The 72,089-nt window shown below is 41.1% G+C and overlaps 1 protein-coding gene and 1 long non-coding RNA gene across 2 annotated transcripts; both read right to left on the reverse strand.

Annotated features, from left to right (window-relative positions):
• Positions 1–34,142: 34,142 nt before the first annotated feature.
• On the reverse strand, positions 34,143–38,971 carry LOC122195533 (uncharacterized). The gene is made up of 2 exons (XR_006185817.2): positions 35,660–38,971; positions 34,143–34,404 (listed from the first exon to the last, which is right to left on the reverse strand). It is a non-coding gene; the product is annotated as an uncharacterized LOC122195533 (long non-coding RNA).
• A 13-nt stretch (positions 38,972–38,984) lies between these two features.
• LOC111917553 (uncharacterized) lies at positions 38,985–39,388 on the reverse strand. Its single transcript, XM_023913225.3, has 2 exons — positions 39,172–39,388; positions 38,985–39,085 (listed from the first exon to the last, which is right to left on the reverse strand). Exons 1-2 carry the CDS (start codon positions 39,386–39,388, stop codon positions 38,985–38,987), a joined length of 318 nt encoding a protein of 105 aa, XP_023768993.1.
• Positions 39,389–72,089: the final 32,701 nt, after the last annotated feature.

A 72,089-nucleotide genomic window follows, 5' to 3' on the forward strand; every position in this document is an offset into this window, starting at 1 on the left:
TTATTACAAAAGTGGTTACAATACTTGACTTTTAAGGTCATTACATAGAGTTGAAATATCGGGTTGTCACATCATCCCCCCGTTAGAGGGAATTTCGTCCCGGAATTTAAAGTAGTAAAGATACTAGTGAATACGAAAAAGATGAGGGTAATTTTGTTTCATCTGATCTTCGCGTTCCCATGTGAATTCAGGTCCCCGCTTGGCGTTCCAGCGAACCTTCACGATGGGTATGCGACTTTGTTTCGTTTGTTTGACCTCTCGGTCCATAATTTCTACCGGTTCTTCCACAAAGTTGAGGCTCTCGTTGATCTCGATCTCGTCGAGAGGAATAACAAGAGTCTCATCGGACTGACACTTCTTCAAGTTCGAGACATGGAAGGTTGGATGTATGTTACTAAGTTCACGCGGTAGATTAAGCTTGTAAGGCACAGGGCCGATTCTAGCAAGAATCTCGAAAGGCCCTACGTATCTTGGATTTAGTTTCCCACGCTTTCCAAAGCGTATTAAGCCCTTCCACAGTGAGACCTTCAATAAAACGTGGTCTCCTACCTGGAATTCCAAAGGTTTCCTCCTTTGGTCAGCGTAACTTTTCTGTCGGTCTCTAGAGGCTTTCAATCATTCACGAATTTGAACGATCTTCTCTGTCGTTTCTCATATGATTTCCGGACCGGTGAGAGTACTTTCAGGAACTCGTCCTCTAGCTAACTGGGTGTCGCCAACTTCAGTCCAGCACAGAGGGGATCTGCACTTTCGACCATAGAGGGCTTCAAACGGAGTAGCCTTTATGCTTGTATGATAACTATTGTTGTATGAAAATTCGACAAGGGGTAAATGGACATCCGATGCTTTTCCAAAGTCAATCACACAGGCTCTCATCATATCTTCCAAAGTTTGTATTGTTCTCTCACTTTGCCCGTCTGTTTGTGGGTGGTAGGCTGTACTCATGTCTAGCCTAGTCCCCAGGGAACTTTGTAGTGACTGCCAGAATCTTGAATTGAATCTACTATCTCTATCGGAGATAATGGATATCGGAACACCATGCAGTCACACTATTTCCCTTAAGTAAGTTCTTGTAAGCTTTTCCATCTTGTCAGTCTCCTTGATTGGTAGGAAATGCGCGGATTTGGTCAATCTGTCGACAATGACCCATATGGTATCGAGTCCACCCGTCGTCTTGGTCAACTTGGTTACGAAGTCCATAGTAATCCGTTCCCATTTCCATTCCGGTATCTCCGGCTGTTGCAGTAATCATGACGGTTTCTGATACTCGACCTTAACCTTAGCGCAAGTAAGGCATTTACTTACGAAGGTAGCAATTTCTGCTTTCATATTAGGCCACCAGTACAGTTTCTTAAGATCCAGATACATTTTATCTGAACCTGGGTGAATGGAATATCTCGTGCTGTGTGCTTCGGTCATGACTACGTCCCTGAAACCACCATGTTTCGGTGTCCAGATTCGATCCATGAGATAATACGCTCCGCCACCCTTGATTTCTAGATTCTTTTCCATTCCTATCAGGGATTCACCCGCCACATTTTCAGGTTGTAACGCTTCCAGTTGAGCCTCCTTAATTTGTGTGGATAAGTGGGAATGGATAGTCATAGACAGAGATTTGACTCTCCGCCCAGTGTATTCTTTTCGGCTGAGGGCGTCAGCTACCACGTTGGCCTTGCCAGGATGATAACGAATTCCACATTCGTAGACATTGAGTAACTTGACCCATCGTCTTTGTCGCATGTTGAGCTCCTTCTGGTCAAAAATGTGTTGAAGGCTCTTGTGATCGGTGAAAATAGTACTCTTTGTTCCGTACAAGTAGTGTCTCCAGATCTTCAGAGCAAATACCACTGCTCCTAACTCAAGATCGTGTGTCGTATAGTTCACTTCGTGTGTCTTAAGCTGTCGGGAGGCATAAGCAATAACCTTCCCTCTTTGCATAAGAACACAACCAAGTCCTTGGTTTGATGCATCGCAATACACTAAAAAATCTTCTATCCCTTCGGGAAGGGATAGTATCGGTGCGGTGCACAAGGCCTGTTTCAGTGTTTGGAACGCCTTCTCTTGTTTCGCCTCCCAGTCAAAGGCCACGCCTTTTTGGGTTAATGTAGTAAGAGGTTTCGCAATGCTAGAGAAGTTCTTTATGAATCTGCGATAGTAGCCAGCGAGACCTTGAAATTGATGAATCTCTGTAGGTGTCTTTGGTGCCGACCAGTTCTCAATGGCCTTAATTTTGGAGGGGTCCACGTGTATCCCCTTCTCGCTAACAACGTGGCCCAAAAATTCGACTCTTCAAATCCAAAATTCGCATTTAGAGAACTTCGCATGGAGCTTCTCCGATCGCAATGTTTCTAAGACTTTTCGTAGGTGCTGACTATGCTCTTCCTTACTTCGAGAGTGAATAAGTATATCATCGATGAAGACGATGACGAACTGATCTAAGTAAGGACGGCACACCCTATTCATTAGGTCCATAAATACTGCTGGTGCGTTGGTTAATCCGAACGGCATCACTACAAATTCATAGTGTCCATAACGAGTTCGGATGGCTGTCTTGGGAATATCCCCCTCTAGTACTCGTAATTGGTGATATCCGGATCGTAGATCTATCTTTGAGAAGTAGTTTTCTCCTTGAAGTTGATCAAATAGGTCGTCAATGTGGGGTAGAGGATAACGATTTTTGACAGTAAGCTTGTTCAGTTCTCTGTAGTCGATGCACATGCGGAACGATCCGTCTTTCTTCTTTACAAACAGGACCGGTGCTCCCCAAGGTGAGAAACTTGGTCTAATGAATCCTTTTTGAAGGAGTTCGTTAAGCTGACTGGAAAGTTCTTGCATCTCTGCTGCTGCTAGGCGATAAGGCGATTTCCCTACTGGGGTAGCCCCTGGAACTAAGTCGATTCTAAACTCGACTTGGCGTTGTGGTGGTAATCCCGGTAGTTCTTCTGGAAAGATATCGGGAAAGTCGCGTACTTCAGGAATGCTCTTGATGTCTCTTAATTCCTGACTCGTATCAACGATGTGCGCAAGAAATGCATGATAATTCTTTCGCAAACACTTCCGAGCTTGGATGCACGAAATGATGCGAAGGTTTGTACTTGATTTTTCGCCGTAAATCACTAATGTTTCGTCGTTAGTAAGACTAAGACGAACTGCTTTTTCAAAGCACAGGATGTTGGCGCGAAAAAGACATAACCAATCCATGCCGACTATGACGTCGAAACTTTTAATTTGGACCGGCATGAGGTTGATTGGGAAAGAATGACCATCTAAAGTTAACGTACAGTCCATGTATATGCAGTTAGTGTTTTCCGTTTTTCCATTTGCCATCTCTACAGTGAATGATTTTTCTAACTTGCTAGGTTTATGTTTAAGTAAGTGAATAAAGTTTTGACTCACGAAGCTTCTCTCCGCTCCACTATCGAATAATATGCATGCATATGAATTATCGAGAAGGAACGTACCAACAACTATAGTCGGATCAGCTACCGCTTCATCGTGGCCTATAGCCAAAACTTGTCCCACCTCGCCGGTATTTGCTGCCTTTGGGCAGTTTCTCTTGTAGTGGCCCACCTCGCCACAACCGTAGCAAGTTTGGCCTACACCCGCGCTGGGAACTTGAGTGATCGGCTTTGCGGGATCCTTGAAGAAACGGACAGTGTGCTCCCTTTCTGTTGCAGTTGGAACACTGCATTTCCCGACAAGGTCCATGATGGTGATAAGTGCATTTGGTGCACTTTGGAAGGTTACCCCTATAAGGCTTTGTTGGTTAGGGATTTGTAGGAATGGTAGTAGGTACAGTAGCAGCATTCACTGAAACCAGTTGTTGTTTCTTCGCGGATTCTTGGGAAGAACCACCATTCCCTTTATTCCATACTCTCTTCCTGTTCTTGTTGTTGTTGTTTCCCTTTTGTGGTTCTGGTGTAGCAACCGTTGAGTTCTGATGACCTCCGAAATCAACAAGAGATTGTGCCAGTACCTTGGCACTTTCAAAAGTGTCAGGTTTTGAAGCTAACACGCTTGATCGAATTTGGGGCGACAGTCCCCAAATGTCTCTCTCTATTTTCTTGCTCTCAGGAGTAATCATATCTGGGCAAAGGATTGCCAGATCGTAGAATCTGTTGGTATAAGTTGCTATGTTGGTACCAATCATTCTAAGAGTCCAGAGTTCATGCTCGAGTTTTTGAATCTCTCCTCGTGGACAGTATTCTCTCATCAACATGATTTTTAAGCTCTCCCAGCTTATGGAGTTTGCCACTATCAGGGTAAGTACCTTAACGTGGCCATTCCACCAAGTTAAAGCTCTATCAATAAGGGTGAAAGTTGCAAACTTGACTTTGCTGTGCTCGGGACAGGAGCAGATTTCAAAGACTGATTCTGTCCTCTAGATCCACTGCCTCAGAGCCATCACACCACCAATTCCATAAAACATCTGGGGTTTGGCATTAGTAAAGTCCTTCTAGGTGCATTCTCAGGATTGCCCATGACTCTCGCCATGGTTGGATGGGTGTGTGCCAGTTCCCGAGTCAGTAGTACTCGAGTTATTGATCTGTGACATGGCAGCTGCTACAGCGGCGGTGATTGCCGCTTGGAACATGACAACATCAAATTGAGGAGGTGGAGGTGGTGGTGGTATAGGTGCTTCCCCACCGTTGTTTCGCCTTGGGTTCCTACGCGGAGGCATCCTTCAACTATAGGTTGAAAAGATAAAGATAAGAATTCCTTAGTATAGAAACTGTATGTGTCTCATGAACTAAATTGCTATAGCCCAACAACAGATGATAGTACGAGTCCCAAAATAGAAGAATGAAAGTTATTTGTAAGACTGAAAATATGAAACAAGCATTTGGTTTTTTTTTTCCATAACTTTTTAAGGATTGAATGAAATACTCCACGTAGTAATAATAGTGCCACTTATATTAATATGATAGTTGATACAATGATCACGAAAATTTGACCCCTATAAGGGTCTCCGGTTACAAAGTTTAAGAAATTTAAAAACTTTTAGCCGAGGTCCTAACTTATAACAAAATTTGAGATTTTGGCAAACACTACTTGCGACGTAGGTTGCGCTTGGAGCTTGACTCCGCATCTGATTGCTTCGATTCCATTAGATGCCTATCAAAAGCGGCTTGTTGTTCCCTCAATTCGGCTAGGGCTGCAATCATTTGTGCTTGGAATGCATCGGTTTGGAGTTGGGCATTGTCCTGAATTCTGTTCAGCCTACGGATGTCAGAAGTGTGAACCTGTACTTCTACGTTGACATCCCGAATCCGGCTAGCTTGAACTCCGGATTGGTAGGACTGATTGGCTAGCTTGCCCACCATTACTGGTAGTGCCCGATCAGCTGAACCTCCGCCGCGGACATCATAGAAGTCTCGGCACATGACGTAGGGATGGCGTATGTTTTGCTGTTGGCTCCAATGGTGGAGGTGACTTCCCTAGACGGGAGTCGGTCCTTGAAAGTTTCTTACGAAGACGGGAGGTTGTGCAGGTGGTGGATTGATCACTTTCGGCTCTGAGTCGGTACCGGAGTCATCATCCAATTCTATGGGTTCTTCGTCCTCTTTAGGATCCTCTTTGATCCATCCACCGTTGCCTTGGTTGGGATAGTAGGGGTCGTCGGGGTGGTGAAATCCAGCCATTTGACTGTACGAGAATAGGATTATAAGAATCGAATAATGTTTGGAATATGTAAGTCTAAACAGGTATGTTAAGCTATCCTAAGTAATAAATACTCCTATAGTATTTAAATTCGTGTGGTTGATTCCCGTGATGTTTTGGTAAGTTTTGACTTGTTGCCTACTACGAGTAATCCTCAATAGATATTGTTCCGATCTCGGACAAATATAGTTGATCATGCTATATTTGTCCATAATCTAATTACATATATCGAGTCTTAATCGTAGTGTCCAACTTGTCTAAATACTTCTTGTATAGTTATAATCATGAAAACATGTTTGTTGTATGCATGTATTTGTACTTGAATGGATTAACATTAAAAGTTAAACGAAGCGCGACTTAGGCGTAAAACAAAAATGATTTATCAGAGAGTATTAGTCCCTTAAGCATTTATAGTTTGTATATCTTATGTGGTTCGATATACTTAGTTCACTATAAACATTGCTCTGATACCAATCTGTCACACCCCCAAACCGGAACGGCGGAAACGTTCGGGGGCAGATGACTTCATGTGGTAGCATAACAAATGAATACATAGTAAAGAAAGCAATACAACCATCATATATATAATTGAAAGTTTACATTGTTAAAAAGTACATGTTCAAAACCAATTACAATATGATGCCAAAATATGAATTTAAACTGACGACGCAGCGTCCCTTCTTCAAAAGCTGTTTTGATACCTGTAATTACTAAATCCCTGGGACATACAAGTAGTTTTGAAAGAGTAGATCAGCATTTAAGCTGGTGAGTTTCATAAGTATTAAATGACAATGTTTGTATGAAATGAAATGTTTTGTTTTTGTTTGTTTATTTCTAGAAAACCCCATATTTTCTAATAGCATAAATGTGGCCTTCTATCAAGACAAATGTTTGTTTCTAGAAAATGTATGTACGTGTAAAATATCAAATATGTTTGAAAAACCTCGTAAATCAATGTATTTTTAATACCCCATGTGAGTTTTATAACCATACTATTGACTCGGATTGCCTATACACAACGTTCTTCAGGCGTTGGAATGTTATGACGTTTGTCACCCCAAATGGTAGACTGTAGCTAACAGTGAGGGCGCGGGTTGTCAAGCCCGTATAGATCTATACATAAACACGATGCTCCCCCTCCAAGGGATTCTGGTATATAATACAGGACTTGAAATGTGTACTCGAACGTACGTGAAGTTAATGTCTCACAAATCTTAGTATAAAAACAGATTTACGTGTTAAAATGTTCGTTTCTTCTTGTATATGAAAGTGACTTCTTGAAAATTGTGTTTCTAGTATGTAAAAGTTAGCAATATTCTCATAAAACTATACCTATTATAGCTTTCTAAAAGTGTGGCTCGTTTGTTTAGAAATACCTAGAAAATGAATCACTTATTATGAAAGTATAGATTTTTATAGTGTCTAAGATAGACACGTATACATGTAATTTAAGCAAAATGTTTAATTTATACATATATGACAACATTTTACATTTCAAAAGATATAATTTATATAATGTTATCGTAATATATTTTATATACGAAAGTTCCCTATAAAGTTTATAAATCACATATGATTCGGTTGAATAAAAGTGTATAATAAATCTTTATATAACACATGATAATAATCGTGTGTTTTACTTGTATTCCCCCCCTTGAAAACATATAAAAGCATTTAGAATATTTAAAAAGGGTTAATTAAGGGGTATGAACTCACTTGAAAGATCGAAGAAAGCCGAGATGAAAACCGGGCAGAATTTCTTCTCGGGAAAACGGATTTTCTCGGGATTCTCGGGAATCTCGAGAGCACAAACGACCTTCGGGACTTGAGCAAAGTGACCGGGGCTTCGGGTTAGCACGGGCACGGAAAACGAGTCAACAACGCAAGAGAAATGTGAGAGAATGGCCCTTTTCTTCGGAACCCTCGCATCCCTTTTATAGGGGGTGGGAACCGCCTCGGTACGCTGGGCGTACGCGTGCGTCACGCATGACCGGATCCTCGACTGCCTCGGAGTTCGGATGGGACGGGTTGCTAGCTTCGCATAGGGCGAGACATGGACGTTCCGAAGCCTAGCCCTTGAGTACGCTGGGCTTAACTCGGATAGACTTGCTGACTCTTCCTTCGGATAATACCAAGGTTTAATAATAAAATTTTTATTTTATTTATTTAATAAACTTCTAAAATTCATATCTTCTTCATACGAACTCCGTTTTCGATGTTCTTTATATCCACGCGTAGGTGAGACTATGCTCTAGAACTTTCGTTTAGATTCCGCCGGCAAATTTTGAAATGATTTTTATTATTTATTTTTAAAAGGTCGCGTTAAGGAAATTTCGTTAGAAATTCATAACTTCTTTATTTGACGTCTGTTTTTGCCAGAATTTTTACCGCTGAAATACCATTGTCGAGACCATCGATTCTCGTTTAGGTCATTCTGTGCAAAAGTCGTTCGATCTCCGATTCGAGTTTTTAGCTGTCTGTCGCTAAGCCGAACTTGGAAAAACCATAACTTCAATTTACGAAGTCGGATTTGGGCGTTCTTTTTTACGTACGAACACGGTTTAATGACATCTAACATAGTAGGAAATTAAATAGAAACTTTTTGAACATTTTATTTTCGAAGTTAATTTCATTATTACAAAAGTGGTTACAATACTTGACTTTTAAGGTCATTACATAGAGATGAAATATCGGGTTGTCACAACGATACTTCATGACGTCCTCCGCCCCGGAACGTTTCCGCCTTCGGTTTTGGGGTGTGACACTACGGTGCCTGGGAACAACTCTGGGTAGTGCTCCCTCATCTCTTCCTCTGCCTCCCATGTACATTCAGATCCCTTCTGGTGCTGCCACTGCACCTTTACCAACTGAACCACCTTGTTCCTCAAGGTCTTCGTCTTTCGATCCAAGATCGCAACTAGTCTCTCAATATAATTCAAGCTGCCATCAACCTGAATGTCCTCTAAGTGTTGGGTCAATATTTTGGTTTATACTTTGCTTTTCTAGGAAATTAATTTGTTATGTAATATTGTATATGTGTTTACGATCAGGAAGTGAGTTTACGACCGTAAACAGCGTTTACGGCCGTAAACTCAGTTTGCGGCCCAGTCTAGTATATATATAGGGGTGAAGGGTGTGAGGAAAAGAGTGATGAACACAAAAGGAGCTTAAGTGTGTGCATTTGAAGGTGTTCTAGAGAGAGAAAAGAGAGAAGTTTTGTGTGTGTGAATCTTTGTATCCGGATCTTCATTCTAATCAAATCATACATAGATTCATCATCATCTTCTTCTTCTCCTTCTCTTCTATTTGATCTGACATCATCCGTTTGATTGGGATTCCGCACCATCAAATGGATCTGATTGATACACAAGCAGATTAGGGACTTACAATTGGTATCAGAGCTTGGTTGTATCAATCATCTTTTTCAGATCTGGAGCTTATTTGATCTTATTTTGAAGAGATTTTTGCGTTTTTGGATAGATTTCGCAAAAATAAGGGGGGTTTGTTCTTCGCGTTTTTCCTAAAAACGAGTTTTTGATCGAGTTTTGTAGCAAAAAGTGTGAAAAAAACGCTGTTTTTCGTCAAGAACAACGATTTCTGAAGAGTTTACGGTATTTGAAGGGTTTACGATCCGGAGTTTACGTCCGGAAACGTGTTCACGGTTCAGAGTTTGCGGCCTCATCCTTGCATCAACAACTCTTCATTATAAAAAGAAAGGGGATTTAGAGGTGCCGAGGTTCGAACTCAAGACCTCCAACACTTCAAACCACGCGCCTTAACCAGTTGAGCTACAAGGGATCTTGTTAAATGGTTTGATCGTTTAAACTTTATACACTTCTCAGCAGTAGCAAGCCTCGCATTGCATCAGCAGCTTTGCACGCCTTCTCGATTAGCAGCCTCGCACGTTCTCGCATCTCGCATCGCAGCAGCCTCGCCTTCGGACTTCAGAAAGTAGGAAAAGCTTTCGGGGGTGCCGGGGATCGATCCTACGACCTCGGGTTGAGGAAGCAAGCACTTTACCAACTCAGCTACTGACGCCATTGTTCCTTCCCTCCAAAGTTTAATTCAAAATCACTCCCTGCAGCTTCAAAATTTTGCAATTTGTCATTTTTAACCCAAATATTCAAAAAATTTATTTTTAAAGTCCTTTTTCAACCCAAAAAAATTTAATTTTTAAAATTTGACTTTTATTTTTGACTTTTTACTTAAATTTTTGACTTCGACTTTTAAAAATTTGACCTTTGACCTTAAGCTTTGACTTTCTCATTTAACTTTTAAATTTTCAAATTTAGCTTTTCGGTTTGACTTTTCAAGTTTAACTTTTGAGTTTGACTTTTTAAATTTTGACTTTTAAGGTTTATAGTCAAAGGGCATTTTTAAATTTAAGTTTGACTTTTAAGTTTTAGTTGTGCTTTTAATAGTTTTTGAAGTCTACGAGGGAGTTGAAAACATGAAAGAGAGTCGTCAGGACATGTTAAGACAAAATTTCAACATTTTTTATTATATCCCTGGAGAAACCCTCAAAACTCAGTTGCAACGATTTACTACACTCACTACCGAGATGAATATAGCTAGGATCTTCTTGTCCAAATCTGATATAAACAAAAAGCTATTCAATTCACTTCCGAAATCGTGGGATATGGACATGGCTGACATCAAGAAAACAAAAGATACCAATCGTCTTAGTCTTGCTAATATAATTGAAGAACTTGACGCTTTGAATTGTCGAAAAACAATGAGTTCCGCAAACCTTCCAGTCAATGAAGTGTCATGTTCTCATTCATGTGAAGTTTCATGTTCTCAATCATGTGAAGCTACGATTAAACTTCTTCGTGGACATAATGATTTATTAAAAAGAGAAGTTGAGGACCTGAGATATGAAGGATATCAACTCAGGAAAGGACAGAAACCCCTGAAGGCCCAGTTAAAAACAAAAATAAAGGATTTTAAGAGAATTCAGACAGAATACAGTGAAAAATGTGAACTTTATGACTATATTAAGAGACAACTTGATGCTGTAATCGAAGAACTTGACGCTTTGAAAATTAAGTGTGGAAAAACAGATGTTAGTTTGAAAAATTATACTGCGTCAAGTAAGACAATCGAGTCCTTATTTGAAACCCAATTAAAATTCAAAGATAATCAAAACAAGGGTCTAGGGTATGATAGTGTTCCTCCACCTTTCAATCATAACTACACATCCATCCCAATGACACAGAAAGAAATTGACAGGGAGGCACATCTTCGATATGGCAAACCAGCTGGATTTGTGTCAGGAGGTATTTAGGTTGAAAATACTAATGTTTCTGCTTCATGTGCAGGTAAAGTAGCAGAAGATGAGAACAAAGAGAAAACCATTGAACAAACCAGCATCTCTTTGAACTATGAATCTGTTGCTTCGAACTTAGTTGTTTCTGATCAACCCGCTGTTAAGAAATACAGGCCACCAATTCCAGCGAAACAGAGTGCCTCCTGCAATTGTGCATGTGGGAATAACAAGAGACAAGGCAAGGATATGCCACCAGGGGCAGGAAGAAACAACTTCACAGTGAAGAAAAAGACATGTTTTCACTGTGGAACACCTGGACACATTGCCAGGAATTATCCACATCGCGCATATGTTCCCTACTATGCACAAGGCTGGCAGAACGCGCCAAGAGGGAGATACTTTAAAAGAAACCCCTTGAGATCACGATCAGACATTGACGACTGGAATGCCAAGAAGGCCGAGAATTCAACTCCCAAGGCCAAGAATCAAACCTCAAAGGACAAGAATCAAAATCCCAAGGGCAAGAAGGGAATGTCGGCCAAGAAGCCAAATCCAAGAGATGCTCCCGTGAAGCCAAAATCAAAGTCATCTCAACGGCCGACATCAAGATCAAAAGCAAGTACTGAGCCACCTATAGGATCGAAAAAGAAATGGGTTAAACCCAACTACAAATGGGTCCCAAAGGCTCACTCTCCCAAATCAACTAATGACTCTAATATTTCTTCATCTTCTGTTTGTGATAAACAGGATATGTCATGGGAGAGAGTACCGTGCAAGGATGACAAAGGTCGACCCAATTTCAAAATGGACTGGGTCCCAAAGACCAACTGATCCCGCTCTGTGTCGGAGCAGCTATGGAGGCATATCATCAGACTTCGGTTTGTTGGTAGTGGCTGTTCCTGGCACTTGATAGGAGACATCTCTCAATTGTACAACACTCAGAACATTGTTTGGGAGAATGTGTCCTTTGCGGGAAGAGAAGAAAGGAAGGGATCACTCACGGGATTAGTGCTTAATGACATGAAGAATTTTCGGATCTGTTCTGAGTTTACGCGTGCTGCTCTCAGACCTTCTAGATGCAAATTCAATCGGTGACTTACGGTTTGAGTTTTCTTCTCTATACTCCTGAGTTTTTCTTATGTTGATTCGCTTTAAAGACTAATTTTTTTTAGGATAGTTTAAATTTGCGCATTTACTTTAGTTTCTCTCCTATACACAAATTTAGGGGGAGAAATAAAAACAAAACAAAAATTAGAAAAGTTTCAAAAATCCAAAAACATTAAAAAATCAGAAAATAAAAAAAATATGTTGGTTATGGAATGGGAGATGTTTTGGGAAGTGATATTATCAAGTGATAACAGGCAACTTGAGTCTGCGTAACGTACCTGAAGTTGAAGGGTCTATGCTCTGGTTTGATGTGTCGGTAGGCACGAAAAATTTTAAATGGACATGACTAGGAAGAGTTCAACTTAGGAAATTTATAGACTTAACAAATCCTGACCTAGTTAGATCCGTTCAGCCTGACAATACGACGCTCGGATAGGTTGAGTAGGGAGATATACATGGGAATCTACCGGTCACATTAAATAACCCGTATCTAGAACTGTGGATTCACTTTTCCTCGATGTGCGGATTTTGTCCTTAATTCCAGTTGGATGGGGCGACTGGTAAATTCCGATAAATTAGGTCTGTAGAATATCATTTTCTTTCTTTCCGTCTGTTAGTCATATGTTGTCTCCTTTGCATGACTTCCAATCCGACCTGGCACACAACATATGCAACTCTATTTCTCTGCATGTTATATATATGAAATTCCTCTTATCTATTAGCCATATGTTGTCTCCTTTGCGTGACTTCTAATCCGACCTGGTACACAGCATATGCAACCTTCTACTTCTCAACCCCTCTGAAGTAATAAGTAATAGAATTCTGAATCTATCCTCTCTCTGAATGGTTGTCTGGTCACCCGGTGTAAGGAGTACTCTGGAAGCTCTTGATGGCTGGGGCATATCAGGAAGCAGGAAACATGTTCTAGTACACTTAAAATTGAACACATGAAAATCGTCTGTAGATCTCGCTGCTCAATTTAGGTGGACAACAATATCCCTGGTTGTTGTCAGCGGAATGGTCCTTAAGATATAGTATCGTGGAACTTAGGATCAGATATAATATCTAGGAACTTAAGTTCACCTTGTCTTGTATCAAATAGTATGTCCTAAATAAGTCACAATTTTTCGTGTTTAAGTGGACCACAATACCGGCGATCGACCAGATAAAGACGTAAAGATAGAAGGTACCGATAAGTGGATAAAGGCTGTCTAAAAACTTTGATCCGAAATCACTCTTAAAGTTAGATATCATTTTTATTTTTGTTTTTTGTTAAATTTGTCATAGTTTCTTCTAATTTAAATATTAGGGGAGAATTAAAAATTAAAAATAATGAAAATAAAAAAAAATCAGAAAAATTCAAAAATCAAAGAAAAATCAGAAAAATCAAAAATCCAAAAATATTTTTGTTTCTGTTTTAATTTGTGTGCTAAGTTTTCTTTTAGTTTTGTTTTGTCTTGAAAAGTGATTTCAGGTATAGATAAGACTCATGGAGTTTGTGTTGAAGATTTCTGAGCCAAAGCCTCGTACGTGAGCATCGAAGAATTCGCATTCGAAGGAGCAAGAAATGAAGATTATTCTTTCAACATTCAATCCTTAAACCCCAGAAGCAAGGTGAAGCTGCAATTGAAGATTATGTGACAGATTGCATTGAAGCCTCCTCAATCAGTATGTTGCTATCTTTGTACCTGCTGAAGTGATGCAGAAGACTGGTTCTCTCTGATGTTCTCTCTGAAGATTCTCAAGCTGAAAGCACTATCTTTCAAGAATCAGTACGTCAAGCCTCCTCACCGAACGTGCGTTCAATGCCAAATTCTGAAGAAAAGCCCAACCGCTCAAGATGAAGTCATTCATTGAAGATTCATCAAGTTCATCTTGAAGTCGTGAAGAATTTGAAGATTAATGCTGAAGCCAAGTTCCTAATGAAGATTATCAAGAAAGCCAACTACTTTTTTAGGGGGAGCTTGTTGGGTCATTTAAGAAAAGAAAAGAAAGCTATAAACCAAGGGGGAGATTGTTGGGTCAATATTTTGGTTTATACTTTGCTTTTCTAGGAAATTAATTTGTTATGTAATATTGTATATGTGTTTACAGTCAGGAAGTGAGTTTACGGTCGTAAACTCAGTTTGCGGCCCAGTCCAGTATATATAGGGGTGAGGAGTGTGAGGAAAAGAGTGATGAACACAAAAGGAGCTTAAGTGTGTGCATTTGAAGGTGTTCTAGAGAGAGAAAAGAGAAGTTTTGTGTGTGTGAATCTTTGTATCCGAATCTTCATTCTAATCATATCATACATAGATTCATCATCGTCTTCTTCTTCTCCTTCTCTTCTATTTGATCTGACATCATCCGTTTGATTGGGATTCCGCACCATCAAATGGATCTGATTGATGCACAAACAGATTAGGGACTTACACTAAGGGTACGACTGCTGACTCAGCCACTAAACACTTCCGCAACTGGGAAACATGGAAAGTGTTGTGGATCTGGCTAAGCTCTGCCGGAAGATCCAACTGGTAAGCGACCCGACCCACCCGGGCCAAAACCCTAAAAGGACCAATGAACCTGGGGCCCAGCTTGCCCCTCTTCCGAAACCAGATAACACCCTTCCAGGGTGATACCTTTAGGAGGACCATGTCACCCACCTGAAACTCCAAGTCTGAACGCCTCCTATCGGCGTAACTCTTCTGCCGACTCTGCGCAGTCTGCAGTCTACTACGAACCTGCTGGATCAACTCTGTCGTCTTGAGCACCACCTCGGTGCTCCCAATGATGCACTGACTGACCTCGCCCCAACAAATCGGGGTCCTGCACTTCCTCCCATAAAGCATCTCGAAAGGAGGGCGGTCAATACTCGTATGATAACTGTTGTTATACGAAAATTCTGCTAATTGAAGATTCGTATCCCAACTGCCACCGAAATCTAGGACACATGCCCGGAGCATGTCCTCAAGAGTCTGAATCGTCCTCTCGCTCTGCCCATCCGTCTGAGGGTGGAAAGCGGTGCTGAAATGGAGACACCACAGATACCGGCACTCCATGCCGTGCCACAACCTCACACACACACACATACACACACACACACACACACACATATATATATATATATATATATATATATATATATATATATATATATATATCGGCTAGCTTCTCAGCCGATATGCTCTCCCAGATCGGTATAAAATGAGCACTCTTCGTTAACCGATCCACTATAACCCAAATCGAATCCACTCCACGTGTGGTTCTGGGAAGCTTAGTGATAAAATCCATAGTGATATCCTCCCATTTCCACACTGGAATGTCCAACGGCTGCATTTTGCCGTGAGGCCTCTGGTGCTCTGCCTTAACCTTCCTGCAGGTCAGGCATCTTTCCACATACCAGGCAACATCCCGCTTCATGCAGGGCCACCAATAGTCAGGTCGAAGATCCCTATACATCTTCATTGCCCCTAGATGGATGGAAAATCGAGACTTATGGGCCTCGTCCATCAACACCTGTTGTACTCCGCCCCAGTACGGTACCCATACTCTCCCATGAAGGGTCAACAATCCTCAGCTGTCATAGTCAAAAGAAGCTACTCGGCCCACAATCCTCTCACACTTCTGCCTCTCCTCCTTGAGGCCCTCGGCCTACGCCTCTTTGATTTGCTCCAACAGTGGAGTAATCACTGTCATCCTCAAACAAATATCTTGGATCGGGGCTGCTGCTGCCTTGCAGCTCAGGGCGTCGGCCACTACGTTGGCCTTCCCTAGGTGATAAAGGATCTCACATTCGTAATCCTTCAACACATCTAACCATCGCATCTGCCTCATGTTCAGATTCGGCTGATCCATGAGGTACCTCAAGCTCTTGTGATCCGTGTAAATGGTACAACAGACCTCACAGAGGTAATGTCTCCAAATCTTGAGGGCAAACACCACTGCCCCCAGCTCTAAGTCATGCGTAGGATAGTTAGCTTCGTGAGGCTTCAACTGTCTCGAGGCATAAGCTATTACACGGCCTCGCTGCATCAGCACTGCTCACATACCTGTGATCGAGGCATCACAGTAGACTACAAAATCTTCTATTCCCTCCGGTAGGGTAAGAATCGGCGCTTCACAAAGTCTCTGTCTGAGGGTCTCAAATGTTGCCTGCTGCTCAGGCCCCCATCGAAACGCCACCGACTTCTTGGTTAGTTGAGTGAGCGGTATTGCTATCTTGGAGAAGTCCTGGATGAATCTCCTGTAATACCCTGCCAAACCTAGGAAGCTCCAAATCTCGGATGGAGACTTCGGGACCTCCCACTGCATCACGGCCACTATCTTGGCCGGATCCACCAAAATACCCTTTTGATTGACGAGGTGTCCGAGGAACTGCACCTCGCGCAACCAGAACTCACACTTGGAGAACTTCACGAAAAGTTTCTCCCTCCTCAAGATCTCCATCACCTCCCTCAAGTGCTCCTCGTGTTGCTCCTGAGTCTTGGAATAAACCAAGATGTCATCGATAAATACTATCACAGACCGATCCAGCATCGGCATGCACATGCGGTTCATGAGATCCATGAACGCGGTTGGGGCGTTAGTGAGCCCAAATGGCATCACCACAAACTCGTAATGACCATACCTGATCCTAAAAGCAGTCTTCTGCACATCCTCGCCTCTGACTCGCATCTGATGATACCCGGAGCGTAAATTGATCTTGGAAAACCAAGACGCTCCTTGCAGATGATCAAACAAATCATCTATCCTCGGAAGTGGGTAACGGTTCTTCACTGTTACTTTATTCAGCTCCCGCTAATCTATACACATACGGTGCGACCCGTCCTTTTTCTTTACAAACAAAATCGATGCACCCCAGGGCGAACTGCTCGGCTTGATAAAACCCTTGTCTAGCAGCTCTTGCAGCTGCGTAGATAACTCCTGCATCTCTAGAGGAGCCAACCGATACGGTGCTTTGGCTATCAGAGCCGCACCAGGGATTAGGTCAATCCCGAACTCGACCTGCCACTCGGGGGGTATTCCAGGAAAATCCACTGGAAATACATCCGGGTTGTCTTGCACTACCGGAACATCATCAACTGTCATCTTGCCCTTCTCTCGGGCATCTAAAACATAGGCAACATAACCGACGCAACCCTGCTGAAAATAGCGCCTCGCTCTCGCCACTGAACACAGAACTGGTCCGCGCTGTGACCTCTCGCCCTGAATCACTAACTCTCCCCCACTTGGAGTGCGAACCCTCACTAACTACAGCTCACAATCTATCACCGACCCATTGGGGCTCAGCCAATCCATGCCTACTATAACCTTATTCCCTCGCAGGGGAATAGGGACTAAGTCCACCGGAAACTGCTCATCGAATAACTGTAGAGAACATCCTCTGTGTTCCCTTGCAACCCTAACAGTCCTATCAACTGCTATCTCAACCTCAAGTGGACAATCTAGCTCCCCTGGAGCTCTGCTAAACCTCTTGCTAATCGCAAGAGAGACGAATGATAGGGTAGCCCCCGAATCAAACAATATTGTAGCCGAAATGCCGTTCACTGAGAACGACCCTATACAAAACATATAACCATCAGAAACAATCAATAATAAATGCAGGGATAAGAGAGAAATATATACATGTCACCACGTCAGGAGTCGCTCGCACCTCCTCTACTGTCAGCTGGAAAGCTCTACTCTTCGCTACCAGCGTCTCAGCTCGACCCTGACGTTCATCTGTAATCCTCAAAGTAGCAAGGGCAGGTGCTGACACCTTCCCTGCAGCTGCTAAACTCGGACACTGGGACTTTTTATGTCCCCTCTGATTGCACTGAAAGCAAATCAGATCTAACGCCGCAATGGCGGTGGTAGTGGCTGTACATTCCTTGCTCACATGCCTAATCCGGCCGCACTTGTAGCAGCCGGAACTCCCTGCCTTGCACACTCCGTCGTGCAATCTCCCATACTTGCCACATCGACTGTGGCTCTGCTGACTCCTGAATCTGTGATCTGAAACCTTGGGCTTTTTGCCCAAACCCCCTGAACCCGAAGCCGCCTCCGGCTTCCTCTTCCTCTCCATCTCTAGGTCAATCTCTCTCTCTCTCTCTCTCTCTCTCTCTCTTTCTCTCTCTCTCTCTCTCTCTCTCTCTCTCTCTGTCTCTCTCGCCTTGGCAATCATGTCATCCAACGTTTTACAACTAGATCGGCTCACAAACTGGCGGATATCACTCCACAGCATCTCATGATAGCGGGCCTTCTTCATTTCCTCATCAGCTGCGTACTGAGGAACGAGAAGCGCCCTCTCTCTAAACTTGGCGGTAATCTCCGCCACTGTCTCGGTAGTCTGGGTCAAATCCTAGAACTCTCGTGCTAACTGCTGCACCTCAATGATGGGTGCGAACTTGGCTCTGAACCTGGTGGTAAAGTCTGCCCAGGTCATGGCATCCAAAGTCGCGTCACTCCCGATGGTGTGACCAACCTCCTCCCACCAATCCCGTGCCCTGTCCTTTAGAAAACAGGACACCAACCTGACCTTGTCCCCCTCGGGACACCTGCTCATGCGGAAAGCATTGGCCACGTCCACCAACCATCTGGTACTCGCTATGGGGTCCCACTCCCCGTGGTAATCTGGAGCTCCACATGCCCGGAACTCCCTGAAAGTAAGCGTGCGCGACCCCATCATGGCTGCACCACAACACGAAATGTGCCTAGCTTCTCCTCCATCAACTCTAATATACCCTCCTTGATTGAACCAAAGATCACTGGAGTGTGCTCAAGGATGATACGAGTAACCTCTGAAGTGAAGAACTCTCTAGTCTGCTCATCTAACTGCTCGGCTCCCGATCCCTCTCCGGCACCTGAACTGCCGCCTGCTGTTCTAGGACGTAAGACCACCATTCTGAAAACATATCACAATAAACGTCAAAACATTGATATGACTCGAGGGACCATTACTACTATCGGCTTTTCGGTCTCATCTCAGCCTTCCTCGATTCAAGTACGGATCCTCTGCTTCCGGTAGTATGGGCCCCTACTACCTTCCACATTTATCCGTACTTTCCTCAAGAACTGTCTCAACTCCACCTAGCCACTGCTAGGCTTGCCCTAGGGAAATCTCAGACTCAACCCAACCAGTCCTCAGCTGCTGAAGGCCTCCTTGTAATGCCAATTAACCATTACCTGAATATCAACACATGTGGCGAGGCTCAGATAATCCTTCGAGTAAAAGACTCGTCCCCACAACAGTTAGACTCAGACAAGAGCTTTGCAGCAAGGACAAATCCAACACTCTGATATTATTCAACCCTGTTCACATGTGATGTGGCGTATTCACCTAATGGCTAACTCCCATCACTCAGAGTCCTACAGAGCACGAAGCAAACAGCATTCGGACATGTAAAACTACTCAAACAGTTCTATCCTCATAATGAGAAACTGTACTAGCATACGATGCTAAGCTCATGCTATCAGGCATAACCTAAACAGGCTATCCTACTGCATCTACTCAATTTCTAGCATGCAATTCTCAAAAAGCTGAAACACATAAAGCAGACACATAAGGCATCCTCCTAGATCCTTAGTCCTATACTAGCATGCTGTTCTACTGAAACTGAAAATGAAAATGAAAATCTTAAACTTGTATGGGTAATTTGGGAGTACTTACTTGAGCTCGGCTGATCGCATGCACCACACCCTTTTCTCTTTATCAAAACTCTTTTCTTTCTAAGTTCTTTTCAAACAAAAATGTTTTTCTTTTAAAACCTTTTACCATTTCCTTAGTTTGAGTTCAGACGCACCAAAGAGTGTATCCGAATCCCTCAAACCAAGGCTCTAATACCAACTTGTTACATCCCAAAATACGACCCAAATTTTTTTTTGTTTTAATAATAATAAAAATCATATACTGATCGTCATATCATAAAAAACATACGTCAAATATCTCAACTCATAATAAAATGTCGTGAAACAACTGTATCAAATCAAACTATGAATCAAAACAAACTCCCAAGATAAAGACTGAAGCTATGGTGTGTGCGATGCCATCATCCCGAGCTCTTCCCTTTACTTGCGGAAGTACCTGAAACCAAAACTGAAACTGTAAGCACGAAGCTTAGTGAGCTCCCCCAAACTACCACATACCATAAAATAACATATAAACACGTACTGGGCCTTGCCCACTGCATCGGACCGAAGTCCGGAAACTGCATCGGACCGTAGTCCGGAACTGACTGGGACCTTGTCCCCTACATCGGACCGGTGTTTGGAACTAGCTGCATCGGACCGAAGTCCGGAACTGACTGCATCGGACCGAAGTTTGGAACTAACTGATCATAGCATAGCATAAACACATATCAACTAGCATAACACACATCGTCATAAACACATATACTGCATACTGCATCAGGCTGTAGCCCGGAACACATAACACATAAATCCTGCCTGAGCCACAAATGCATCAAACACACTATCTGCTGCGTCGGACCGAAGTCCGGAAACTATTGCTAGCTAATTGGCCCGGCATTGTGGCCGTAGACCCGTTCCTACTGGAAGGAAACTCACCTCGTAGTCTAGCTGCTGAAAGAACTGCTCCAGAATCTGTCTGCTGCGGCTCCGGTTTCACCCCGGCTACAATTTCCATAAGTACCCTCAATCAAATACTGATAATCATATTGAGGGTAAAATGAGTATTTTACCCCTAGACAAAGCCAACCTATTGGTCAAAGTCAACATTAAGTTGAGCTGACTCATCGAGTTGGGTCACCAACTCATCGAGTCCTTACTCTCACTTTCTTGCTTCTGCTCGCTACTACTCGTCGAGTTTGGCATAGACTCGACGAGCACCTCTTCGATACTAACACTCAGTCAATCTGCATCCGACTCGCCGAGTTGTATGAATGACTCGTCGAGTCTTCCTTCAACACATGAACACTGTGACAACCCGAAATTTCCATTCTGAACAAACCATTTGAAGCCAATAGAAGTAGAACAGTTACAGTGAAAACTTAGATTTCGAGTATAAGTTTGGCAGTTTTCAGGATTTTACACTTAAGGAGAGTGGATGCACTAGGGTTTTGTGCAACACTGTTATTCCAATACTCTAGGATATTAGAGTTCATTCCGAGAATAGAAATATTTTCTGCCAAAAATCCTAGGACTATATATAGAAAACTGAACCAAATAGTTCATTAGTTGAATTCCAATTAGAGAAAAGCCAAAATTCTCTCTCACGGATCTTCGGGTTTTTATCCCAAATTGTGAGTACTTCGATCTAGTTATGTTATATAGCTTAGATTGCGTTTAGAAACACCAATTACATATCAAATCTGTGAGACTCGGGAGTTTACCGCCCAAGAACGTTCTTGGGGAGTAAACTCCAATATGTGGCTTAAATGCTACTTAGTCCTTTCCCCGTGAATTGTAACTACCTTAGACTTGTATGCTTGTGAGTATATGACTAGAAAACATCAAAAATGGATTAAGACCCCAAGATTTGGGAGTTTACCGCCCAAGAACACTTGGGGAGTAAACTCCATTTTAAGGTCCTAAAGGGTTCCAATGACCCTCAAAGCTTTAGAACTCGAACTAGAACCCACCATTGCATGCTTATGACACCAAAAGCTATTAGAATCAATGATGAAAGTGAGTTCACGGCCAAGGAGCTTCTTGGGCCGTGAACTCCATGTTTAGGTGCCAAAATGCTTTGAAACACTTCCTAAGGCTTAGGCTTAAATTAGGACAAGTACTCTAAAGTGTTTATAGCCTAGAAAACATAAGGAATCACATGTATTAAGGAGTTTACGGCCAAGACAAGTTCTTGGGCCGTAAACACCTATAAAGGGGTCAAATGACACCCTAACTCCTTCCTTATGCCTAGAACCCAACATAGATCATAACCTTGAAATGTTTGAGACTTGAAAACACCATAAACACCCTCCCAAGGGAGTTTACGGCCGTAAACTCCAAGGGAATATGGTCCCAGGGCCGTAAACTCCTCAAAGGAGTTAATAGGAAGCCCAAACACTTGATTTAGCCTTGAAACAATTAACCACTAGAGTTGTAATAATTCTAAGCTTCATTTAGAGACTTGGTTGAGAGTTTACGGCCAGGAGTTTACTTTCCTGGGCCGTAAACTCCAAAACATATGGCCATTAGACCATAAACTCCCATTAGGGGCATTGCACTCCTTTGTTGCAACCCATTAGCCTCCTAGCACTTGACCAAAAGTGTTTTCCTCGCGTTTACATATTTATACTTGTATAATTAGTGTTTTAATCACTAATTATTTATATACATATGTTTTCATATGTAATTAGGATCATTGTGTGTGTCTAAAGTCTTCAGTTGACACCAAGCACTTGTCCGATCCTTCCTTACGATAACAGTCCGTTCAATTCCAGTCACTTACTGCAGGTGAGTTCATACCCCTTAAATAATGTTTTAAACTATTTTTAAATGTTTTATGGGGGGGGATACAAGTAGAATTATGCTACTTATTATATCAATCACATGTGATTAATAAGTAGAATTACGCTAGTTATTATATCAATCACATGTGATTAATATGCAGCATTCAAATGATTTACTACACATTAGTCGTTTTACTAAACAGTTTCCTTCAAATGATTTTTATAAACATTTTATATGTTTTAAACTCCTTATTACACTGTACATTTTACTCTGTATATTACATTTCAAACTTATTACAATTGTGTTTCAAACAAATGTTTCTTTATACTAAACTGTTTTATCAAACCCATGCCTTCAAATTGTTTTATAGATTGACATCAAGTCGATCTTTTCTGAAAATAATAATTATGTTCAAATGTTTTACAAAACTTATTTATGCTTTTATATTATAAATTGCATGCCTCTATATTTATAGTTATATAAGAAATGTTTAAAAGACTTAGGAAGGCTATCCACCCTATTTCCTTTTCGCGCTTGAGATGTGGTCTGGAGGGATATAGGGTACTCGTCCGAAGGTCGTTTAAATATTAGTTATATAACATATGTACATATATAGTCATAAAGGCCCTTACAGTTCATCCCATGCCCTTGGGTAGCAAGGGTATACATCCATTACCATACGTACCAGTTAGATTACTAGTAAACTACCATATGGGTAGTTTAGGAAGATACTAGAACTATTACTAGAACGCGATATCATACAATGAGTCAGTTCATTCATGAGTCTATACTTGCTAGATAGAGAGCACATACATTACAGCTAGAACATTTCATTACTATGAGTACATATACAACTATACTAGGAAGAGAACATATACAACGATACTAGAACGAGTACATTACTATACTTGCTAGATAGAGAGAGAACACACATTACAGCTAGCACACGTCGAACATTTCCGTACATTACACTTACATTAATACGTTCATAAAATTGTGATCCACTGTGTCGGAGCATGCCTTAAATGTCATGGCTCGAGTTGTAGCCAGAGTCTCTTGAAGGGAGAGCGTGAGTTTGCGTATAGATCTATACTGGATTGACTATCCTACACCTTGCTGCTAGCTACAGCGGGACCTGCAGGTCTGCGGGTGCCAAACGTCATTCCTTATTACAATCATTCTTATGTCGTTGTTACCAGTCAATAGTATGGTACAATTAATCACATGATGCCTTAATATAAATCCGGTTTAAGGTAGTTAGTACAGTAGTAGTTCTTATAGCGCTACGTTTTAGTACTACATTAATTTTCCCTGTACACATATTTAGTGATCTTTTCACTTAAACTATAAATGTAAAAACTATATTTTGATAATGATAGTTACACTTGGGAAAATTACACACTTTTACAAGAGACGAACATATAGAACAGTTAAGTCTTGGTAGAAGACTACATTGAGAACAGTTAGGTCTTGGTAGAAGACACCCTTATATAATAGTAGGAATCATAGGGATTTCTAGAGTTTTTCAAACGTTTACAGTTGTTTTACAAACATTTTCATACTTACAGTTCATATACATTTTCAATACTTACAATTCATTTACTTACCAATTTCTTACATACAAATTAAGACACTAAATAATTATGATCTCACCAGCTTTAAAGCTTATACTCGCTTTCAAAATTACTTGTATCCTCAGGTCATCATAGACAAGTACCGATGCAAGGAGAAGGGAAGATGGAGCTTGTTCAAGACTCATCTTTCATTTTGATTTATGCTTTAGTGTTTATCAAAATTTGACAGAACACAATTGTATAATAATTATATTATTAATGCAATGGATGATGTTGTTGCTTGTTTACTACTTTTCATTGTTGTGATACTGTACATGACGTCCTCCGCCCCAGAACGTTTCCGTCGTTCTTGGTTTTGAGGTGTGACAGATTGGTATCAGAGCATTGTTTATAGTGAATTAAGTATATCAACCCATAAAAGATATACTAACTATAAATACATAAGGGATTAAATATACTCTGACCAAGAGTTTATACTTTAAATAATAAAATATTTAAGTAAGTATATGTGCCTGCATTCATATTAAAATCAGTGTCACTAGGAAGTACAAAAGAATTACAATTGTTGGGCAACACAAGTGGGCTTAGAGGCATATGGTCAAAACTGGGAAGATATAGTCTGATCGCCTATATTATCCGAGGGTTGACTAGCATGTGCCTAAGTTTAATTGTGTGGTTGCAACAATGCTAAAATCTTACCAACCCTACCACAATGAGAACAATAGAACATAACATTAAAATTTAAAATACTATAGGAGTATTTGGTGTTACTATAAGTACTTTATACTTGAGAACTAAAACGGGATCTTCATTACTAAGTTGATAGTTGCTAAGTGGATACACTAAGGCTATATGTAATTAGGATGTTATAGACTTAGAATCTGTGGAAATTTTACTTCACCCCTATTCTGTGTGAATACGGAGTTAAGGTCACTTATTCGAAGGTCTATCCTGTTTAGATTACACATAGCTGGTATGCACTTCACAAATAGCGATGTAACTAATGAAGGTTTTCTAAATAATTATCTAGATAATTCGTCTAATAATTATTCTCTTACCCTAAATTCTCGCATAGAAAACATAGCTGGACTCCATCCCCACGACAACCAATATTTTCCGAATGAAGTCATAGCTGGTTGGTTTGGAGAAGAACCAGAGAATGATCATCCTATCCCCTTGAATGATCACCATGATGAAGACCTTTCGTATGATGCTAACTCCGAACCAGAGGTTGAGAACCTACCCCGAGCAGCTCCCTTTCCAATTCCTAACCCCCGTCCGACTTTTCATGGCCCGACCCCTGAGTGGGTGGAATGCTTGGAAACAAGGAACCAAGGACAAGATCAGCCCATGCCATTTAATGGCGACCAGAGCTTTTACGACTTGAGCAATGGGGGCTCAACAGATAGAGTTTTGCCAATCTTTGTCCGCAGAGAGGCCGAAATGAGATTCAAGGCAGGACAACCCTACATCAGATTTCCGAAGATGTCACCGATACGAGAATACATACCCTCCGCACCATTAGTCTAGAAGATGCTCGCGTGAGAGAAGAGAGAAACCATGAAACCCTGCTGCAAGCACTGGCTGAATCACGAGCCGAAGTCATAGAGCTTCGAGTACGCCATAGGGTGTACAACAGACACCTACTTGATGAGGAACGTCGACTGGCTGAACTGAGAGTTCACCAGAGGGATGACCGTCACCAGGAGTAGATGCTTTACCTTACTTCCCTTGTTAGAAAGTAATCGTTTTCTGTCTTTGCCTGATGTGGCATTTGCTATGAAATATTCTTGTGCCGTAAGTACTTTTAGTTAGATCTTTATGCTGTCAGGAACTATCCTCTGTGGATATGATGTGAGACCTTTACAAGGTCATTTTCCCGAATCTTTACGTCGTGAATATCAAAGATATTGACAGCCGGCTAACTTCTGTGTCATTCTTCATTCAAGTACTCTTATCATTCTTTCATTAGAGTCTAGTTGAAACATGCTTTAGTCAAGTCATTGAACTATAGCAAGTTAGATCTGGAGACAATCCCAAGTCTCTTTCAGTGGTTGGATCCTGTTATTCACCAACCCACGATACCTCGGCTTGAACGACAAACGTTTTGAGACCATTCTACGAACGTACTTCTACCCATTACTAGTACTGCATCATAGGGATGTAGGTGAACCTTCGTGAACATACTTCCATTCTGTGCTAGGACTGCATCATAGGGATGTAGGTCAAACTTTCGAGAACATACTCTTACTCTTTTCTTGAGCAATCGAAGTACATCTAGGGTCAACTAGAATCGCTCACAAAACCCTTATCTTTCGAGTTACAGAATCATGTCGTCATCCGGAAACAATCAATCGAGCAACGAAACCCCCATCCTCCATATCGACACCGCTACATTACAAGCTGCAGTAGCAGCTGCTATGACAACTTTCCTTACACACATCAACTCAGGAAACACTAGCAAGACCAACAAAGGGGTCGAGAGTTTAGATGGTAGTACCAAACCGGGAAACCAACAAACAGTAACAGTCATTGGCTCGCAAAGCCGAAAGACAGAGAACAAGAAACAAAAGCGTCAAGCCCAGAAAGAATGCAAGAAATCCCAAAGGTTGGCTATGCAACAGCAACAAGTGGAAACCCCTGCCATCCCAATACCGAGCAGGCCATACGAGGGAAAACTCCTGAAATGTGATAAGTGTAGTTTCCATCATCATGGGGCTTGCCATGAGATGCAGTGTTGCAATTGCCTAAAAATAGGGCACCATGCTCGTGGTTGTGGAGCACCAGCACGACCCATCACTCATGTCCCTTTCATCGGGACTAACCCTACACACGAGACTAGTTATAAAGCCGAACGCTTTAGGAAGCAATTTCCAAGGTGGAGTAATGAGGAAGGCACTCGTGTCCACATAACACTGGCTAAACACCTCACTTCCACCACCAATATTGGTGCTGTCCAGATATGTCACCAATGCGGTGAAATTGGACACTTCAAGAAAGATTGCCCGAGAGCAAGGAACTCGGGTGCTGATGGGAAGATTCTCAGGATCACAGCTACAGGAGAGCCTACACAGGAACCCTTGTTAATGTAACTTAGGCGTGTTGTTGTAACAGACTTATAAACTATCTAGAACTAGTGCAACTAGAGTCTTACCTTTTGCGAGATCTTGTTTGTATAGGGATTCTCGTGCTGCGTATACTTTTCTTTTGTAGTATATCTTATTCGCAACAATAGTCTTGTGGTAAATCTGAAGTACTGTAACTCTGTTCATGGTTGCACGGTTGTGTTTTGTCTGTAAACGTCTTATGTTCAAATCTAATGTCTTTAAGTTTCAGTATGATTCCGACATTATCATACGACTCGATTCAATTTGTTCTTCACAAAAACAGCTTCATACATACATCTCTTTCTTCTAGATCGCTTTTCCAGGGAAGCCTTCATATCAGAACACCGAAGTACTCATGCCAGGAGTACCTCCTAGTTATTTTCTTTCCGAAGAAATCCCTGAAGTACCACTCGTGTAGTACGTCAAGTTCAATCCAAGGATTCATGCGATTGATTTATCACTGAGGAATGTATACATAAGAGTGATATAGAATCAAGTTTCTATAGGTTTAGAATTGATGATTCCACTTTAACTTCTTTTTCCCCGATGGGATGTGAGCTTAAAGAAGAATCAGTTATTCGACTACCTTTTCAATCTTAATTATATACGACTCGTATACACAAAATTGTGATTGTGAACCAAGTATGAATTCTAATATGAACTTCAGGACGGAGAACTGCTCAAGACTACGAGTAATCACATCGTCATGTGAACAAACTTAGAACCCAGTACGACTCTTGTAAACAGATCGCCCTATAGTCTAAACACCTACGGAGATACCAGAACAGTACAAACAACTTAACGAACTGCACAGCAATAGAATAAGAAGACTAGACTTCTCACCCTGGAGAACCTCCAGTCTTATTCTCCCAGAGAACGACGGATTGCATCGTATGTGCCTCAGATTTCGAGGACTCCGTCAAGATTTTTCATTAAAAATCGTTATCTCTACCGCACATAGATGAAATGGTTGAGCAAACACAAGGAAAGAATTACTTTCAGAAATGGATCTGAGATCTGAATATCACCAGTTCGAGTGTTAGGGAAGGATGTCCGGAAGACTATCTTCCGAACTCGATGCGGACACTTCGAGTCCGTAGTGATACCCTTCGGATAGGACCAATACGCCCATAGCTTTCATGAGCTAAATGAGTAGGGTACGTCTTTCTTACTTGGATCAGTTCGTCTTTTCTCCATGTAATGACTTACTTATCTACCCTCGTAGTAAGAAGAAAACCCTTAGAAACATTTCCTTCAGAGGAACTTCTCGCGAAGTTCTCTAGGCACGAGTTTTGAAATTTAAAAGTCAAATTTCTATGACACACTGTTAGTAATGTGAGAAATTTTGAGTACTCTTTCAATTTGTCAAAACTGTTGAGAATTAGTCAACACCGGAGATGCCGACAGTCATTCACCAAATTATAGGTCCTACCGACCTACTATCATAGTTCATTTAGAACTCCTCGCAAACTACAGAAACCCGTACAACTCTGACCCAGCAAGGGGTGGCCTTTGACTGGGAAGTTAAGCAAGAAAAGGAACCTTTGGAATTCCAAGTGAGTGACCAAGTTCTTTAGGAAAACTCACTCTGGGAATGGCTTAATATGCTTCGTATCGCATGGAAAGCTAAATCCAATATAGTTAGGACCCCCGAGATTCTTATCAGAATCGGTCCTGTATCTCGCAAACTAGTCCAAATCCGCGAACTCAATAACGTACATTCTACTCTTCGCGTCTCTATCGTGAAACCATACCTTTCCGTTAGGACTCTTGTAAGTCCACTCGTCGAGATCCTCGCCTTCGTATTAGAACCGTAGTGACCCTCGACCGAGAGGTCAAGTGGACGAAGCAGCGCCATCGCCCGATAGTGAAGGTTCGTTGGGATTCCAACCGAGAACCCGATTCCTCACGACTCGATCTTTCGTACATACTTCCTTGCCTAAATTCTAATTTCGGGACGAAATTCCCTTCAACAAGGGGATGATGTGACAACCCGAAATTTCCATTCTGAACAAACCATTTGAAGCCAATAGAAGTAGAACAGTTACAGTGAAAACTCAGATTTCGAGTATAAGTTTGGCAGTTTTCAGGATTTTACACTTAAGGAGATATTAGGAGAGTGGATGCACTAGGGTTTTGTGCAACACTGTTATTCCAATACTCTAGGATATTAGAGTTCATCCCGAGAATAGAAATATTTTCTGCCAAAAATCCCAGGACTATATATAGAAAACTGAACCAAATAGTTCATTAGTTGAATTCCAATTAGAGAAAAGCCAAAATTCTCTCTCACGGATCTTCGGGTTTTTATCCCAAATTGTGAGTACTTCGATCTAGTTATGTTATATAGCTTAGATTGTGTTTAGAAACACCAATTACATATCAAATCTGTGAGACTCGGGAGTTTACCACCCAAGAACGTTCTTGGGGAGTAAACTCCAATATGTGGCTTAAATGCTACTTAGTCCTTGCCCCGTGAATTGTAACTACCTTCGACTTGTATGCTAGTGAGTATATGACTAGAAAACATCAAAAATGGATTAAGACCCCAAGATTTGGGAGTTTACCGCCCAAGAACACTTGGGGAGTAAACTCCATTTTAAGGTCCTAAAGGGTTCCAATGACCCTCAAAGCTTTAGAACTCGAACTAGAACCCACCATTGCATGCTTAGGACACCAAAAGCTATTAGAATCAATGATGAAAGTCAGTTCACGGCCAAGGAGCTTCTTGGGCCGTGAACTCTATGTTTAGGTGCCAAAATGCTTTGAAACACTTCCTAAGGCTTAGGCTTAAATTAGGACAAGTACTCTAAAGTGTTTATAGCCTAGAAAACATAAGGAATCACATGTATTAAGGAGTTTACGGCCAAGACAAGTTCTTGGGCCGTAAACACCTATAAAGGGGTCAAATGACACCCTAACTCCTTCCTTATGCCTAGAACCCAACATAGATCATAACCTTGAAATGTTTGAGACTTGAAAACACCATAAACACCCTCCCAAGGGAGTTTACGGCCGTAAACTCCAAGGGAATATGGTCCCAGGGCCGTAAACTCCTCAAAGGAGTTAATAGGAAGCCCAAACACTTGATTTAGCCTTGAAACAATTAACCACTAGAGTTGTAATAATTCTAAGCTTCATTTAGAGACTTGGTTGAGAGTTTACGGCCAGGAGTTTACTTTCCTGGGCCGTAAACTCCAAAACATATGGCCATTAGACCATAAACTCCCATTAGGGGCATTGCACTCCTTTGTTGCAACCCATTAGCCTCCTAGCACTTGACCAAAAGTGTTTTCCTCGCGTTTACATATTTATACTTGTATAATTAGTGTTTTAATCACTAATTATTTATATACATATGTTTTCATATGTAATTAGGATCATTGTGTGTGTCTAAAGTCTTCACTTGACACCAAGCACTTGTCCGATCCTTCCTTACGATAACAGTCCGTTCAATTCCAGTCACTTGCTGCAGGTGAGTTCATACCCCTTAAATAATGTTTTAAACTATTTTTAAATGTTTTATGGGGGGGATACAAGTAGAATTATGCTACTTATTATATCAATCACATGTGATTAATAAGTAGAATTACGCTAGTTATTATATCAATCACATGTGATTAATATGCAGCATTCAAATGATTTACTACACATTAGTCGTTTTACTAAACAGTTTCCTTCAAATGATTTTTATAAACATTTTATATGTTTTAAACTCCTTATTACACTGTACATTTTACTCTGTATATTACATTTCAAACTTATTACAATTGTGTTTCAAACAAATGTTTCTTTATACTAAACTGTTTTATCAAACCCATGCCTTCAAATTGTTTTATAGATTGACATCAAGTCGATCTTTTCTGAAAATAATAATTATGTTCAAATGTTTTACAAAACTTATTTATGCTTTTATATTATAAATTGCATGCCTCTATATTTATAGTTATATAAGAAATGTTTAAAAGACTTAGGAAGGCTATCCACCCTATTTCCTTTTCGCGCTTGAGATGTGGTCTGGAGGGATATAGGGTACTCGTCCGAAGGTCGTTTAAATATTAGTTATATAACATATGTACATATATAGTCATAAAGGCCCTTACAGTTCATCCCATGCCCTTGGGTAGCAAGGGTATACATCCATTACCATACGTACCAGTTAGATTACTAGTAAACTACCATATGGGTAGTTTAGGAAGATACTAGAACTATTACTAGAACGCGATATCATACAATGAGTCAGTTCATTCATGAGTCTATACTTGCTAGATAGAGAGCACATACATTACAGCTAGAACATTTCATTACTATGAGTACATATACAACTATACTAGGAAGAGAACATATACAACGATACTAGAACGAGTACATTACTATACTTGCTAGATAGAGAGAGAACACACATTACAGCTAGCACACGTCGAACATTTCCGTACATTACACTTACATTAATACGTTCATAAAATTGTGATCCACTGTGTCGGAGCATGCCTTAAATGTCATGGCTCGAGTTGTAGCCAGAGTCTCTTGAAGGGAGAGCGTGAGTTTGCGTATAGATCTATACTGGATTGACTATCCTACACCTTGCTGCTAGCTACAGCGGGACCTGCAGGTCTGCGGGTGCCAAACGTCATTCCTTATTACAATCATTCTTATGTCGTTGTTACCAGTCAATAGTATGGTACAATTAATCACATGATGCCTTAATATAAATCCGGTTTAAGGTAGTTAGTACAGTAGTAGTTCTTATAGCGCTACGTTTTAGTACTACATTAATTTTCCCTGTACACATATTTAGTGATCTTTTCACTTAAACTATAAATGTAAAAACTATATTTTGATAATGATAGTTACACTTGGGAAAATTACACACTTTTACAAGAGACGAACATATAGAACAGTTAAGTCTTGGTAGAAGACTACATTGAGAACAGTTAGGTCTTGGTAGAAGACACCCTTATATAATAGTAGGAATCATAGGGATTTCTAGAGTTTTTCAAACGTTTACAGTTGTTTTACAAACATTTTCATACTTACAGTTCATATACATTTTCAATACTTACAATTCATTTACTTACCAATTTCTTACACACAAATTAAGACACTAAATACTTATGATCTCACCAGCTTTAAAGCTGATACTCGCTTTCAAAATTACTTGTATCCTCAGGTCATCATAGACAAGTACCGATGCAAGGAGAAGGGAAGATGGAGCTTGTTCAAGACTCATCTTTCATTTTGATTTATGCTTTAGTGTTTATCAAAATTTTACAGAACACAAGTGTATAATAATAATATTATTAATGCAATGGATGATGTTGTTGCTTGTTTACTACTTTTCATTGTTGTGATATTGTACATGACCTCCTCCGCCCCAGAACGTTTCTGCCGTTCTTGGTTTTGGGGTGTGACAAACACTATGACTGTGACTCGCCGAGTTGTATGAACAACTCGTCGAGTCTGTTCTTGAGGCATGAAGATTGCCTTGGATTTGCCCAGTCAGGGCATTGACTCGCCGAGTCCCTTCATGAATGAGTCCGACCTCCTACTCACTGAGTCCACCTAAAGATCATTGGTTCCACTCGGCATGACACATAAAAAGGAAGAAATCGGGGACTCGCGACTCGACTCGCCGAGTCTAAAGAACAACTCGCCGAGTCTGTTGCGTGAAACACTACTCCGCTGATTCTGCTCAAAACCGGTGCATGCAACTTACAGATCTGGGTTCCTAAAGCTTGATTAGCACGTAAAGTTTCCAACTTTATGTGTAGATATGCATCAATACGGGCTTAAAGGCTCAAAATGCACTAAAAGGTTAGCTCTAGGGTGTTCATGAGAAAAGGGTTCCATAAAGGCAGAAGATCTGAGCTTGTGAAGCTCAAACATAGATAGATCTGAATGCTACTAGGCAACACATGCTTTCAATGTTACTACCAAGCCAAAAATGATAAAAACAAGCCAAACGAGAGATCTAATCGAGGAATGACAAAGGTTTGAGCTTGATACCTCAAAGAAGACTGTGATACCACCACAAACTCGGATCTAACTGCTTCTCCCTTGATTCCTCCTCTTCTCTCCTCTTCCTCTATTCCACAAATGGACCACAACTTCACCAAGTGAGAAAAACACACCAAAATGATAAGGGTGGCTAGGGTTTCGTGTGAGGCTCTTCTGTGGGTGAGGGAGGCCACTGAATGCCCAAAAGGTCATTTAAATAGGATACAAACCCGGGGATTTAGGGTTTCATTCAGACTGATGGAGTCGCCGAGTCCAGGATGGACTCGCCGAGTCGCCAACTTAAACGTGCTCGAAATCTCGTCTCTACTCGACGAGTCGGGCTACTGACTCGTCGAGTTCCTCTTGAAACTTGAATAAATAATAATATTAAATAACATACCAGAAACGGGGCGTTACAATATTTGATACCCAAATTCCACATTTTAGGCCTTTAGTTTGAGCTTTCCTCTGGTTTCGGCCGACTTCCATAATTTTGTTGATACTTACAAAATATCCATTTTGTTTTTTTTCAGAATAACCTAAATTTATTTAATTGTTTAATTAGACTGTTTAATGTCAATTTTTATTCATTATAAAATTTAGCATGCCCGCCAATTTTAGCCCCTTCTATATAAAGATGTTTTGGAAGCCTTTGATAGGCATTTTGAAAATTTTTAAATAATTCACTATGACTACTTTGTTATTCTTGCTTTCATTTTGTGTCAGTTGGTATGAAAGCACATTTGCATGCTGATGGCAAACTACATTGAAGGTGGTCCATAACTGAATCATAATAAAAGGGGTCGCAATGTTAAGGGTCTTTAGCATACATTTGTTAATATTACTATCCAAGTTACATAATTGTGTGCCATGACCATAGATGGTTGTAATGGTCATGAAAAGTCATGAGATTGGCAACAAAGAAGACAGTCAAAGGCAACACCAAAACAATTGGGTGGTGGTTCTAGAGAAGGTTATCATCCACCTCTTAACATTAGAAGAGTAGACTAAGTGAACGGATTTTCTGATAAAGAACAGATTTGGAGATCGTCGTGCTAGGTGGAAAAATGATTAAATAAATTATCATAGCAAAGCTGAGATCCCTAACATCATAAACATTCCAGAAACCCTTCTGTAACAACCCAAAAATCATAGAAATTTAAAATTTTCAAAAACAACCCATTTTGACAATAAAGTGTTTACAAAATCATTGTTTCAAGAGTATAATCATAATCAAAGTTTCTCCCAAGACCCAATATCATAAAAACAGGAAGATATGCACGATCACGCCTTCACTTTCGCATAATCTCTGAAGTACCTGAAATAATAAAATAAAACTGTAAGCCAAAGCTTAGTGAGTTCCCCCAAAGTACCACCAGAAAACATAGCACACACACACACACACACACACACACACACATATATATATATATATATATATATATATATATATATATATATATATATATATATATATATATATAACATTGCATGTTGGGTCCAATTGGTCATAAGACTGGAATACCCCTGGCCCAATCAGTCATCGGACTGGAATGCAAATATATAAAGGGTCCACTTAGTCATCGAACTGGAATACCCTCGGGTAAACTCATTTATCATACTGGAATACCCCCCCCCCCTCGGGTCTATTGGCTCACACACATAGCAGTAAATACTTAACCTCAACATAACATATCAACATATAATAGATAACGAACATATGCAACAAATAGATAATCACACATCTAATAATCACAAGTAGTCCTACAAATCTACCAGTCTGACGCATATCAACAACTATCATATAATCATGCAATCTACCACATACTTAGCATGCCATCAATCAGTGTATAACATGATATTGATCCAATAGGCCGGCCTTGGTGCCCTCAACTCATATGTACAATGAGGAAAACTCACCTCTCGGTCTAACAAAGATCTCTAAATAGGACACAACTCCAAATTTCAGCTTAACTGGTCACATATTCATCAAACAATGACCCATCTCAAAGAACACTCTGAATACCCAAAATACCCTTAGTGAAACTTGGTCAAAGTAAAAAATTCAATTGTTAAACTTGGTCAACACAACTGAGTATTTTGGGCGTACCCAGCGTGTACGCGGGGCGTACTCAACCCTCGACCAAAATCGTGAAGTTGACATAGTACGCTCAGCGTACCAATTTGTATGCCCAACATACGACACCCTCCATCAATCCTTCTATTAAGAGCTTATTCATTTAAACTCTTTCTTCTAATTCTTAGATATGGCCCTAAACTAATGTCCTTCACATAAAGTTTCCAACTTTATGGTGTTGCATGACTAGCTAGTGCCCAAAAGCTAAAACTCCAACTCCTTAACACAGTAAGACACCTCAATACTTGAATACAGTGAAAATAAGTTCCAAGATCACATTTTTATTACTCAAACTACCCTAAAACGTCCAAAAGGACAACTCATTTGGTCTAGGATAGCTCATACCCAAAAGGAACAAGAATATGGGGCTAATAAGCATAAACTTATAACATAAACAAGATCTTTAGTTATGATCATCAAGTTTAAAACTTTATACCTAAAAATGAAGCTTGGAGGTGAGGTGTTTCTGGATCTATGTGGTCTTGATCTTCCAAGTTTGTTCTTCAATCTTATCTTTGCTTCAAAGACAACACAAACACACACTTTCAAGCTCAAAGGAACACACACAAGAGATTAGGGTTGTAATGGACGAAATGAGGGTTGGAGGCTAGTGAGGGAATGAGCCTTGGAGAGTGAATTATGCTTATATAGGGTCCAAACCTTAAAAATTACGGTTAGAGGTTCTGGAACGTACACCCAACGTATCAATCTCTACGCCCAACATACATGAGCTCCGCCCATAATTTACAAAAATGCCACTATGGGCCATTTTGCAACACTTCCATACACAAGGGCTTAAATGCAAATAATCTTCATACTTAGGGCTAAATTGGAAATACCTCAACATCATGGTGTTACAATTCTCCCTCACTTGAACTAGACTTCATATTTGAAGTCCACTATAGTGAACAAATCATGTTAGTGATCTCGCATCTCTATATCGGGTTCCTACGTCCATTCGGAACCCTTCCGATGCTGCCACTTCACCTTGACCAAAGGCACCACTTGTTACGCAAGGCCTTTGTTTTTTGATCCAAGATTGCCACTGGTCTCTCCATATTATTCAGGGGATCATCAACCTGAACATCCTCAAAAGGAACAACCGCTGAATCATCAGCCACACACTTCCGAAGCTGCAAAACATGGAAGGTGTTGTGGATATGGCTAAGCTCCTTAGGAAAATCCAATATGTACGCTACCTTGCTAACCCTGGATACCACCCGAAATGGCCCAATATATCAAGGCCCCAACTTGCCCCTCTTCCTAAAGCGTATTACACCATTCTAGGGTGATACCTTCAGCAAGACCATGTCCCCAACCTAGAACTCCAACTCAAATCGATGCTTGTCGACATAACTTTTCTGCAGACTCTGAGTTGTCTGAAGTCTCTACCTGATCTGTTGAATGAGCTTTGTCATTTGAAGGACTACCTCAATCTTGAGTTTAATTCTATAATCATGTGTGAGTCACAGATTTGATAGAGCCATCAGGTAAAAAGATAAGGGTATATATATCAACGGGCTTCAAACATTCCATATAAGATGTATTGGAACACATGTGAGCAGTAGGTCGAGTGTCCAATATCCATACATCTTTACCAAATTGAAAACTCTTTAAGGAATTTAATAAAGAGATGTTCATACCTGCAAAGTCTCCAAAATGTGAGAAATTTGCAGAATGTGGATCAACATTTTGATTCATCTTCAAAAACTGAGTGAATTGTTGAAACAGAGCATTCATAGATTCATTGTTGTCTGAATTTGAAGAAGAGGAACATTCTTGAAACAAAGGATTATCTTCTTGTTGATTTGCATTCACCATGTTTGCAGAATTGAATAACCATTCAAATTGAAACAAACATCTTTATTATGACCATTTACCTTGCAGAAATTACAATATTTGTCCCCATTTTTCTTATTCTCGGTCTTTTGCTTATATGAAAACTGTTTCCTATCATTGTTATGATGATTTGAAGCTTTCACATACATGGCAGATGCTTCATTAGGAGCAGAAAAATTAATCTGCACTTCTTTTTGTTTTTCAACACTTAAGGCCATAGAATAAGCTTTTTGAACAGAAGGAAAAGGATCGAGAACAAGAATTTGATTTCTTAGATTCTCATAAGTATCATTTAGCCCCATTAAGAATTGCATCAGACGCATAGATGAAGTAAATTCTAAAATTACCTTTGCGTATCCACATTTGCAATTAGGGATTTCAATTAGACAACTCAGTTGATCCCATAATTGTTTCAACTTCGTATATTATTTGGATAGAGATAAATCACATTGATTAATGGAGGCAATTTGTCTCTGTAATTAGTAGATAAGCGGACCATTGCTTTCACCAAAATGTTCTTCAAGTTCCAGCCAAGCCGCAGTTCTTGTGTCGTAGTTGCGAAGATGAAAGCTCCAGCGATCTCCTTTGAAATAGCATTCAACAACCATGAACGAAACATACAATCATTGCTGATCCAATCATCAACTTCCGATCCTTCAGATTCAGGCCTCTTTATTGTTCCATCGATAAATCCGATCTTCTTCTTTGCTCCTAGAGCGATTCGAGTAGAAAACTTCCATTGCATATAGTTTTCATTATCGGTGAGATGTGTAGATACTAAGAACATGCTTGGATCATTGTTCTTAGCATTGGATAGAGTATTGCTAGAAGAAGATGATGAATTGAGATTGAATTCAATCTCATTTTGAGAACTCATTTTGTGGAATTAGATAAAGTAATTTGATCGTTGATCTGATATCATTCAAACAATCAAGAACACATTTAAAGAGAGAAAGTAACAAGTGAAATGTATATAATTTATTTCACCCTGAATTGAATATAGAGACTAAACATGAATTTATACAGTAACAACAAAGAGAATGAACAAACACCTAACTATTTATAAATAAGTCCCTGATCTATTCTATATTTACAATTGAACCCTTTAACTACACTTATAATGTTGATAAAACATTCTTTCGATGATTAAAGGAAAATATGGCTTGGATTTGTTGACAGGCAGGACATGGAATTCTTGCAATTGTATTCAAAGAAAATTTCTTGCAATAATATTCAAAGAAAAGGTCATGAACCCTTCATAGTAGTTTGGTTGATGGCAGATTGTGACGACTGGGGCTGAGGCTGCAACAGAAATTGAAATAATCATTCTTGAGGGTGATATTAATGATTTTGAAACAGATAATTGGACTGCTGATGAATGTGACAGTAAGAACGCCAGTTATTGGAATGGAACAAAAGTGCTTCAAGTAAACAATTCTCTAATACTAAAAGTTGGCACTAGGATAAAAGAAGCAAAAAACAAAATCATTTCTTGTTATGGACATGCACAATCTCAAGTAGAATAAACACGAAACACATGTACATATCGACCAGTGATTAGCGGAAAAAGGGTGTGAGCATACACATATATGGAGAAAACAAGCGCTGGCATGACAGTGTTAGTGTTGTAAGTGAAAATTTTCTTGCATCCTAGTGAAGAGTTGTTTTGATTATGGTGCAATAGGTGAGGTAAAGATAATGGAAATGGTTTGTGATCAAGTGAACAAGGGTTTGTCATTAGAAGGCAAGAAAGGTTGGGTAGATCAAAGTATCAAACGAGTATTTATGGGTGTTGCAGTCTCTGTTTGTAAAGGAGGTCTCCAAAGAATTCATTTGAATCAAGTTTGAAGAGACGAGAAGGTTGCTAAGAGTGAAGATGGTGACCAATTGGAAATTAGGGGGAATATGTTCGCATAATTCATTCAGAAGATGCTAGACCCTTTTATGACCTTAAATGGCAACAACTTTATGTCTTCCTGCACTGTTACTTCACTAAACCTCCTCCCGATCAGCCTCTTCACATCTGAAATTCGATAACAAAATTAGTCAAGCTACAAAATACCTGAAAAGCACAAAATATCAAACCATAGAAAGTGTGTGTAAACTGACCGAATACAGTGTTTGCTGGGTTCTTTGCAATTTGATTCTTGGCACCATCACCAACGAGCCGTTCAGCATTAGTGAAAGCAACACAAGACGCCGTCGTTCGGTTGCCTTGGTCATTGGGTAAGATCTCGATTCTGTTGTGTTTCCAAACAGCAACACATGAGTTCGTTGTGCCCAAATCGATTCCGATTGCCGGTGCTCCATCTCCCTCACTTGACATTGCTCTCAAGGTTCAAAGAGAATATGCAACGAGTCTATGAGCTTATGAAAAGGCTCTTTGATTTATAGCATTAAATAAGTTGCTATGAACTTAAACGTCTTGTGCCGTTAAAAGAAAAAAAACTTGAACGTCTTGTATCATCTTTTATTATTGACGATTTTAGATTCCATATCTTCCAGATTCCCAACGACTGTTTGTAAAGTCGGAATGGCTTTTGAGTTTTATAGGGTAATTTTATACACACGAAAATAAACTTTAATTTGTTATGGGATGTAGTCTCGGTTAGGAGCTAAATATAAGTGGGGTCCATTTTCATAAAATAATATATAAAAGCATAAAATTCAAATTTATTGGGTTTTTCAGTAAAAAGAAAATATCAATTAGGGCAATTTTATGTATAAGTGGGCGTTAAGAATGATGATTTTAGTAAAAATATGGCTTTTTAAAGGGCGAATTAGTAACAAAAAGTGGGACCCACTTCTAAGTGGGGTCCATGCACCCACTTAATCCGCGGATGCTATGGTTGGTGTGAAAAGGAGAAACGACGAGATATTCCATCAAAGATACATATCCCCTACATTTGTTGCTATAATATCAAATCTCTCTAGTTTTTGTTTGGTTAAAACATAAAGGTAAGAAAAAGGAGATTAAGTGGGTGGAGTGGAGTGTTTGTGTTTCTCCCTTTCTTATGTTTGTAACTCGTTTAATACTTTGTGTTGTTCTATTTATTTTCTCGCCGACTAGTTACTTGCTAGTTTTGACCTATAGACCTTTACAGCCGGTGCGGGAAGGAGGGGTGGGGCGTTTCCTGCTCCGCTGAACACCGCACCCCTAGTGCGGGTAGCGTTGTGCGGAGAGGAGGTGGGGGAGAGTTTGCCGTATTCTCGCTCCTAAGGTGATTGGATATATTTTTTTTAACAACCGTTAAAATTTAACGATAAAATTTGATTTTTTTTTTTTTTTAATTTCCAACGGTTATATCATTTAAAATGTAATTTTTTTACCCTCTACAACCTCTATAAATACCCATACTCATTTACCTTCAATCAAACCCGAACCTATATTTTCTTCAAAAAAAAAAAAAAAATTGAATCCCGACAATCAGACCCCAACCTTCGATAGAAGGAAAAAAACTCATGTTTCGAGTCTAAGCACCCTCACTCGAAACATTTTTGCTATCGATTCATCATCACAAAGAGTTTATCGTCCCCAACTCGATGCTCTCATTCAATCTCCACTATAATTTCAATACCAAAATGTTAAACAATATTACCCGATCCAAGTTCGAATGTTACTCCGCAAATATTTTCAAACTTTGTTGTTTTTCCCGATTAACATTCGCCAAATCAACCTCAAACCCAAACCCAACCCCATACCCAAACCCAAACTCAAACCCAAAGCCAACAATAATTCAAACTTGTCGATGAGTTGGATGACTCGGAAGAAGAAGAGATGGTTTGCGAAACTCCACCCCCACCACCCCCACAATGACGCAAAGCAAAACAACAAGCGCGCGAGAGTGTCGCACAACCGGGAAGACAAGGGTTGATATCATGGCTTCCACAAGAAGAGCTAGTTTTGGTAAAAGCTTGGGTTGACATTTCTTAGGATTCGAAGACGGGAAATGCACAACCGGGAGATCATTTTTGGTTTCACATTTTAGAACGGTTTTGGGAGGAGCTAGGAAAAGATGGCAACTACCCTACGAAACATCAAATGAATTCGAAGTTTTGATAAATAGCAAGGGGGTTTCAAAAATAAACGGGTTGTACAACAACCTAAAAATGTAACACCCAAATTTTCAAAATAATTTTTCACATTTTATAAAACACATTTTCATTCATAATTGTTATAAAAACACCATGGTATCACATAGTCAAAACATAACATAACATCCCAATATCAAAATGTAAAAACTCCTCGTGTGTGTACTGATCAAGCCGGCGCCTTCCCGTGATCCTCACTGGTACCTAAAACACATAACACAACACTGTAAGCATAAATGCTTAGTGAGTTCCCCAAAATACCACATACAATACATATTATCCACTCGAGGCTATAACTCTGTTTGACCCTCTGGTCAATGTGTCTCAGTGGGACTCTCCAGTCCCATAACTCTATGGGCCCTCTGGCCCTAACTCTGTGGACCTTACGGTCCTAACTCTGAAAACTCTGGCACATACATAGCATAAATCACATAGAAATCACATCATGCAAAAACCTACAAAATACTCTGTCACATAACTCTAATTACCACTCTAGGTAAAGTATAATGAGAAGACTCACCTCAATGAAGTCGGATAAACTCTCGTGCTCGACGTCCCGACCTAGCCTCCTCCTATTATTCAAATAACATCCCCAATCAATACTCTCTCATGATCTCACCTATACAGACTGGGTAGAAGGCCATTCTACCCTTCTCTGAACTCTCCTGAATCAGTCTTGACTAGAACCCTAAAGTCAACGGTCAACTTTGACTCGACTCGTCGAGTGCACAAAGGTGACTCGGCAAGTCCAAGCGGGTCCTCTAAATCTTTCCAGACTCTCATGGCTCGTCGAGTCTTACTTCCACTCGACGAGGTACACCTGACACGAATTTCGGGGCAACCCCGACTCAACTCGTCGAGTCCGCTCATGGACTCGGCGTGTTCATTCCATGCTCATACTCAAATGACCTTTTGAGGTCAGATCTATTCCTCTAATCCATAGATCTAACCTCCCCAAGCTCAATAAACACGTAAAGGTTCAAACTTGATACCCATGCAACGTCCAAATGACACTACTTGATGATTTAGCCCCAAATACAACATCATAAGTCCATTTCTTCCATAACTCCTCGTAAAGAAAGGTGGAATAACTTCTCTGGACTACTATGGATCTAGATCTGATATCTAAACATGATAAGGGACCATATTCCCAACAATTTAACCCAATAAAGGGTACAGAAAACCCTAGATCCATGGATTCTCTAACAAAACAGAAAAAGGATCGATATGCTACCTCAAGCATGATGTCCTTTGCTTGCAATCCGCAAATAAGCAACCTCCTTGGCCTCCTCTAAGCTGGAATCAACTTCTTCTTGCAAAACAAACCCACAAAAGTCCAATAATGGCTTCTTCTCCCTCACAAACACTCAAGGACTATTAGGGTTTCACTCAAGGGTCTGGTAGCCGCAAATGGTGGCTATAAGGGTCCTTCAATAGATCCCAAACACGAGAAATTAGGGTTTCATTAAACAGCGTGGACTCGTCGAGTCTACTCATGGACTCACCAAGTCCTTCATTAAATCAGACAAAAAATGCTTGATCCCACTCGGCGAGTCTGAGCGCCTACTCACCGAGTCCCTCTCATAGATTCCATATAAAAAATTAACATAGGATACCTGGGAATCCGGATGTTACAATTCTCCCCCACTAGAATCAGACTTCGCCCCCGAAGTCCTGCTCGACAAACAGCTCTGGATGCTGCACCCGCAACTCCAACTCCGGCTCCCAGGTCAGCTCGGACCCTTTCCGATGTTGCCACTGGACCTGCACCAGTGACACCTCCTTGTTCCTCAGAACTTTGATCTTTTGATTCCGGATCGCGATTGGCCTTTCTGTATAATTCAAACTCGCATCCACCTGATTATCCTCCAAAGGTACCACTGCAGACTCGTCGGCTACACATTTCCTCAACTGCGACACATGGAAGGTATCATGAATCTGGGTCAACTCTGCAGGTAGCTCCAATCGGTATGCTACCCTGCCCACCCTCGCAATAACCTTGAACGGTCCAATATATTGGGGGCCCCAACTTGCCCCTTTTCCTGAATCGTTTCACTCCTTTCCAAGGAGACACTTTCAGGAGTATAAAATCTCCAACCTGGAACTTAAGCTTGGATCGACGCCTATCTGCGTAACTTTTCTGGCGACTCTGGGCCGTCAGCAATCTCTGTCTAACCAGCTGTATCTGCTCTGTCATCTGAAGCACTATCTTAGTGCTGCCCATCACTCACTACCCTACCTTTCCCTAAAAAATAGGAGTCCGACACTTCCTCCCATACAATAACTCAAAGGGAGGCATACCAATGCTCGAATGGTGGCTATTGTTATAAGAAAACTCGGCCAAAGGCAGATACGTGTCCCAACTTCCTCCGAAGTCCAACACACATGCCCGAAGCATGTCCTCGAGCGTCTGAATCGTCCTCTCACTCTGTCCGTCCGCCTGCGGGTGGTAAGCGGTACTGAAATGCAGCCTAGTACCCAACTCCTCATGGAACGTCTTCCAAAACCTGGAAGTGAAACACACATCTCGATCTGACACAATCGAGATTGGTACACCATGTCGCGATACCACCTCTCTCACATACACTTCTGCCAATCTCTCTGCGGAAGAGCTCTCACTGATAGCAAGAAAATGAGCGCTCTTCGTCAGCCGGTCGATGATCACCCAAATTGCATCAACGCCTCTCGCAGTCCTTGGCAATTTGGTGGTAAAATCCATGGAAATCTATTCCTAATTCCACTGGGGAACCTCAAGCGGTTGCAACTTGCCATGTGGACACTGGTGCTCAGCCTTAACCCTGCGACAGGTCAAGCACCTCTCTACAAACCAAGCCACATCCCTCTTCCTACAAGGCCACCAATAATCTCTTTTCAGGTCCAAATGCATCTTAGTGGCCTCGGGATGGATCGAAAACCTCAACCTGTGTGCCTCCTCCATCAAAATTGCACGTGCCCCACCCTCGAATGGCACCCAAATCCGGCCCTGGAAGGTCATAAGCCCCTGGCTATCGGCAATGAACTTTGATATCTACCCAATCACCCACTCTCGCTTGCGGTTCTCCGGTCTCATGGCCTCCACTTGGGCCTCCCGAATGGTGTCCAACATCGGAGTCATCACTGTCAACCTCATAAAAACATCTTGCAAAGGGGCACTCTCTGCCATGCGACTCAAAGCATCGACTACTACGTTAGCCTTTCCCGGGTGGTACAGGATCTCACACTCATAATCCTTTATCACGTCCAACCATCTCCTCTGACGCATGTTCAGGTTGGGCTGGTTCATTAGATACCTCAAGCTCTTGTGGTCCGTGTATATGGTACACCGAACCCCATACAAATAGTGATGTCAGATCTTGAGGGCGAACACCACAGCCCCCAACTCCAGATCATGCGTAGGATACCTCGTCTCATGAGGCTTCAGCTGCCTCGATGCGTATGCTATCACATGTCCTCTCTGCATCAGCACCGCGCCCAGACCCGATATCAACGCGTCACAATATACCACAAAGTCCTGCATTCCCTCTAGAAGGGCCAACACTGGGGCTTCACACAATCTCTGGCGAAGTGTCTCGAATGAGGCCTGCTACTCTGGGCCCCAACTGAAAGCCACGCCCTTCCGGGTCAGCCTGGTGAGAGGAACCGCAATCCAAGAGAAATCCTAAATGAATCTCCGATAATATTCGGCCAACCCCAGGAAACTCCTGATCTCCGAAGGGGATCTTGGTACCTCCCTGCTCATCACCGCCTCAATCTTGGCCGAATCGACCAATATCCCATTCTGGTTGACGAGGCGCCCTAGAAACTGGACTACCCGTAACCAGAAATCACACTTGGAGAATTTGGCGTACAGCCTCTCCGATCTGAAAACTCTGAGGATCTCCCTCAAATGCTCCTCATGCTGCTCTCTGGACCTCGAATACACCAATATATCATCAATGAACACGATCACCGAACGATCCAACATCGGCCTGCACACCCTGTTCATGAGATCCATGAACGCCACCGGTGCATTGGTGAGCCCGAAAGCCATCACCACGAACTCTTAATGCCCATAACGAGTCCTGAACGCCGTCTTCTGGATATCATCGTCACGCACCCTCATCTGATGATATCCAGACCTCAAATCAATCTTGGAGAACCAAGACGCTCCATGCAACTGATCAAACAAACCATCGATCTTCGGTAAGGGGTAACAGTTCTTGACCGTCAGCTTGTTCAACTCCCGTTAATTGATGCACATCCGGTGTGAACCATCCTTCTTCTTGACAAAAAGGATCAGCAGTCCCCATGGCGAGCTACTCGGCCATATAAACCCCTTCCTCAGCAGTTCCTGAAGCTGCGAGGACAACTCCTGCATCTCTGGAGGTGCAAGGCGGTAGGGCGCCTTGGCGATAGGCGTTGCCCCCAGAACCAAATCAATACGAAACTCCACCTGCCTCTCGGGAGGCACACCCGGCAACTCCTCGGGGAAAATATCTGGGAACTCATGCACTATTGGGACCTCATCGACCAACCTCGGTCTCTCTGCACCTATCCTCATATCCATCACATAAGCCACATACCCAGTACAACCCTGCTGTAGACACTGCCTCGCTCTCGCGGCTGAACAAAACGCCGACCCAGAACGAGTACCCTCGCCATAAACCGTAAGAACTCCCTCACTAGGGTCTCGTACGGTCACCAACTGTCGCTCGTAGTCGATAACCGCTCCGAATCTACTCAACCAGTCCATGCCCACCATGACACATACATGTCCCATAGGAATCTGGACAAAATCAATCAGAAACTCAACGCTGAATATCTCGAGTACACATCCTCGAATCACATCAGTGGCATACACTACTCTCTCGTCAGCTATGGAAACTTGCAAATGTCGACTCAACGCCTCACGAAAAATATTGATGTGCTGACTAAAGGCTAACGACACAAAAGACCGACTCGCACCCGAGTCAAATAATACCAAAGCAGGCACAAAAGACACAAGAAATGTACCTATGCATATCACAATATAAGCATAACACCACAAACTCAGAATAAACATATGAACGAATACATACCAGCCACAACATCGGGTGCTGCACGGACCTCCCCCGTTGTCAACTGGAAGGCTCTCCCGCGAGCCTTCGACGCCTCGACCTTCACCGGCCGACTCTCTGTAGCTTGAACAGCAGCAGGGACAGACCCCTGAGAAGCTCCCTGAGCTGACCCTCGCAACTGCGGACACTCGACCTTCCGGTGTCCAGTCTGGTTGCAGTGAAAACAAACTGCAAACCCCTTGGGGCAATCCTTGGTCATATGCCCCTCCTTGCCACACTTGTAGCAAGACCCTACTCTGCACACCCCCTCATGACTCTTGCCGCACTTGCCACAAGTGCGACCCTTTTGGTTCCCAGATCTCGAATCGGCGGGCTTAGCCCGCTTGGCAGCCGGCTGGGACTGCGCCGGTCGCCGCTCCCTCCCCTAAGACTCCATCTCCTCCCTGGCCTGAGTCTCTTGCTCAATCTCCTTCTTCCGGCCATTTTCCTGAAGCTCGAAAAATGTTCGGTACGTCGAGTTCGCCATGAACTCGCGGATGTCTCTCCTCAAAATGCTCAAATAACGGCTCATACGTGCCTGCTCAGAAGATACGTGCTCAGGGCAGAACATCGCCCTCTCATGAAACATCCTGGTGATCACGGTAACAGACTTTGTACCCTGCTTGAGGGTCAAGAACTCCTGGGCCAAACGCTCCCTTTCCACCGGGGGAACGTACTCATCATGAAACATAGCGATGAACCTCTCCCAGGTCACCACGGCAAGCTCTGTAGAAGAATGGTGCGCTGTCACAAATTTCCACCAATCCTTCGCCCCCAAGCGAAGCTGGTTCAGCGCGAACCGAACCCTCAAATGCTCCGGACATGAACATGTGTAGAAGCACCCCTCAATGTCAGAGATCCACCTCATCGCAACTATCGGATCCTGAGTCCCATCAAACTCTAGTGGCTTCGTGTTGCTGAACTCCCGGTACAGCAACGCGTCACCCCCTGCAGCCTGGCAGCAGAAACGGCCGTAGTGGCTGCATCAACAGCAGCATCAGTAAGAGCAGCATACCGCTCATCAAAAGTCTCGATCAGGGTGGTCTTGATAGACCCGAACATCTCTAGAATCTCAGTGCGGATGGCAGCAGCCACCTCATCATGAATCATCTGGCGGAGGTCCTCATTGCTCACACCCCCTCACTAGACCCTGGCCTGTGGCGTGTCCCCGCCATAATGTCTCTTTGAAATACAACACAAGATATCAGAGACTCGCTCGAGTGTACACACACTAGATATCCCAATCTTACTTGATCCCTGGTACCCTAAGGATTCTTACTTGGGCTGCACACTGATCCGATGCCTTCGGTAGTATGGGTACTGTCCACACCGCATCAGTATTCACCCCAAGTCTTCCTCCTAGGATTCCAAATCCCAAGTACTCGTCGAGTGCATAGAGGTGACTCGGCGAGTCCAAGCGGGTCCTCTGAATCCTTCCAGACTCTCATGGCTCATCGAGTCTTCCTTCCACTCGACGAGGTACACCTAACATGAATCGTGGGGCAACCCCGACTCGACTCGTCGAGTCCGCTCATGGACTCAGCGAGTTCATTCCATGCTCATACTCAAATGACCTTCTGAGGTCATATCTATTCCTCTAATCCATAGATCTAACCTCCCCAAGCTCAATAAACACGTAAAGGTTCAAACTTGATACCCATGCAACGTCCAAATGACACTACTTGATGATTTAGCCCAAAATACAACATCCTAAGTCCATTTCTTCCATAGCTCCTCATAAAGCAAGGTGGAATAAGTTCTCTGGACCACTATGGATCTAGATCTGATATCTAAACATGATAAGGGACCATATTCCCAACAAATTAACCTAATAAAGGGTATAGAAAACCCTAGATCCATGGATTCTCTAACAAAATAGAAAAAGGATCGATATGCTACCTCAAGGATGATGTCCTTTGCTTGCAATCCGCAAATAAGCAACCTCCTTGGCCTCCTCTAAGCTGGAATCAACTTCTTCTTGCAAAACAAACCCACAAAAGTCCAATAATGGCTTCTTCTCCATCACAAATACTCAAGCACTATTAGGGTTTCACTCAAGGGTCTGGTAGCCGCAAATGGTGGCTATAAGGGTCCTTAAAAGATCCCAAACCTGAGAAATTAGGGTTTCATTAAAGAGCGTGGACTCGCCGAGTCCTTCATTAAATCAGACCAAAAATGTGCAATCCCACTCGGTGAGTCTGAGTGCTTACTCGCCGAGTCCCCCTCATATATTCCATATAAATTCTTAACATAGGATACCTGGGAATCCGGATGTTAGAAAAAACTCAACGAAGAAGCGGCCAAGGCGACGAATAAATACTTCAAGAAGCTTTGCAATTTCACCTTGAGGAAGTCGGGAAACCATTCAAGTGACACGATTATTGGAAATTATTGGTTAAAAGTCCTTGGTGGAAAAAATACGAGCAATATTTTATTTTTGAAGTACAACAATCAAAGTGAACGAAAACAGACTCTAGTGGAGTAGTGGTTACACAACTTCCTCTGATGCTCGGGTCGGTCTAGATTTAAATCATGAGGAGAAACTTGAGCTAGCAGAAATTGTGTGGTCGGGTGGTAGGGACAAAGCAAAGAGGAAGGAAAAAGGGTCTTCTTCGGGTGCATCGGATTTCAGCATGGACCTTGACGAAATGTGGAAAATAACAACATCGTTTGATCGATATAATCTTAATTTCACTGAGCGTTTGACATTCGACAAAGAAAAAGAAGAACCAAGGAAGAAGGAGCGCGCAGAGAGACAAGAAACGGAGGATATGAAGTTTTTGATGGAAAACACCGACCATCTACAAACGGAGGATATGAAGTTTTTGATGGAAAACACCGACCATCTATCAGGACCGGCTCTCGAGCTCGTGATGAAAAAGAAGAAAAAAATTATGAAAAAGTATTTTCCATAGGTTGTTAGTTTGGTTGATTTTTTGTTTGTGTTTTTTTTAATATTCTACTTTTTTAAATCTTAGGTTTATTGTAATTTTTATTTTAATTAATGAAATGCATTTCTTTTTTAATTAAATTTTATGTTTATTATTAATTTAAAAATTATAAATCATAAAAATGAATAAATTTTATTTAAAAAAAATAAAAAAAAAACAAATAGTGAGGAAAACTTCCCACTCATTTCTTGGATTTATGTGAGGGAAACGAAAGTGAGGGAAATGATGTTGTGGCCCATAAAAAGTAAGCGGAGTTTCCCACTCACACCCTCCAGTCTTATTATATATCATTTGTCTTTTCGAAAACAAAAAAATACACATCATGATTAGTTTCTATCACTTCTATTCATTTAATACTTATGATTGACTTTTTTCCTGTGATATATGTTATATAGGAGTAGAAACTAGTCGTGTTCGTGCGGCAATACAATTGTACATGTAAAATAGTGTTGAGTTAAAGTTGAGCCAAAAATTTAGATAGATGTGCTATAAATATGTAGAAATTGATAAAAAAAAAAATATTGTCTGTCACGAATTCATTTAATATTAAAAGTCGTAAACAAAAGTTATACCCAAATACAACGATAGACATTGCATTCGCATGTAGAGATGCACAAAATCCGAATCCGATCCGATCTGGTTTCGCTTACGTCATCAAAAATCCGATCCGAATCCGGTCAAAATCCGATCCGGTTCCAACCAAAATCCGAATCCGATTCTAATCCGATTTGAAACCGGTTTAAACCGATTTTAGTGGGTTATAATCGGATTTTGGGGCGGATTTGGATCTGGTTTTTAGAGAATCCGGTTTACGATCCGGTATCAAATCCGATTTGGAATATAGGATTAGGATCCGATTGAAAATCCGGTTTTAAATCCGATCCGATCCGGTTTGGTCAAAACCGGTTTTGACCTAATCCATTTTCGGATTGGATCCGGTTTTGAATAATGAAACCGGTTTTTGTATGCATCTCTATTCGCACGTGGCTAAAAATTAAACAGTCAAAATGATACATTCTTATACTAGGTTACAACCCGTGGGACCATGAGTAAAAAATTTATTTATTCAACTAATGAGATATAAGTTTTGTTTAGACTTTTATATTGATTATTTAAAATTAATATATTTATTTATTTGAATATCCGATATACGTTCTTATGTGAAAACATTTAAAAATAATGATTTATAGAAAAGAATATAAATTTGAATAAAGTGTAAAAACGTAATCAATCATGCAAATAGCATTTCATATACGAAAAAATAAATATAATAAAGATATAATAAAAATAAATATAAAATAAGGAGTTGCAGATATTTCAACTTGGAATATCATTTAGGCCTGAAGCATCACATACCTCAACAACTTCATGAAAGTATGATGTTATAACAAAAAAAATCCAAGAAAGTAGATTGTTATTTCTTGTATTTAACACTAACCAAAAAATTTCCATTTACTCATATAGACACACACAACACATTAACACTCATGGTCGTACATAAACATACAACCGTCACATCCGCATCCACACACACGCACACACATCACCCATAGACACACAACAAAACACACAACACACAACCATTATTTATGTTTCGAGTAATTTTTTTTTAATGTTCAATGCCTAAATGAGAATGTTTGTTATCATACAATGATTGCTAATTGCTTTTAGCAAACATCGAATCGTTACATTACAATGAGCGTTAGTTAACTAAACTGCATCAAATTAAACATATACCTTGCTCAATTAAAGCCACAAATAAAATTACTTCATAGGCTTTACTAAAAATGTAACATCCCAAAGATCTCATGTGAGGAAAACATAATGTGATACGTTGCAATCGAGCCGACTCCTTTCCTTTGAAAACGATGTACCTGAAACCATAACTGAAAACCGTAAGCACGAAGCTTAGTGAATTCCTCCATCATACCACATACTATATGAAACACATACTGCCAGGCAATTCTGGGGTGCCCGACCTACCTTGCCAGGCATTTCTGGGGTGCCCGACCCACCCTGTCAGGCCATTCTGGGGTGCCTGACCTACCATCTAGTTTATCTCAACTGGCTACGGGGTCTATTTCACCTTACCACTACTACATAAAAACATAACAAAAACATACTGTCAGCCATATATGGGGTGCCCAACCTACCCTTCGTTAGTAATGACCATAACACGAGGACTACTCCCCTCTTACTACCATTATCACATAACAACATAGCATAGTAGCATATAACACATAACAGATAGCGACATACTAGACAATTATCACAAAAGACAATCATCTCAACTATAATCAACTACTAGTGGGCCGACATTGGTGCCTTCGACCCACTTCTACTGGAAGGTAACTCACCTCACACTGCTGAAGTCTCGTACATAAAACTCTAGCTGTTAGATGACAGGTTCTTGAATTGTCAATCATCAAAAAAACACCCAATCAGCAATTAGGTTCCAACATATACCCATAAGTCCATGCTTGGGGTAAAAGACTACTTTACCCTTATCTTAGCTTGATTCAAGCCCACGGCCCAATCCAAAGGCCCAAAAGTCAACTATGAGTCAAAGCCCAACATATGACCCAATTTTCCAAATTGGGCCCAAACCTTTACGTGGCCTTATACTAAGGCCCAAGAATTTAGTCCAATCTAAACATTTGGCATTTCTAATGGCCCAATATCTCATAATCATAAAGGCCCAATTATGGCCCATCTATGACCCAATTTTCCAAATTGGGCCCAAACCCCTTACATAAGCCTTACCCTAGAGCCCATTAAATTATTCTAGTCCATATGTTTGATTTTGGATGGCCGATTAATAGCCCAATCACCAAAGCTCAATAGAAAGGCCCAAATGTGTCACACCGCGAAAACCAAAGGCGGAAACATTTCCAGGGTTGACTCCATGTTGAGTATCAAATCCAATGCACATAGTAAAACAGTAAACACAAAACATTACATTACATAATTTTGTTTACATCTGTTTGAAAGAAAAGTTATACAAGTGTTATACATATATCATATGAACAAAAGTAAAGATGAGTCTTCGAAACGCTCCGTCTTCTCCAAAAGGTGACGGTGTACGTGTCTAACGCTGACCTGAGAATACAAGCGGTTTGAAAATCAGCATAAAGCTGGTGAGTTCATAAGCGGTTTAGTTTTGAAAAGAACGAGTTTCCTTTGCTTTCTGAAAAAGTTGTTGTTCAAGAAAATCCCATATTTTCTTATGAAAATAGTTTAGTTGTCTTTTGTTACAAATTCGAAAACGGTTTGTTATGTCATTCCAGGAAAATCCCATATTTTCCTAATAGTTTAGTTATTCGTTTGTGAATTGTTATGCTATCCCAAGAAAATCCCATATTTTCCTATGTATTAAGTTGTCTTATTTGTTTCTACATTCGTTACTAGTTGTTATGTTATCTCAGGAAAATCCCATATTTTCCTATGTATTGTGGTTGGTTCTTAGGTTTGATTTCGAAGTACTAGTAATTAACATACTTATAGTATTAGTTAAGTATTCTAAACCCTTAGTTATTCTACCTTTGAATGACTATTATCTACTAACTTAGTTGTATTTTCGAATATGTGAAATCACACAGAAACGTACATTACATTATTTTCGAAGTTCTGATGAGTTCCAAAAGAGTACATTAGTTGTATTTTCGAATCTCTGTCGACATTTTGAGGCGGATATATTTGAAACTCAGTTGAGGTCCAGAGGCGTACTTTCACATTAAATTCGAAACTCTGGTGACACTCAAGGGGTACACTAACTGTATATTTGAAGTCTTAGTGTCATCCAAAGGCGTCATTTCGCATTCGTATTCCTATATATATTCGTTTTCGTATTCGTATTCGCATTCGTATTCGTATTCGTATTCGTTCTATCCTATTGATTCGTATTCGTATTCGTATTTGTACTATCCTATTGTCGTATTCGTATTCGTATTCGTATTTGTATTCGTATTCGTACTATTCTATTGGTTATATTCGTATTCGTGTTCGTATTATCCTAATAGTTATATTCGTATTAGTATTCGTATTCGCATTCGTATTAATCTTTGGTATGATTAGTATGATTTCTTTTACAAAAGTAATATAGTTTAAAACACTTTTTAAAGAAATTTGACTTTAGTCTAACAGTTTACCCTGCAATTTCGAAACATCAATTAACACAATCTTTGAAAATCAAGATATTCATAAAATGAAACCATTGAGTTGCAAATAAGTTTAAGTACAAGATAACCTCGTACTTTTGCTTGTATCCCCCCTGAAAACATTGAAAAACCATTGAAAAAGAGTAGGGGTATGAACTCACCGGTTGAGAAACGTGTCGGTTTGGATCCTAAGCGTCAGTTCTGGGTTTGCGAATGAACAAGATTCCTATGGATTATCAAATGATATACATTTGTATCTAATTAGAATTTGATTAATTTATTTGTTAAGGACATACACTCCTAGTTGCGGAAACACCCCATTTTGAGTGTTTGGAAGGACTCGGGTGGCGTTTAAGGACTTGTATGACTAGGGAATGTCAAGAGTAAACTCCTAAAGGAGTTTACTACCCTAAACACCTCATCCATATGAGTTCACAGCCGTGAACTCATGGAGGTTGATTTTGGGTGCAAAATGGCTTCAAAACACTTGGGAAATATTGCTAGACTTGGATTTTAGGCTTTGGAATAGATTGAAACTAACACAGGAACCATTTATTGGAGTTTATGGCAGTAAACATGGAGTTTACGGCCGTAAACTCCCCCACACACAAGATCCTTGATGTTTTGGTCCTAAATTAATCACATGTGATTCTAATGATTTTTCCTAAGCCATGTATCAATTTTTGGGGGACTTTTGGCATGCTTTTAGGAGTTTACGGCCCATGAACACCCTCATGGACGTGAACTCTTATGAAAGGGTGATTTTATATGTTTTAAGGTCCAATAATTGTTTGTTAACACTTCTAGAATTTATCCCAAGGCTTTAGGTGTGTTAAAGTGGCATTTTAACACATTTAGAGGAGTTTACTCCCCATTTTAATGAGTTTACGGACCAAGCTTGTTCTTGGGCAGTAAACTCAAGTTTACTCCTCTAAATTGATGTTCAATGTGTTCCAAGGCCAATTCCATAATTCTACAAGTCGTATCTAAGCCTTATTGGTGTTTTGGAAGGGTTTAAGGGCTTAAAAACCCCTTTAATATGTGTTTACTCTCCATGATATGGAGTTTACGGCCCAAGCATGATCTTGGGCAGTAAACTCAAGTTTAATCTCCAAAAATTAAGTTCAAGGTGTTCTAAGTCCGGTCCATTAAGCCATTAAGCCATATCGAAGCTCCAAAGGTCGATTGGAAGGGTTATTGGGCTCCAAAACCCATTTTATGTGAATTCACGGCCTAGGACTGTTCTAGGGTCGTAAACTCATGAATATGGTCCTATTCCATTATTTGAACTCGAATTTGAAGGCTAGAGGGGTTGCATAACAAGTTAGGGAAGGTACCTTGGTGATTAGAAGCCTTTAATTTGAGATTTGAACCCTTAAACTTGGATTTAGGAGAGAGGTTAGAGAGAGAGTAGAGAGAGGAAGCAAAAGCTTCAAATGAATGTTTAAACATGTTTAAATAGGTCCAAAAACTTGGACATGATGTAATTCTACTCGATACCGGCATTAAACTGGGCTTTTGGTCGCACCCGATTAAGTTGCCGTTATTCGATGGGATAGAATTTAGAAATTTCAAGTTAATGATTTTGGGCCATTTTCATGAGTTTTAAATGGATTTGAACACTTACGAGATTAAAATAATCTTATAGTTTATATATCTTAGCCCAAAAACGAAAACGGAACGAATCGATAAAGGCGGATTTTTACGCGCGGAACGGATTTCGGCGATGGACAACTTTGGGTTGTTACATTATCCCCCCGTTAGAGGGAATTTCGTCCCAAAATTCAAAGGTTACGATACAGCTCATGAAATGAAAAGAGATGCGGGTGGATCAGCTGCTCCGGGTTTTCACGCTCCCAAGTGGCATCGGGTCTTCGCTTGATGTTCCAGCGAACCCTCGCTATCGGGACGCGTCTTGGTTTCGTTGGGTAGATACTTCTCAAAGACCGAGACGTGAAGTACCAGATGGGTGTTACTAAGTTCCGAGGGTAACCGAAGTTTGAAGGTTACGGAATCGTTCCTACAAGTATCGCGAAGGGTCTAATGTTACTAAGTTACAAGTTTCTATAGGTATCTCTGGTGCCGACTAGTTCCCTATCGTCTTAGCTTTTGGAAGGTTCACGGGTATGACTGCTTTGCTTATCTACATAACCAGGGAAAATGGTTTGACCGAAGGGCACCATTACGAACTCGTGGTGATCATATCAGATCCTGATCGCAGTATTGGATATATCATCTTCCCAGAGGTTCGGCTACGAGATAGTTCCAAGAATTAGGTTAATACGAGGCTTGACTAGACGTTCGGAAGGAATTCTCGAGGATTCTTGGGAAAGGCATCGGGGAAAGAGTTGCAGACTTCCCGTTTCCTGAATATCACACGGACGGGGAATGTATGGGAAACTTTCTAAGCTTTGATGCACGAAGATGCGAAGGTCGGATTGAGGTTTGATGCCGAAGATCATGAGAGTCGGGTCAGAGAAAAGATTCGGACGGACGACCCTTTCGAGAACAAGAATAACAGCATGAATGAGACTCAGTCATTCCATTCCTAGATTGCATCAAAGCTTTCCATGAAAGGTTTATCATTAGATCGAATGGAAAGGAATAATTATCCGAATTGAGGATACGATCTATAGGTATGACGTTAACATTCTCTTTCTCACTGGTTGGTCATCTCGACGGTACACGTTTCAATTACTAACGAAGGATTTAGTTTACAAAGATATTTGAATGAATGGTTAGCAAATTCTTACAACATTAGAATCGAAAAGGGTTACGGGCACAAGATTTATCGAGGAGGAGTATACCTGTGGCAACGGTGAGGTCAGCGGCTGTCCTTTCTTGTCCCATAGTTAGGACTCTCTCGGTGTTGCCAGATGTTACTGTCTTAGGACAGTTTCGTTTATAATGCCCGACCTCTCCACAGTTGTAGCAGGTTTGACCGATACCACCTCTGGAAGCTTGACTAGTTGATGGGGTTGGGGTTTTGCAGCTTCGCGCAAGGTGACCTTCTTGGCCACAGCTTTTACAAAACTTTGCACGACAAGGGCCAGGGATGCGATGGTGGTAACTACATCGATTACACCAGGGATGCGATGGTGGTAACTACATCGAGTACAAAACTTTGCACGGCATATCCGGTGACAGGTGCTTGGGCTGAGGAACCTACAACAGATACAACAACAGGGGTAGTGGCAGCGTGGACTGCCACTATCTGCTGTTTCTTCTAGGGTTCTGGGGAAGACTGACTCTTCTTCTTCTTTTTCCAAAACTTCCTTTTCTCGCCACTCTTTTCTGTTGGCTCGGGAGTGGTGTCTGCTTCTTCTTGGTCATCATTGTGATCGATCAGGGTTTGCGCTAGACATTTGGCGCTGTCATAGGTATCCGGCTTCGCAGCTATAACGTTCCCTTTTGTTGGCTAGGTTGATCCCCAGATGAACCTCTCAATCTTATTGCTCTCCGGGGTAACCATTCCCGGACAAAGAAGTGTCAAGTCGTCAAACCTTGAAGTGTAAGCGGCGATATCGGAACCTTTCATCTTCAGGTTCCAGAGTTCATGCTCCAACTTCTGGATTTCACCCCGAGGGCAATACTCTGCGCGCAGAAGTTCCTTCATAACTTCCCATCCCATAGCATTGGCTACAGGTAGAGTCAGGGATTTGACTCGGCCGTTCCACCAAGTGAAAGCTTTATCGGTGAGCGTACAGGCGGCGAATTTCACCTTGTCGGATTCCGAACAGGCACAAATCTCAAAGATAGATTCGATTTCTCTAACCACCGAGTTAGAGCAATGACACCCCCCTGTGCCATCGATGAATGTGGGTTTTGCATTTATAAAGTCTTTATAGGAACACTCCTTCCGGTGTCCTTGATTACCTTCCGGGTTTTGGGTTTGGGTACCACCCCCTGAAACACTAGGGTTTAGTTGAGATAGGGTGGCTGATATTGTGGCAAAAATGGCTGCCTGAAGTGTTTCCAGATCGATTTGAATAGGAGGTGGTGGCGGCGGAGGGTTGTTGGTGTTCTTCGAGCTAGGTCTTTTCCTCGGAGGCATCTTGATCTTAAAAGATCAGGAAAGAGAGGATCATAAGTCCTCTGAGTTAAATCAAGAGATATGGATCAGGGGATATCTCATCAAGACAGATATAACATTATATTGAGCGATAAGGCAAGAAAGAGTTATCAAGGCATATAATTTTATCGCTATAGGAATGATCAAGGAACAACGCGTATACGAGGATTCCTACAAAGGATTTACTCGAGAAATACTCCCATAGTATTTCGTGATTCATTGCAACGACGACTCGTTGTTTGGGGTATTGGGTAAGTTTTAGGTATGTTGCGTACCACAGTCACTCCCAATCACACGTTGGCCGTGTCTCGAATGAATATAGTTGGCCATGCTATATTGATCCTAGACATGACTACATAACTGCCCAGGTTTAACCGCAACATACAACACCCATTTACTTATATTTTGTTCTACTTGTAGTTACGGATTTCGACGGTCGGTATACTTGTATACTTTAGAAAATACTTATATTTGTAGAGTATACTTTTAGTTCAGAGCACTTAGGCCCCTTAATGTTTATAGTCTTATACCATGTAAGCTTTGGTATACCAGTTCACTATAAACAAGGGCTCTGATCCCAATCTATCACACCCCGAAAACCAAAGGCGGAAACATTTCCGGGGTTGACTCCACGTTGAGTATCAAATCCAATGCACATAGTAAAACAGTAAACACAAAACATTACATTACACAATTTTTTTACATCTTTTTGAAAGAAAAGTTATACAAGTGTTATACATATATCATATGAACAAAAGTAAAGACGAGTCTTCGAAACGCTCCGTCTTCTCCAAAAGGTGACGGTGTACCTGTCTAACGCTGACCTGAGAATACAAGCGGTTTGAAAATCAGCATAAAGCTGGTGAGTTTATAAGCGGTTTAGTTTTGAAAAGAACGAGTTTCCTTTGCTTTCTGAAAAAGTTGTTGTTCAAGAAAATCCCATATTTTCTTATGAAAATAGTTTAGTTGTCTTTTGTTACAAATTCGAAAACGGTTTGTTATGTCATTCCAGGAAAATCCCATATTTTCCTAATAGTTTAGTTATTCGTTTGTTACTTTATTCATATGTGAATTGTTATGCTATCCCAGGAAAATCCCATATTTTCCTATGTATTAAGTTGTCTTATTCGTTTCTACATTCGTTACTAGTTGTTATGTTATCTCAGGAAAATCCCATATTTTCCTATGTATTGTGGTTGGTTCTTAGGTTTGATTTCGAAGTACTAGTAATTACCATACTTGTAGTATTAGTTAAGTATTCTAAACCCTTAGTTATTCTACCTTCGAATGGCTATTATCTACTAACTTAGTTGTATTTTCGAATATTTGAAATCACACAGAAACGTACATTACAGTATTTTCGAAGTTCTGATGAGTTCCAAAAGAGTACATTAGTTGTATTTGTTGGGTTTTGAGCATTCTAGCACTCCTATGATGTACATGCAACCCTATAAACCTTGGATGTATGTTTTTTCTCTTATACATTCAAATAAGAACTTTCCAAGGCTTTAATCCTAACTAGCATACTATGAGGTAACTATACTACATAGACTAGTTAGATGACATACCTTTTGATGTAGCTTGATATCTTCAAGCTTTAAGAGCTTAGCCCCAATAGTGTGGAAGCCTCAAATGGAATCACAAATCACCAAAACACCTTGGAAGACTTTAGAGAATATGGATACTTGGTTCTCTCTAGTGAAATTGGCTAGCCCTCTTAGTGTACCCACACTAGTGCCCATTTCACCAACCAAGGACATATTTATATAGTGTGGAGGATTAGGGTTGAACCCTAATACCCATGACCTTTCATTTCCTAGGATCCATGGGTTAAAGCTCCATGGACTATCCATGAAGACTTAGCCCAACCTAAATGAACTTGGCCCACTACACATATATATCTAAGAGTCCATATTTAATTAGATCATTTTGATCACTTAATTAATTATAAATTAATTATTGATCAATACTAATTAAATAATATGATTATATTAATATATTAGAACTTATAATATATTAATATAAATCATAAATATACTATTCTCAAAATAATATCCATATAAATTGTGCCGGTGAAGTGCAACCCAAATTGACCATGCCGGGTCGGGTCAAGTACATACCAAATATAGTTATGGACTTAGACATTAATCCAATAGTCTCCCACTTGGATAAGTCTAAAACTATTATTGAGTATGACTTCAAAACCTAACTGGCAATCGTAGCTCTTAAAGCCGCTGTCAAACTCTGATCTTGTCAACGAACTTGTCCATTAGATAAGGGATCATATATTCCTCCATTCTAGATATCATATGGACTGAGATGTAACAACGTAAATTTTCAAACAAAATTTTCATTTCAAAATAAAGTATTTTCATTCAAACAAGGTATAAACATTCCAAGTGTCATGTCAAAATACAAATCATATGAATCCCAAGATCATAAAACATCTATCAGTGTGTACAGATCACGCCGGCGCCTTCCCACGGTCCTCGCTAGTACCTGAAACACATACATAACAACTGTAAGCATAAAATGCTTAGTGAGTTCCCCAAAATACAACTTACGCACATACGCCTTTCCAGGCCATGACCTTCCGGTCCCTATGTCTCAGGGGACTTCCGTCCCTGCTGGGTAAACCTTCCGGTCCTACCCACGCCAACCTTACGGTCCACAACACAACGCCTTCCGGCCCATAACATATTGCCTTCTGGCCCACATAAACATACATAACACGCATAACAATTAACTTATCACATATAGCACATATATCACATATCATATCCGACCTTCCGGTCACACAGTCAAACCCTTCCGGGTACGGTATAGTGAGCAGACTCACCTCGTGAATATTGAAGGCTAGCAAATCCCGAAGTCACTCGTGCTCGATCTGCCGAGCTACAATCTCCCTATAACATCATACATCTCTTATTAACACTTTTATCTTCTAAGTTTGACTATCCCTAATAAGTCAACCATAGGTCAACCCTGGTCAACGGTCAACGGTCAACTTGACCGGACTCGGCGAGTGCTAGGGCGACTCGGCGAGTCTAGACGTCCTCACCAATTCTCTAAGATTCCCTTTCTACTCGTCGAGTATCCCCCTTGACTCGACGAGTTCCTCCTGGAAGAATCGCGGGGCCACCCCGACTCAACTCGCCGAGTCTGAAGAACAACTCGGCGAGTCCCAGTTAATCTTCAAGCTACTCGCCGAGTCTGTTCATCGGACTCGGCGAGTCCATGCCATGCAACCGCTCAAACTGCTTTCTAAGGTCAGATCTGCTCCGACCATTCATAAGTCTGGCCTTCCTAGACTGATTCACCACGTAAAGTCCTCATTTCGGTGCTCATAATACACCCCATGACTCATAATTTACGTTTTGATCTAAGGCATAAGGATTCCAATCCAAAACCTCCATTGATTCCCGAAATACTCAGGCATGGGACATTCTGGACTTCCAAGGGTCCCAATATAGGGTTCCAATCGCTTGGGGGACTAAGGAAACACTCAATCTAGCCACAAAAGGGTTCAATAAACCCTAAATCCATATACACATCAACATAGAAGAATGCAACTCGAAAATAATACCTGAACAACGTTGCTCTGTGTCCCCAATCCTCAGAATGTGGCTTCTCTTGCTGTTCCCTTAACCAAGCCTCCTCCTCCTTGCAAAATAACACTTCCAAGATCAATAATGGTCTTCTACCTTGCTCCAGATGCTCACAATCGAATTAGGGTTTCACTCACAGGACTAGGGTGAACAATGAAGGCCATAAGGCCCCTTATATATGTCCCAAACCTGGACGGTTAGGGTTTCGCTAAACAGCGCGGACTCGCCGAGTCTATGCCCCGACTCGTCGAGTCCAGTCGTGAACCCGCGACCAGATCCGCGCTCCTACTCGGCGAGTCTGAGCTCCAACTCGCCGAGTCCCCTCTTAAAACACCCAAAATCATAAATATAACAATACCTGGAATTCCGGGCTGTTACAATTCTCCCCCACTAGAACTAGACTTCGCCCTCGAAGTCTCACTCTGAAAATAGCTCCGGATGCTGCTCCCGCATCTCACGCTCCGGCTCCCAGGTCATTTCCGATCCCTTCCGGTACTGCCACTGAACTAACACTAGAGGTATCTCCTTATTCCTCAGAACCTTGATCTTCCGATCTCTGATGGCCACTGGTCTTTCGGCATAATTCAGGCTCGCATCCACCTGAATGTCCTCCAGTGGAACTACTGCCGACTCATCGGCTATACACTTTCTCAATTGCGACACATGAAAAGTGTCGTGGATCTGTCTCAATTCCGTTGGCAACTCCAAACGGTAGGCCACCCGTCCTACCCTCGCAATCACACGAAAAGGCCCAATATACCGGGGCCCCAACTTGCCCCTCTTCCTGAATCGAATCACTCCTTTCCAAGGAGAGACCTTCAGGAGTACAAAGTCGCCGACCTGAAACTCAAGCTCGGACCGGCGTCTGTCTGCATAACTTTTCTGTCGGCTCTAGGCGGTCAATAACCTCTGTCTAACCTGCTGAATCTGCTCTGTCGTCTGAAGCACGATCTCTGTACTGCCCATCACTCTCTGTCCCACCTCTCCCCAGCAAATGGGGGTCTGACACCTCCTACCATACAACAGCTCAAAGGGTGGCATACCAATGCTCGAATGATGGCTGTTGTTGTAGGAAAACTCTGCCAAGGGTAAATACGCATCCCAGCTACCCCCGAAATCTAACACACACGCTCGAAGCATGTCCTCCAGCGTCTGAATCGTTCGCTCGCTCTGACCGTCTGTCTGGGGATGGTATGCAGTACTAAAATGCAGTTTAGTACCCAGCTCCTCATGGAATTTCTTCCAGAATCTGGAAGTGAAGCGCACATCACGGTCTGAAACAATCGAGATCAGCACCCCATGCCGAGATACCACTTCTCTCACGTATATCTCCGCCAACTTCTCCGCTGAAGAACTCTCACTGATGGCAAGGAAGTGAGCGCTCTTCGTCAACGTATCCACGATCACCCAAATTGCATCAACTCCTCTGGCAGTCCTCGGCAATTTGGTGATGAAATCCATAGTGATCTGTTCCCACTTCCACTCGGGAACCTCCAATGGCTGCAACTTGCCATGCGGTCTCTGGTGCTCGGCCTTAACCCTGCGGCAGGTCAAGCACCTCTCAACGAACCATGCGACGTCCCTCTTCATACAGGGCCACCAATACTCTTTCCTCAAATCCAAATACATCTTCGTAGCCCCCGGATGGATCGAAAACTTTGACCGATGAGCCTCTTCCATCAAAGTAATATGCGTACCACCCACGAACGGTACCCAAATCCGACCCTGAAACGTCAAAAGCCCTCGTCCATCCGTAACGAACTCTGAAACCAACCCAACGACCCGCTCTCTCTTCTTCATCTCTGGTCGCACAGCCTCGGCTTGTGCCCCACGGATAGCATCCAATACTAGGGCTATCACAGTCAATCTCAAACATACATCTCGCAGTGGAGTGCTCTCCGCCCTGCGGCTCAATGCATCGGCTACCACATTAGCCTTGCCTGGGTGGTACAGGATCTCACAATCATAATCCTTGACCACATCCAACCACCTCCTCTGACGCATATTTAGGTTGGGCTGATCCATCAAATACCTCAAGCTCTTATGGTCCGTATATATCGTACATCGAACCCCATACAAGTAGTGACGCCAAATCTTGAGAGCGAACACTACTGCCCCCAACACTAAATCATGCGTGGGATATCTCGTCTCGTGAGGCTTCAGCTACCTCGATGCATATGCTATTACATGCCCTCTTTGCATCAGAACTGCACCCAACCCCGAAATGGATGCATCACAATAAACTACAAAATCCTCCATCCCTTCCGGGAGAGCTAACACCGGGGCTTCGCACAATCTCTGGCGAAGTGTCTCAAAAGAGGTCTGCTGTTCGGGACCCCATGAGAATGCAACACCCTTCCGGGTCAATCTGGTGAGCGACACTGCGATCTTGGAGAAATCCTTAACAAATCTCCGATAATACCCTGCCAACCAAAGGAAGCTCCTGATCTCCGATGGTGACTTCGGCACTTCCCAGCTCATCACTGCCTCGACTTTGGCCGGATCGACCAGAATCCCTTCCTGGTTAACGAGATGTCCTAGGAACTGGACCTCCCGCAACCAAAAATCACATTTGGAGAACTTTGCATAAAGCTTCTCCAATCTCAATACTTCAAGGACTTCCCTCAAATGCTCCTCATGCTGCTCTCTAGATCTCGAATACACTAGAATATCATCGATAAATACAATCACTGACCGATCCAACATCGGTCTGCATACCCTGTTCATGAGATCCATGAATACCGCCGGGGCGTTGGTGAGCCCGAAAGGCATCACCACAAATTTATAATGCCCATATCGCGTCCTAAACGCTGTCTTCTGGACGTCCTCATCCCGCACTCTCACCTGATGGTACCCCGACCTCAGATCGATCTTGGAAAACCAAGATGCTCCCTGCAACTGATCGAATAAATCATCGATCCTCGGTAACGGGTAACGGTTCTTGACCGTCAACTTGTTCAACTCCCGGTAATCAATGCACATCCGGTGTGAACCATCCTTCTTCTTGACGAACAGAATAGGTGCTCCCCACGGCGAGCTGCTCGGCCGAATGAATCCCTTCCCCAGCAACTCTTGAAGCTGCGAGGACAACTCTTGCATCTCTGGAGGTGCAAGACGATAAGGTACCTTAGCGATAGGCGCGGCCCCTGGAACCAAATCGATACCAAACTCTACTTGTCTCACAGTAGGTACTCCCGGCAGCTCCTCAGGGAAAACATCTGGAAACTCACGCACCACTGGGACCTCCTCAACTGATCTCGGTCTCTCGGAAACCTCCTGCGTATCCATCACATACGCCACAAAACCCTTACAGCCCTGCTGTAGACACTGCCTCGCCCTAGCGGCCGAACAAAAAGCTGATCCCGAACGGGTACCCTCGCCGTACACCGAAAGAACTCCCCCACTAGGGTCTCGTATAGTCACCAGCTGACGCTCACAGTCGATGACGGCGCTGAATCGACTCAACCAGTCCATGCCCACAATGACACAGACATCACCCATCGCGATAGGAATCAGATCAATCGGAAACTCGACCCCGAAAATCTCTAACACACATCCCCGGAGAACCTCCGTGGCACAAATCACTCTCTCGTCAGCTATAGAAACTCTCAGAGGCCGACTCAACGATTCACGACTAACGCTGATATGCTGACTAAAAGCCAAAGATACAAAGGACCGACTCGCACCCGAGTCAAATAACACTAAAGCAGGCACAGAGTTCACAAGGAAAGTACCTACGCATATCCTAACATAAGCAAAACATCTCGACATCAAAATAAATACATGAAATAAAGCATACCTGCCACAACATCGGGCGCAGCGCGGACCTCCTCCGCAGTCAGCTGAAAGTCTCTCCCACGAGCCCTCGGGGCCTCGGCCTTCACCGGTCGAGTCTCAGTAGCCCTGGCAGTAGGTGCAGATCCCTGAAGAAGCAGAGGGCACTCGGCCTTCCGATGGCCCGTCTGGTTGCAATGAAAGCAAACCGTAAACCCCTTGGGGCAATCCCTAGCGATGTGCCCCTCCTTGCCACACTTGTAGCAAGCACCAGATCGACATGCCCCCTCATGACCCTTTCCGCACTTTCCGCAAGTGCGGCCCTTCGGACCTCCCGTCCTCGAATCGGCGGACTTAGTCCGCTTGGCTGCCGGCTGAGACTGAGCCGGCCGCCGGTCCACCCGCTGAGACTCGGCCTCCTCCCTGGCCTGGGTCTCCAACTCGATCTCGCGCTTCCTGGCATTCGCCTGAAGCTCAGCAAAGGTATGATAGGTGGAGTTTGACACAAACTCCCGGATATCCCTCCTCAAAACACCCAAGTACCGGCTCATCCGAGCCTGCTCTGTGGACACCAGCTCAGGGCAGAACATCGCCCTCTCATGAAACTTCCGCGTGATCACCGCAACCGAATCAGTACCCTGCTTGAGGGTCAAGAACTCCTGAACCAATCGTTCCCTCTCCACCGGGGGAACGTACTTGTCTCTGAATATAGAGGTAAACCCCTCCCATGTCACTGCTGAAATCTCTGCCAAAGTGAAGTTCGCCGTCACGAACTTCCACCAATCCTTCGCTCCCAGACGGAGCTGGTTCAAAGCGAACCGTACCCTCAGATGCTCCGGACATGAACAAGTGTAGAAGCACCCCTCAATATCAGCGATCCACCTCATCGCAGCAATCGGATCCTGCGTCACATCAAACTCAGGTGGCTTCGTGTTGCTGAACTCCCGAAACAGCAACGAGTCCCCTCTTAAAACACCCAAAATCATAAATATAACAATACCTGGAATTCCGGGCTGTTACATGAGACATGGATTATAATCATTCTCTCTGTCCATTTGTTGTTTCCTGATTTTCGATTCATGATGACTGACTGATTGAACAAATCAAATCAGTCCTGGCTTGGCCAAGCACTCACATGTATCATCATTAAATCATCGAGAGGCCCACAGATATCGCTTTTATCCCGAAGGTAAAAGGAATGGATAAACTTCGACTCATATGGCTTGTTCTACTACTTGTTGAATCATACACAAAGGCACGTTTTATAACACCGAGTTACCGAATGCGTTTTCGTGCAATCAATGTACAACCAACTCATAGTAACAACTCATATCTCTAGGTTTGAAGAATATAAGATATTATCGTCTCATGATCACTCGTGATAAAATCCATGAAGTGATTCCAATGAGTGCGGGTTGAATGCAATACTCAGAACTTATGAGCACTCATGAGTGTTGTAGCCCTTTGTCCAACATCTTAGACCTCTACAAGCCAACCCATGACAGTCTTAATTCATATCTACTTCCAACATATGACCAAATGTGGATGGTTTGAATAACTTAGTCATTCCATAAGAATAACCTAGTTTATTCTGGAAGTCAAAACATGCAAAGTGAAACACAAGAATAAATGAATCAAATATGGTATCAAACCCTATGAATATAAATAAACACTTTTATTTATCACCATACTGATTACTCATTATTCATTGTTTCGGTTTTATCAACTTTATACTTGAATTTAAAACAATAGTTGTCCCATGCTCCAAGCATGTACACTATGTTTTCTAAACACTAGTCATGCCATACACAAAGTATGCATACTATGTTTGTCTATGATCTTTACTTTGTGAAATAGATCAATTGAGCATAACTCCAATGATCATCTTTTCACAGTCCCAAACCCTTACTGCAAATGCAAGAATTCCAAATTCATGCCATTTACTGAAATATGTTAGATTCTAAACTTATATGCATTGATCCTCTTGTAATGATTATGCACAAATTCAACCAGACTTGGCAACAATTATTATAGAGTATTCCAACGGAGATCAACTCCTTGGAAACATCCTTCTTGCATTAAGTTTCCTAATCTTACAGATTGAATACTTTCTAACTTTGAACCATTTCCACATTCCATTTTGACTATCACTTCCGAACAAGAGTTGCCTCTTTTCAGACTATGTCAATATGGTCCTTCCAAAGTCAACACTATACTTCCAACTGTCCTTGAGCAACCAATCCTTGGTAAACCTTAGATTGTCCTCAACAATTGCTTAATCATTTTAGTCATATCCAATTCTAGACCTTTTCCCTTCTTAATGCCCCAGGCATTTGGAAAATTTTAGAAAGGATGAATATAGCACATGTAATCGATCCTATATCCGAAGCATATGGGACACGATTCATGATGTCTCACATAAAGACTAAACCAGTCTTTTGCTATAATATTTCCATTTCTATTTGCCAAGTTCTCATAATTCAGATTATGAAAAGGCATGCCGTAATCATAATCGAATTTTAGAACGCAAATAATGAACCCATACATAGAATTTCCTTATGTTGAGCCATTCCAACATGAAATATATATATATATATATATATATATATATATATATATATATATATATATATTCTTGACTAAATACGATTAAGACCTCAATCTAAGTGTTTAGATTTGAGATGAAGTATAATTTCCTCTCCCTTAATTATAGCAAAACAACTTTTCCCAATTGAGACCTTTTGTTTTCTGTAATTAACATTGCTAACTTGCAACCTTTATCATGCTCCCACTAACATGATGATTAATAGCATAAGACTTATGCTCCCACTAGCTTCGACATGTACCCAAAAATCAACTGGACTTCTAGAAATCAATACTTTATTGACTTTCTTACCAAAGTTCAGATTTCTGATACTAGATAGCTCACATGTGTGTCTAAACAATTTCAGAACTATGAAAAGGGATGCCGTAATCATAGTCTAAATTGTTTAGACCTTTTGCCATTTCTCATAAGTCAATGTTAGTGTGCCGGTTAACCACGCACGCTCCACTAACGACTTTGAGAACTGCAAATATCACAATTGCTATCTACTTAAAATCTACTTAGTGAAAGAGTTTCCTTACCATCATTTTCATGAATCGAAGAGAAACCTTATGACACTTAGATTTTATGGTGTAAGCGTTCCTATCCATGTGAATTTGTCAAAACCATAACCACATGACTAGGTTAATGAAAAATCCTAACTCATATGGATTGAACTTGTGCAATCTTAACTTCTTGCCACCTGGCAGCTCAAGGGCCTACCATTGCTTCCAAGTAGTTATCCAAACAATTGAGAACATGTAGAACTCAAATGTATAGCCAATTTAACTGGAATGGGCACAGAAATGTCAACACGATAGGTTATAAACCTCTAGTTGTGTGATAGTGATGAAATACATGTTTTTGTTCTTGATTACTTCTTGAAACCCTTTCAGGATCTTTTAGACTCCCACTGTCTCCTTGACCTATAAGACTTTCTTGCCAAATATTCAAGAGATAGTGTGTGGATTCTAATTCAGACAGACACTTAACACAATTAGCCTTTGTTGATCTTTGTTTTATCCAAAACATCACAACTTACCAATTTCAAATGTACAAGAGTAGAAAACTTTTACTCTTACATTTGACAAGTGTTTTAAACCTTCTTTAAGATATGTCACTCAAGTTACAATCTTAGAGTATAACTCTATGAACTGTTTTCGAATGAAGTATGAATCATCTTCTTGATTTAACCACTTCAACAATTCATAACTCCTCTTTTTAATTCTCAGATTGTACTTAGAGGATGAATTGCGATAAGGTCTCAAAATCATTAAGATGGTCTTAAAACATGATACTAAAGGACTCTCCCATCTTTTCAGATTTGAGAAACTTTTATCCTTCTGCCTAATTTGATTCTTCTTATTCGTTCTGTCATACATTGAAAAATTTTTCAATGCTTCAGAATTATACTTAAGCTTGTAAGTATAATCATATTTACTAAACCTTAGTAAATCATGACAAATAGTCTTATCCATCTTTTGTGGTGGACTTTGACAAGTGCACAAGAAAGTGTACTTGATCCCTTAGTCCTTCTCTTGACTCACACATCCATGTGAACAAGCAGTTAGTCTTAATTTTCCAATGCTCGAAAGTTCTCATTCATCATACTATACAACTTGCATGATTCCAAGTTTCTATCCAACTGAAACTTGGGTGATGAGAATCTCTCCTTATATGGTAAATTTAGACACTACCACAAATGAAAGACTCAAATTCATATTTCCAATATTGCTATCAATGGAATCATATAAACAACATCTTTTTTCCCAAATGCCATTGTAAGGATATTTTTTTAAAATAAATAAAACTAAAAACTTTTCTTTTATTTTAAAACTTTGCGGAAAAGCTAATCCTTACAATGCATATGTATATGAAAACTTGTTGTCATCTATTCCTAAGGAATCTATCATAACTCTTAAGCACGTGCTCAAAATTCTGATCACCGAACCATGCAATCAAAATCCATCTTCGCGATCAGAATCAGCATATACTTCCTTTAAGTTTCTTTACTTTTCTTTGATTCTTAAAACATCAACATGTGACCCAGCCACATCATGTAATAAGAATCTCCAAGTAGGAACTTAATAGAGTTAGACCATGGACTTTACCTGAAATAAAGTCAAACTTATTGACTTTATCATCCGTAGGTAAGTTTGGCAGCTTCATAACCAAAGCCCCTTCCTTTGGCAATAGAAATATATGGATCCTTAGGTAATAGTACATGAGACTATCTCAGACTTAGCCTTTCTCTTTACCATTTGGTCAACCAAGTTGACTATGACCAATCCCTTTCCATTGGGAAGAGAATGCATTTCTGGATTTCCTGTCACTATTGTCCCTGTCCATAAAGTTTTGGGAAGTTGATCTCCTAATCAAATTTGCTTTACTTGTACACTAAATCATTTCTGATTTAGCAGAACCAAGCAAATAGATAAGATCATTAAGGGTCTTTTCATAGTCTATCTCATAGGAGTCCAAAAGGAACTCACTATGTGTCTTAGAAAGTGATTGAACCACTAACTTTCTCAAGACTTTGACACCCGACTCTCTCGGCTTGTCAATATGTGACTTCATCTCCAAGATGTGATCACACCTAGACCTTGCCTTGCCAATAGGGCTTGAGTGACCTTGAACTTGTGGGTTAGGGAGAATAATTGGAGGAGGTGGAGGAAGTGAAGTTCCAAGATATTTGGGAAGATCATAGATGTCTGAACTAGACATCTTTTTGGAGATATTCAAGATAGTTGATTTAAAGTCCTTTAATATAACACCCAATATGAAATATTAAGGCTAGGACCCAACAAATTATTTTATAACTTGGAAGAAGGATGCTGTAATCCAAGCTATAGAATATTTGAAGGTAGGTGAATGACGATTCACCAATTTCCACCATGAAAAACGAAATAATTAATTAGGTTTTAATTGGATTTGAAATTCCTAGATCTTTGAGATTCATTAAACTTTCAATGGCATTTTTCAATCTCGAGTGTGCCCTTCAGGTTTTGTGACTGGGATGCCGAGGATCACAAAACAAGGTGTGAAGCAACCATGCAAATTACTTGGTACCCTTAAGTGTTTACCCCTCAATCGATGTGTCGGTTAACCACACACGCTCCATCGATACTATGATAAGCATTAAGTTACCCTTTGCCTACCTTGTTAAATATGAGTTAGTGTGCCGGTTAACCACACACGCTCCACTAACCGACTTAAACAAAGTGCAAAGTGTAATTTCATGGATTAGCACCTTATTCACATTTTCCTAAGTAACTAAGATTGGGTATTATTAAGAGTTTAGTTACTTAGTATTTATCATTAATACTTTTAATGAAGGGAGAATTATAGTCCTGTCAAACCCGTTCGGCTAACGACCCTCCACCAGTCAAGGAAGCGGTGGGTGAGAGTGGACACCCATTAAGTTGCCATTTTATAGGCAACAGCCTTATACCCACCTTATAGACCGACTTCGTGAATGAGGCGTACTAGCGGTAAGACTGACTTTACTCTTATATATATATATATATATATATATTAACTTATAATATTATAAAGTATAAGGGTTGAATTTTAACTTTTAAAATTCTAAGGGCTAACTTGGAATTAAAGTATTCATAAGTGAAAATTTTTCAAATTCCAAAACTTGAGGGCAAGTTTTGTAACTTTCAAAACTTTTCTATTCCATAACTTATGTGTTTAAAGTAGTTTTAATTAAAAACTCTTTAAGTTCCATAACTTGAGGACAAGTTATGGAAGACTTTAAACTAATAAAAGAATTAACTTCTCTTTATTTTATAACTTATGGAATTAATTAAGGTTACACTTTTTTATTTATTTATTATTTAATGAAGAGACTTTTTTTTTTGTAACCTAAGGCATTTTTTATGAGTTTTTAAGATTCATAAATGTGACTTTTCATATAACTTGAGGACAAGTTACAAAAACACATTTTATGAACAACTTTTAGATTAATTTGAATTGAAAACTATTAACACATATTTTTCATTAATCTAAAAAGTAACTCATAAAACAAGGTAACACAAAAAAAAACTTTTGGATTTCATAACTTATGGAGTTTAATGTTTCTTTTATGATGACACTTTTCATGTTCCATAACTTGAGGACAAGTTAAGGAATTCTTTAAAACATTAAGACCAAGTTTTGTAACTCCATAAAAAACTTTGAATCAATTTTTTTTTAAAACCTTTTCATATCCATAACTTATGGAGGTTTCAAAAAACTCTTTAGATCAAACTTTTAAAACTAATAAAATAATCATATAATTTTATCTTTTACTAAATTTGACTTAATCCAACTCATATAGAAAATGATTCAAATTTTACAAATAATTAGTTTTTCACAAAAACAAGTAATTATCTTAAAATTTGACAAACGTCATGTTTTTTTCCTTTTTTTTTCAACTTTGAAAATAAAACATTTGCATTAATATAACAGAAAACAACCAATGGCTCTGATACCACTGTTGGGTTTTGAGCATTCTAACACTCCTATGGTGTACATGCAACCCTATAAACCTTGGATCTATGTTTTCTCTATTATACATGAAAATAAGAACTTTCCAAGGCTTTAACCCTAACTAGCATACTATGAGGTAACTATACTACAAAGACTAGTTAGATGACATACTTTTTGATGTAGCTTGATATCTTCAAGCTTTAAGAGCTTAGCCCCAACAGTGTGGAAGCCTCAAATG

The sequence above is a fragment of the Lactuca sativa genome, chromosome 8 (assembly GCF_002870075.4).
Source record: "Lactuca sativa cultivar Salinas chromosome 8, Lsat_Salinas_v11, whole genome shotgun sequence".
NCBI lineage: Eukaryota > Viridiplantae > Streptophyta > Magnoliopsida > Asterales > Asteraceae > Lactuca > Lactuca sativa.

What these genes read in the sequence shown, in the direction of transcription:
- LOC111917553 (XM_023913225.3), bottom strand. Translation starts at nt 39,388, where the DNA reads ATGTCAAGTGAGGGAGATGGAGCACCGGCAATCGGAATCGATTTGGGC. An exon ending in CCCAGCAAACACTGTATTCG is followed by an intron (nt 39,086 to 39,171) that starts GTCAGTTTACAC and finishes ATCGAATTTCAG; the next exon opens with ATGTGAAGAGGCTGATCGGG.